Source organism: Salvelinus fontinalis, unplaced genomic scaffold (assembly GCF_029448725.1).
Source record: "Salvelinus fontinalis isolate EN_2023a unplaced genomic scaffold, ASM2944872v1 scaffold_0083, whole genome shotgun sequence".
In the NCBI taxonomy this organism is placed as follows: Eukaryota; Metazoa; Chordata; class Actinopteri; order Salmoniformes; family Salmonidae; genus Salvelinus; species Salvelinus fontinalis.
Genome location: NW_026600292.1, coordinates 168,106 through 229,748, shown reverse-complemented (window position 1 = coordinate 229,748; position 61,643 = coordinate 168,106). Strand labels below are relative to the sequence as shown.

General features: G+C 41.6%; 1 protein-coding gene across 1 annotated transcript; it reads left to right on the top strand.

The window, feature by feature from the left end:
• Window positions 1-22,734: 22,734 nt before the first annotated feature.
• LOC129842984 (sialoadhesin-like) lies at window positions 22,735-30,914 on the top strand. The gene is made up of 15 exons (XM_055911705.1): window positions 22,735-22,789; window positions 23,080-23,415; window positions 23,590-23,808; window positions 23,955-24,311; window positions 24,554-24,820; window positions 25,483-25,818; window positions 25,983-25,996; window positions 26,081-26,195; window positions 26,910-26,971; window positions 27,527-27,815; window positions 28,446-28,709; window positions 28,909-28,999; window positions 29,109-29,163; window positions 29,245-29,480; window positions 30,318-30,914. The coding sequence occupies exons 1-15, from the start codon at window positions 22,735-22,737 to the stop codon at window positions 30,418-30,420; spliced, it is 2,799 nt and encodes a 932-aa protein (XP_055767680.1). The 3' UTR covers window positions 30,421-30,914.
• The last annotated feature ends 30,729 nt before the right edge of the window (window positions 30,915-61,643 follow it).

Sequence of the window (61,643 nt, the reverse complement as noted above, 5' to 3'; positions counted from 1 at the left end):
CACAAACCCCTGAGGCGCCTTCTTGCTATTATAAGCTGGTTACCAACATCAATAGAAAAGTAAGCAAGTATTTTTGCGTCATACTCGTGGTATATTGTCTGATATACAGTACATACAGCAAAATGCTGTTTCAACCAATCAGCATCCAGGACCTAAACTACCTGGTTTATAATAGTATATAATAATATATGCCATCTAGCAGGCACTTTTATCCAATGTCATTTACTTTGAGTAGGATTGCTGATCTAGGGTCAGTTTAGCCTTTTAAACAATGATGAATAAGAGAAGGACCCAGTAAATGTTTTGAAATATTTGTTATGATAAATAGTTTAATATTTTTTTAAGTAAACTCTTTTTAAACTTACATTTGTAAACTAAAATTGTAAATATTTTTTACGTTACAGGAAACTGAATCTGATTACAAGAACTTTGACAAAAAGTTTTTTTTTGCAAAAAAACTAAACAACTGAAATTGACATTTACATAAGTATTCAGACCTTGGTTGATGCGCCATTGTCAGAGATTACAGCCTTGAGTGTTCTTGGGTATGATGCTACAAGGTTATACATTTTTTACAGCAAGTATATTTGTTTCATATGTCTTTTACGCAAATAAATTCAATTCATTTATATACACTTAATATAAATTTGCTAGATTTTGAAAAATATATTTGTTTCATTGTTTTTATCACAAAGTTATAGCACAATTTTGACTCAAATTTAAGGAAATAGTTCTGCTTGATTCAACATTTCTTATTACTTTTATCATTTTTGTTTTTTTACTAATGTGTGAAGTGTAAACAAAATCTATCATGAACTTCATTGTCATTGTTTTTACCTTGTTATGACAGTATTTTCAGTGGAGAGAAAATGAAAAGCTTTTAAAATCACAAACTTGTACAGTACATACAGTAACTACAAATAATACATTTACATTCGTTTGTAGATCAATAGTGGTTTATTCACCTTCATAATCATCATCATGTCTGTACAAAATATATACAGACACTTTCAGAACGAGTAATGTCCAGCACCTAGACACACAACCAGTTACATTAAATATTATTTATTGTCATTTTTTCAAATACAGACACCATATGACTCAATAAACCAAGACAGACCGATAGACTTGTATGCATGGCTGGTTTAAAAAAATATGTATTTGGTTAAATACTCTGTAGATCAGTCAGCTGAAGACACCTCTTTCACACAAACACAAAATGGCCGTTCAGACTTTCGGTATCGCTGAACAATGTCTGCTTTATGTAGCTAACAAGCTGGCTGAGATAGCTAGTTCACTAAATTCATAAGCCACTCCCACGTCAACTCTTAATAACCCAGTAGGCTGTCATTGTAAATAAGAATTTGTTCTTAATTGACTTGCGTAGTTAAATAAAGGTTCAATTAAAATCCTCTGCTGGTTTTCCCTGACTCTGCCCACTTCTTTCTTGATTGGCCATTATCAAAAATAGACCTTGTGAGCATCGTAGATTTACATGGTTCGATCTCAGATTGGATTGTCTGAATTCGCTAGTCAAGTGTCAATCCCGGAAAAAAGCAACATTGATGAAAGACATTTTGAGAAAATGTGACCGGTTTCAGGAAACTAGTCGTATGTCGCAGGTCACTACTTCACAGGAGAGCCATTTCAACGTAAACTTTTTTTAAATCAAAATGCATTTTTTGGCAAAAATGCCTTCTTGAACATGTGAACTTTCATGTGCCTTAATAACAAACTTGTATTCCATCTGTAAATACAAATACAATTGTTAAATTACGAGCCCAGTTGGTTTAACCAGAGAAAAAGTCAGAAACCTTCCCGCTAGCCATGATTGGCTAAGATAATGAGTGGGATGGACATGCCGAAAGATGAGTTCGGATTGGTCTGCCATAAGCAGACATCTGTCTATTTGAGCTGGTCAATAAATCTAGGTAATCCTGTCTAACGCGGCTTTTATTTTTTTAAATTGCGTAGTAAAACTACATAAACCTAGTGTCAAGTTAAAGTGTATTATTAGCTAGCTAACACTAGATGGCTGGCTCGCTAGCTAACGTTATGTGTATGCTCTTCACTTTCTGGAGGACCGAGTTTTGAAATCAGTGGAATTCTAGTATGATAGCTAAGGAGATGGAGAAAACACCTGTCTCCAGATTACAGTTTCAAACTACGGGCAACCAAATCATCAGGAGACGCGTCCAACCATGATGTATAAGGGTAAGAGATTCTAGCTAGCTACATTTTCAGATATTACACGTTTCTAATTTTGACAAAGTCTTTTCATTTCAAGTTGAAGTGTACTGTTAGCTAGCTAACTAATGTTAGCTGGCTGGCTCGCTAACTAACGTTACGTGTATGATCTTAATTCATATCTCAGAGCCACTAGTTTTAGCCTAAAATTAGCTAGTTAACATTGAACCTGGTTTGTTAGCGACCTGCAGATTCATGCTGGGTAGTAAAGTCATGAGTTGGGATTATGGTTAATTGTTTACTTAGGTAGCTAGCTACATGTCATAACAAAAGAGTCTCTTCTTAGTGTGCCAGAGCGCAGAATAACTGATGGATTTACGAACTCTCAACACCCTTTGAATATGGCCAGTGTCAGTAAACGTCAGCAAAAAGCGTAATTAAATTGTTGCAAGCAGCACAGTTACAGTCACCAACGCTCTGGATGAAATTAAAACAGCCTAACCAGCTCTGCTAGGGACAGTAAAATGGTCAGAGGGGTGTTCTCTCATTATGTGTCTGGAAGTAGCTAACAAGCTAGCTAATGTTAGCCAGTTAGCTTGGGTGCTTGCCTGCCGTTGTGAGGTCAGAACGTTCGGATCAACCCTACTCATCGGCCAGAGCGTCCAGTGTGCGCTCTGAACATGAAACGCTCTGAATTTATGAATGGACAATAGGACAGCACAGTTGCAGTCACCAACAGATAACATAACAGGCTAACCAGCTCTGCCAGGGCGGGTAATGTTCAGTGAGCTGTTCTCTCTCACTTAGATGTCTGAAAGTAGCTAGCAAGTTAGTACAGAACGCTTGGAACAACCCTTAAAGAGATGGGTGGGGCAAAAGCTTAACCCTCCCGTCGTCCTCGTATTGTGTCTAGTCCCCGCGTCCTCCGGGTCACCCTGTCCCGTCCTGGCTAAAGGCCCAATGTGCGCAAGAGTGACAGTATGCGTGTGAACAGCCTTTGCAGATGTATTTCTTACACCTGCAGCACACCGTGCGTGTCTTGGAGTCCTTCTTGGGTGGGCAGAGCTGACACCTCTTCCTCTTACTTGCCCTGGTGGCCGGGGCAGTGAGCGGGGCAGCGGCCGTGCCAGCGGCGGGCTCCTCGCGCTGTTGATCACGAGCCGCCGCCGTAGCACTCTGTAGGACTTTGACGCTGATGCTGCCTTCTTTGGATCAGCGGCTTCACAAGTGCCTTTCCCAGCTGCTCGAGGAACACCCTGCGCTTGTTCCGCTTGTGAGGCATCCAGTCAGGCTTGATCTCTCGCCATATGACAAAGGCGTTGTAGGAGGACACGTCGAGGATGTTGTGGAAGACGACCAGGGGCCAGCGGGCAGTCATCCGTATGCAGCTGTAGGTGCCGACCACCTTGTCTAGGTTGTCCACGCCGCCCTTGTTGCAGTTGTAGTCTAGGATGAGGGCCGGCTTCCTGTCGCGGCGATCGTTAATGTCGCCCTCTGTGTGCAGCGTGCTCAAAAGTAGCACGTTCTTATTTTTCTTTGTCAGGTAGGACACTAGAGTGGCGGTGGGCGTGAAGGCAAACCTGGAGGACAGGACCTATCTGCCCTTGGACTCGAGCAGCGCGGGCGGGAGCTCGGCCTTGTTCTTTCTCACCGTGCCCACCATGGTGAGGTTCCTCTCGAGGAGCCGCTGGCCCAGTTCGGAGGAGGTGAAGAAGTTGTCACAGGTGACGTTGCGACCGCTCAGTCCCGTTGTCAGATCGAGGACGACGCGCATCCCCTGGTTCTTCTCGGGGCCTCCGCTGGCCGCCTTGCCGGTGTACACTTGCATCTTCCAAGCGTAGCTGGACTTGGCGTCGCAGGCCACCCACGACTTGATGCCGTATTTCGCCGGCTTGCTGGGGATGTACTGACGGAAAGGACAGTGGCCTTTTGAAAAGGGGAGAAGAGATTATCCTTGTTACTGTCTAATTGGTGCCAACGGCCTTTTGTGTTATACACGCTGCTACTGCTGCTAGTGCTGCCACAGCCGCTGCTACAGCCGCTACAGCTACTACCTCTCTATAGACACACACACACACGCACGTACACACACACACACACACCCACACACACACACACACACACACACACACGCACACACGCACGCACACGCACAGTACCTCTGAACGGGACCAGTTGCTCGTCCACCGTCACGTCAGGCCCCGGGTTGTAGAGGGCCGGCAGCCGCGCCTCCCACAGATCCCAGACCTTTCTGATGGCTGCGAGTTTGTCCGTGGCGAGTCTGGCGGGTCTCGACTGGCGGTCGTCGAATCGCAGCAGCCTCGAGTACCTGTGAAAGACCTTGAGCGGCATGTTGGCTCGGAACACGGTCCTGCCGCTCTCGGCGTCCCACAGGCTGGCCGCGGCCTAGCCTCGGGACCTGTAGACGCCCGCTAGGATCAGCAGCCCTACGTAGTCGCGCAGGTTCGTGGCGTCCATGGGTCGCCAGCCATCGCCGTATTTTCTGGCCCCGTGCAGGTTCGTCATTTCCACAATTATCCTTTCTATCGCCGGTGTGACAAAAAGGTGGAAGGCGGACGCAATGTCGCGCGCCTGGGTGCGAGTCTTGTCCGGCCCGGCATAGGCCGTGGTGCCCGGAGTCTTGTCCGGCCCGGCGTGGCAGATCGCGCGGGCCCTGCGGTGGCAGCGGAGGCGGCCGTAGGCCACGGGGGACCATTCGATTTTGCCATTTTTCGACAGCAACGGCGTCTCCCTTTGGTCCGGAGCCGAGGAGATCTCTTCCTCGCGTTGGCCCTCGTGCTCGTCCTCAGGGGCTTCCTCTGGCTCTTCCTCAGAAGAGGGAGGAGAAGCCTCGTCGACCTTGCGGCACTCGGGGTTGTATTCCTCCCCGTCTTCGTCTTCTGAAACCTCTTCCTCCTACTCCTCGGAATCTGAGTTGTCTTCTCGGTCCACGCTGGACAAGATCTGTTCTAGAACCTGCGTGGCCGTGAAACGCACGGCCATGGCCACTCGGCTCCTCTGATCGGGTCCACTGAACGGCGGGGAAGAGCGCACTTGGCACGGGTGGGGCGCCGGTCACTTTGTGTGTGTGTGTGTGTGTGTGCCGCTGACAATATTAGTATCCTCTCTACGGCCGGCCGGCCGGCTTACGCGGGACACCAAGACCTGAAAATGCACGAGGCTCGCTTGGGCGCGTGTGTGTAGCCGTGTGCAGTTGACCCACCCCACCCGAGCCAAAATAACACTTGGCTGCGCTCTCTAGCACACAGCTGAGCATGTCTGGACCTGTGTAGTGGCTGGCTGGGTCGCTCTGACCCACCGAGCACAGAGCACAACAATAACACTTGGCTGCTCTCTAGCACACAGCGGAACATGTCTGGACCTGTGTAGTGGCTGGCTGGGTCGCTCTGACCCCCGAGCACAGAGCACAGACCACAGAGCACAGAGCACAGAGCCACGCGCAACCTCGCCACACTCGCAGACTCTCTACACTCAACGGCATACGCCTCGCCAGTGGCTGGCAGGGTCGCTCTGACCCACGAGCACAGAGCACAGAGCTGGGAGCCACGCGCAACCTCGCCACACTCGCAGACTCTCTACACTCAACGGCATACGCCTCGCCAGTGGCTGGCTGGGTCGCTCTGACCCCCGAGCACAGAGCACAGAGCGGGGAGCCCTGGAAACACAGGGCCTGGGTCGCTCTAACCCACGAGCACAGAGCACAGAGCGGGGAGCCCTCCACACACAGGACCTGGGTCACCCTGACCCGAGGACCACGGGAGGGTTAAGAGGGTGTGAACGATGTTGAATGGGTGTAGACAAAGAAGGGCTCTCCAATAGTAGTACCAAAACATTCAAAGACTAAAGTTGATCAACTTTCAAAGCAAAATTACTTTCCCATTGTTCCTTAACTGTACTGTATGATATACCATTTTGTAGCTTTGAGTCTCTACTTTTATCCAATGTAAAGAACACAATTTCAAATTATGCTACATAAGTCCGATTTGAGCCGGTCGGTCACAAATGTGAATCCCTCGCCCGTTTCCATGACCCCTGGCAAAAACATAGACTGTGTATATGACAAAGACTTCAGCTTCGCCTGTTCCACTGATATGGATTCAGCTAACAAATATGGAAACTCCAATGTTCACACCAGTCTCATACTTTTAAATCCATGACAGGAAGAGTGAACTTGCACTCTTGGGAAAGGGTTGGGAATCGGGATCTCAGCCTTAGGTACCTTACTACCAGTTTGTTATTCTGTTATTGATCCAAGTGGATGAGGACATGATTGGGCCATATGAAGAGAGACAGGAGGCTGCAGTAATGTTGAGATGCCAGTAGGAGGAGCTCTAGTCTAGGACACTGGAACCTTCAGTAGCACTTTGATGCAGATGATGAGGAGTGATGGGTCACATTATGTGAGGAAACACATTAAGAAACCATATGGAACAGTCAACAATTTGATGGAGATGATGAGGAGTGATGGGTCACATTGTGTGAGGAAACACATTGAGAAACCATATAGAACAGTCAACACTTTGTTGTGGATCTGTATTTAACGAAAATACTACAGTGAAAATGGGCTGCATTTAGGCAAAATGTAGGCCCACTCCTCAAATGAAGAAATGTAAATAGCTATGTGGTCTTTAGCAGTACATCCAGTACATCCCTTTCTGACATGCTGTTGATGCATGTGATTGTCTTAAATCCCTGACTAGGCTACTTTCAAAATGTGTCAATCACTAAAATCACACTTCTTCTTTCTATGCACTGCTACAACGGTACGTTGACTCACTGTACAAGACCTCTCCCCTTCACTATGTAAGTTGACGAGATCATTAAATATATATATATTTTTTTTTTTGGTGGGGGGGTCATAAATCATATACTTGTGGTTATGTACTGTATCATTTTACTTTTACTTACATTTTTGACCTGTGTTTTGGTTGTTACATCAGGGCCTATATTCATTAATTGTCTCAGAGAAGGAGTGCTGATGTAGGATCAGGTCCTACCGGTCCATATAATAATGATCTAAAAGGCTAAACTGGTCCTAGATCAGCTCTCCTACTCTGATACACTTTGTGAATATGGACCCTGGACTGTTTTAATGTATCAGGTGGAGTTATTCACCAGCTATAGAGTGAGTTGTTGTTTATGTTTCTAAGACGGCAGGGTGGGAGATGCAACAATGGCCTTGAGAACAGCAGGAAGTGTGCTGGTGGTCTTTCTCTGGTTTGTAGCAGTTGTGGTCTCATTCATAATGTTTTAGTAATGTTATCATTGTGTTATTCTGGTGTGTTCAGTGACATCGTCTGTTAGGGGCTTCTGCTTTTCTGGAATAGTTGTCTTTCACACCTCACTGAGTAACGCTTAGGTTCTTTCTGTGGTTTTCATTCACACTCAGCAAGTAGAGTACGGCAACAAAGTGTGGACAAACGCTGTTAGTGTGAGAAAATTAGTCTGTGATGTATAATCACTATAATGTGTGATTGTGTTGCAGTGGTACTGGGTCAGGATGTTACGTACATCACTCAGAGTATCTGTACCCCCTTGAAGGGGTCATCAGTAGAGCTGACCTGCTCTTACACATATCCCAGTGGTACAGTCACAACAACCTTCTGGTTTACCAAACTTTATACCGTGACTTTGAGTGATGACCCAGACTACAAAGGTCGTGTGACGTACCGTAGCGACAAGAAGAATGGCCACACTCTGACAATCAACTGGCAGTAAGTATGTTATAACATATTCATTAATGTGTTTATTTTGTATACAGTTTTTGTGTTTGTTTGTGTGAGTGGGTAAGTGGGTGAGCGAGAGAGATGAACACAGAAAGTAGAAGTGAGAGAGAATGCTATAGAGCAGTGTGTAAAGTGATCATACTGTGTTTCCTGTGTCGCTGTCTCTCTCAGAGTGTGAGGGACTCGCCCAGTGACACGTTCACAGCTCTTCAGAGAGACTCTCAGCCCTCCGTGTATCAGACCATTCAGGGGAGAAAACCACCACAGAACCTGGACTGATAAAACCACCACAGAACCTGGACTGATAAAACCACCACAGAACCTGGACTGAAGAGAACCACCACAGAACCTAGACTGAAGACAACCACCACAGAATGTGGACTGATAGAACCATCACAGAACCTGGACTGAAGAGAACCACCACATAACCTGGACTGAAGAGAACCACCACAGACCCTGGACAGAAGATAACCACCACAGAACCTGGACTGAAGACAACCACCACAGAACCTGGACTGAAGAGAACCACCACAGAACATGGACTGAAGAAAACTACCACAGAACATGGACTGAAGAGAACCATCACAGAACATGGACTGAAGAGAATCACCACAGAACCTGGACTAAAGAGAACCACCACAGAACATGTATTGAAAAGAACCACCACAGAACATGGGCTAGAGAGAACCATCATGGAACATGAACTGAAGAGAACCACCACAGAACATGGACTGAAGAGCTATGGCACCAAACCAAATCTAGACCTTACACCTCTATTCTCTTGCTAATATATTGTTATAATATCTTGAAGGTTCACCCAAATTACAAAATGACACATTAGTTTCCTTACCCTTTTAGGAGTCTATGAACATGGTGTGACAGCAGTCCATGCTTGGGTTTATTTTCCCCTTGCACTGTTTCCACTTGCTAACGTTTTAGCATTTGTGGCACAAATCCCATTCGTCATGTGACTGATAAGCGGCATTTCTCGCAAATAATTTCGAAATCAATCAATAAAAAATAAAAAAAATGCGTTGTGAAGCTCAACAAAGTCACTTACAGATGATTTGAACATGATGTGAGAATGTTAACATGTGAAATCTTAATATCAGTCCCGTGACTTGAATGAGATTTTTGTAAATGTGGGATTGTTCAACATTGCAGCCGACTTTATAGGCGAGTCGAGATCTACAAATCACCTTGTATGATAAATAACTACTCAATATTATTTATAGATCAGTCAGTCACAATTTACCCATGATACATCACAGTTTTGATGCTCTCGAACACTGTCTGTGTGACTGAGGAAGGAAGCCCTCTCTGCATAAGCTTCTTGGTCCCTAACATAGAGTTGGATAGAGGGTACATCTATGCATCTTTTCATGACAGCTTCTGTAACAGAATGGGAAGTGCCATTGAGGGCTTTTTCCATGTTAAAGCAGTTAATGTCTTCTTCTTCAACTTCCATAAGTTTAATGACAGTTGGCAAACCAACTGGAAGGGTGTATTCAATGGCTTTAGCCATGCTAAAACGGGATTTGAAACAAATACGCCCTCTATTAAACTCTATGGACACTGACTCATTCAAAGTTTTATCAACCACAGATCTCAAACTTCACACTCAGTGTCTATTTATTGAGACTGACAGTACGTTGACTTACAACACGTCTACCCTTCACTCTGTAAGTATGCTTGAGGATATCTTAAAATATGTATCGTTTGTAATTTGTTTGTAAACATGAACTTCTGTATCCTGTTATGTGCATGGCGATGCTATTGGAATGTATATTGTATGGGTTTTCTGTTATGTTCAGTATTCTCTGTAGATATATTTTTGCATATTAATCTGATACAGTATTGTACCTGGGGTTTCACATAAAGACTTGTACATGCTATTTTAAGGACTCTGAGAGCAATAGATTGTTGTGGAGACATTTTGAAAATGGCCGAAAGTAAGAGTGAGAGTGATTTGGTGGATGCTTCATAAGAGCTTTAGGAGTAGTATTAACATGAGACACAGTGATGGTGGGTTGTGTTTAGGAGTAGTATTAACATGAGACACAGTGATGGTGGGTTGTGTTTAGGAGTAGTATTAACATGAGACACAGTGATGGTGGGTTGTGTTTAGGAGTAGTATTAACATGAGACACAGTGATGGTAGGTTGTGTTTAGGAGTAGTATTAACATGAAACACAGTGATGGTGGGTTGTGTTTAGGAGTAGTATTAACATGAGACACAGTGATGGTGGGTTGTGTTTAGGAGTAGTATTAACATGAGACACAGTGATGGTAGGTTGTGTTTAGGAGTAGTATTAACAACATTTCTCGCACATAATGTCGAAATCATTCAAAAGTAAAAAATGCGTTGTGAAGCTCAACAAAGTCCCTTATAGATGATTTGAACATGATGTGAGAATGTTAATATGTGATATATTTAACATCGGTCCCGTGACTTGAATGGGATTTTTGTTACAAATGCTATAATGTTATGTATATGTGGGAGTGTTCGACATTGCAGCTAACTTTATAGGCAAGACAAGATCTACAAATCACCTTGCATGATAAATAACTACTCAATATTATTAATAGACCAGTCAGTCACAATTTACCCATCATACATCACAGTTTTGATGCTCGTGAACACTGTCTGTGTGACTGTGGAATGAAGCCTTCTGCATAAGTGTCTTAGTTACTGACATAGAGTTGGATAGAGGGTATATCTTGGCATCTTTGTCAAGATGTCTTCTGTGACAGAATGAGCAGTGCCATTGAGGGCTATTTCCACTTTAAAGTAGTTAATGTATTCTTCTTAAACTTCCATAAGTTTAATAACAGTCGGTATACCAACTGAAATGGTGTATTCAATGGCTTAGCCATGCTAAAACAGGCTTTGACGCAAATGCGCCCTCTATTCAACTCTATCGTCTCTGACTGCTTCAATGTTGTGTCAACCACAGACTTCAAACCTCACACTCAGTGTCTATTTACATAGACTTCCAGTAAGTTAACTTGCAACACATCTCCTCTTCACTCTGTAAGTATGCTTGACGATATCTTAAAATATGTATCTTTTATAATTTGTTTGTACCATGAACTTCTGTATCCTGTTATGTGCATGGCGATGCTGTTGGAATTTACATTGTTTTGTTTTTCTGTTATGTACAGTATACTTTGTAGATGTATTTCTGCATTTTAATCTGATACAGTATTGTACATGTGGTTTCATGTATAATACCTTTGCATGCTATTTTAAGGGCTCTGAGAGTAATAGATTGTTGTGGAGACTTGTTTGAAAATGGCCTATAGTTAGAGTGAGAGTGAATGGGTGGATGGTTCGTAAGAGCTTTCGGAGTAGTATTAACATGAGTCACAGTGATGGTGGGTTGTGTTTAGGAGTAGTATTAACATGAGTCACAGTGATGGTGGGTTGTGTTTAGGAGTAGTTTTAACATGAGACACAGTGATGGTGGGTTGTGTTTAGGAGTAGTATTAACATGAGACACAGTGACGGTGGGTTGTGTTTAGGAGTAGTATTAACATGAGACACAGTGATGGTGGGTTGTGTTTAGGAGTAGTATTAACATGAGACACAGTGATGGTGGGTTGTGCTTAGGAGTAGTATTAACATGAGACACAGTGATGGTGTTGTGTTTAGGAGTAGTATTAACATGAGACACAGTGACGGTGGGTTGTGTTTAGGAGTAGTATTAACATGAAACACAGTGATGGTGGGTTGTGTTTAGGAGTAGTATTAACATGAGACACAGTGATGGTGGGTTGTGTTTAGGAGTAGTATTAACATGAGACACAGTGATGGTGGGTTGTGTTTAGGAGTAGTATTAACATGAGACACAGTGATGGCCTGCATAGGATTAGGCCTATGGCGGCAGATTGAAGAGGGCAGCATTTTCTGAGCTAAACTGACCAAGACCCACATCCAACAACACAGAAAACCTCACATAATTCTGCCTAAAAACAATGACAATTTCTCTCAACCAGTGGGGTTTTTAGGTGAGCGCTGATTCCACCCTGTGATAAGCAGTAACCACTTTGTCAAAGGCAGGGATGCAAAATATTTATCTTGTCCATTCCCAGCATGCCTCTCCAGGGTGCTGTTGGAGAGACGCATCACTGCTGAGCTCCACCAACATTCTGTAAAAAAAGAAAAAGAAAGAAAGAGTATGTGGCCTTTTCAGGAAACTTTTTACATCAGCTTTCTCCGATCAAATAGCCTAACCTAAATTACACCCAGTCACATGAAAAATGTGCTGACACTTAAATCAAATCAAATCAAATGTTATTTGTCACATACACATGGTTAGCAGATGTTAATGCGAGTGTAGCGAAATGCTTGTGCTTCTAGTTCCGACAATGCAGTAATAACCAACGAGTAATCTAACCTAACAATTCCACAACTACTACCTTATACCCACAAGTGTAAAGGGATGAAGAATGTACATAAAGATATATGAATGAGTGATGGTACAGAACGGCATAGGCAAGATGCAGAGATGGTATCGAGTACAGTATATACATATGAGATGAGTAATGTAGCGTATGTAAACATTATATTAAGTGGCATTGTTTAAAGTGGCTAATGATACATTTTTTACATCCAATTCTTTATTATTAAAGTGGCAGGAGTTGAGTCAGTATGTTGACAGCAGCCACTCAATGTTAGTGGTGGCTGTTTAACAGTCTGATGGCCTTGAGATAGAAGCTGTTTTTCAGTCTCTCGGTCCCTGCTTTGATGCACCTGTACTGACCTTGCCTTCTGGATGATAGTGGGGTGAACAGGCAGTGGCTCGGGTGGTTGTTGTCCTTGATGATCTTTATGGCCTTCCTGTGACATCGGGTGGTGTAGGTGTCCTGGAGGGCAGGTAGTTTGCACCGGGTGATGCGTTGTGCATACCTCACTACCCTCTGGAGAGCCTTACGGTTGTGGGCGGAGCAGTTGCCGTACCAGGCGGTGATACAGCCCGACAGGATGCTCTCGATTGTGCATCTGTAAAAGTTTGTGAGTGCTTTAGGTGACGAGCCGAATTTCTTCAGCCTCCTGAGGTTGAAGAGGCGCTGCTGCGCCTTCTTCACCATGCTGTCTGTGTGGGTGGACCAATTCAGTTTGTCCGTGATGTGTACGCCGAAAAACTTAAAACTTACTACACTCTCCACTACTGTCCCGTCGATGTGGATAGGGGGGTGCTCCCTCTGCTGTTTCCTGAAGTCTACGATCATCTCCTTTGTTTTGTTGACGTTGAGTGTGAGGTTATTTCCTGACACCACACTCCGAGGGCCCTCACCTCCTCCCTGTAGGCCGTCTCGTCGTTGTTGATAATCAAGCCTACCACTGTAGTGTCGTCTGCAAACTTGATGTTTGAGTTGGAGGCGTGCATGGCCACACAGTCGTGGGTGAACAGGGAGTACAGGAGAGGGCTCAGAACGCACCCTTGTGGGGCCCCAGTGTTGAGGATGAGCGGGGTGGAGATGTTGTTATCTACCCTCACCACCTGGGGGAGGCCCGTCAGGAAGTCCAGTACCCAGTTGCACAGGGCGGGGTCGAGACCCAGGGTCTCGAGCTTGATGACGAGTTTGGAGGGTACTATGGTGTTAAATGCTGAGCTGTAGTTGATGAACAGCATTCTCACATAGGTATTCCTCTTGTCCAGATGGGTTAGGGCAGTGTGCAGTGTGGTTGCGATTGTGTCATCTTTGGACCTATTGGGGCGGTAAGCAAATTGGAGTGGGTCTAGGGTGTCAGGTAGGGTGGAGGTGATATGGTCCTTGACTAGTCTCTCAAAGCACTTCATGATGACGGAAGTGAGTGCTACGGGCGGTAGTGGTTTAGCTCAGTTACCTTAGCTTTCTTGGGAACAGGAACAATGGTGGCCCTCTTGAAGCATGTGGGAACAGCAGACTGGGATAAGGATTGATTGAATATGTCCGTAAACACACCAGCCAGCTGGTCTGCACATGCTCTGAGGACGCGGCTGGGATGCCGTCTGGGCCTGCAGCCTTGCGAGGGTTAACACATTTAAATGTTTTACTCACGTCAGCTGCAGTGAAGGAGAGTCCACAGGTTTTGGTAGCGGGCCGTGTCAGTGGCACTGTATTGTCCTCAAATCGAGCAAAGAAGTTGTTTAGTCTGTCTGGGAGCAAGACATCCTGGTCCGCGATGGGGCTGGTTTTCTTTTTGTAATCCGTGATTGACTGTAGACCCTGCCACATACCTTGTGTCTGAGCCGTTGAATTGCGCCTCTACTTTGTCTCTATACTGACGCTTATCTTGTTTGATTGCCTTGCGGAGGGAATAGCTACACTGTTTGTATTCGGTCATGTTTCGGGTCACCTTGCCCTGGTTAACTTCTTCGGGGTAGGGGGCAGCATTTTCACTTTTGGATAAATAGCATGCCCAAATTCAACTGCCTGCTACTCATCCCCAGAATATAATATATGCATATTATTAGTATAGAAAACACTCTGAAGTTTCTAAAACTGTTTGAATCATGTCTGTGAGTATAACAGAACTTATGTAGCAGGCAAAACCCCGAGGACAAACCATTCAGATTTTTTTCTTTTTTGAGGTCACTGTCTTTTCAATGGGATTTCATTGGGAAACCAGATTTCTAAGAGACTTGTTTGCATTTCCTACCGCTTCCACTGGATGTCACCAGTCTTTAGAAATTGGTTGAGGTTTTTCCTTTGTGTAATGAAGAAGTACGGCCATCTTAAATGAGAGTTACTTGAAGTGGATTGTTTGAGAGAGGCACATTACCAGAAAAGTTGCGTCAGTTTGTTTTCTTTTTGTATTGAACACAGATCATCCCGTTTTCAATTTGATCGATTATTAACGTTTAAAAATACCTAACGTTGTATTACAAAAGTAGTTTGAAATGTTTTGGTAAAGTTTACATGTAACTTTTGAGATATTTTGTAGTGACGTTGTGCAAGTTGGAAGCTGTGTTTTTCTGGATGAAACGCGCCAAATAAATGGACATTTTGAATATATATCGACGGAATTAATCGAACAAAAGGACCATTTGTGATGTTTATGGGACATATTGGAGTGCCAACAAAAGAAGTTTGTCAAAGGTAAGGCATGAATTATATTTTTATTTCTGCGTTTTGTGTTGTGCCTGCAGTGTTGAAATATGCTACTCTCTTTGTTTACTGTTGTGCTATCATCAGATAATAGCATCTTATGCTTTCGCCGAAAAGCCTTTTTGAAATCTGACGTGTTGGCTCGAATCACAACGAGTGTAGCTTTAATTTGGTATCTTACATGTGTGATTTAATGAAAGTTAGATTTTTATAGTATTTTATTTGAATTTGGCGCTCTGCATTTTCCCTGGCTATTGGCCAGTCTGGACGATTGTGTCCCACCTACCCCAGAGAGGTTAAAAGCAGTGGTTCGCGCTTTCAGTTGTGCGCGAATGCTGCCATCAATCCACAATTTCTGGTTTGGGAATATTTTAATAGTTGCTGTGGGTACGACATCGCCGATGCACTTGCTAATAAACTCGGTCACCGAATCAGCGTATTCGTCAATGTTGTTGTTTGACGCAATGCGGAACATATCCCAATCCACGTGATCGAAGCAATCTTGAAGCGTGGAATCAGATTGGTCGGACCAGCGTTGAACAGACTTGAGCGCAGGAGCTTCCTGTTTTAGTCTCTGTCTATAGGCAGGGAGCAACAAAATGGAGTCGTGGTCAGCTTTTCCGAAAGGAGGGTGGGGGAGGGCCTTATATGCGTTGCGGAAGTTAGAATAACAATGATCTAGGGTTTTACCAGCCCTGGTAGCACAATCGATATGCTGATAGAATTTAGGGAGTCTTGTTTTCAGATTAGCCTTGTTAAAAATCCCCAGCTACAATGAATGCAGCCTCAGAATATGTGGTTTCCAGTTTACATAGAGTCAAATAAAGTTTGTTCAGGGCCATCGATGTGTCTGCTTGGGGGGGAATATATGCGGCTGTGATTATAATCGAAGAGAATTCTCTTGGTAGATAATGCGGTCGACATTTGATTGTGAGGAATTCTAAGTCAGGTGAACAGAAGGACTTGAGTTCCTGTATGTTGTTATGATCACACCACGTCTCGTTTATCATAAGGCATACCCCCCGCCCCTCTTCTTACTAGAAAGATGCTTTTTCTGTTGGCGCGATGCGTGAAGAAACCAGGTGGCTGTACCGACTCCGATAGCGTGTCTCGAGTGAGCCATGTTATCGTGAAGCATAGAACGTTACAGTCTCTTATGTCTCTCTGGAATGCTACCCTTCTCGGATTTCATCAACCTTGTTGTCAAGAGACTGGACATTGGCGAGTAGTATGCTCGGGAGAAGATGGCTCACTGTACAGACCTGGCCCCTTCACTTCACTCTGTAGGTACTCTTGACAATATCTTGAAATATAGTTTTTGGTTACTTGTTTTTAGTAATAAGTCATTTACTTGAGGGTAATGTATCATTTTACTTCTTGTTATGTTTTGGTTGTTACATCAGGGTCAGTATTCATAGTGTCTCAGTGTAGGAGTGTTGATCTCCATAGTGATGAGATGATTAACTAGGGTAAAAAAGACATGCAGACAAACATTGGAACACTGCAGTGTGTGTGTGTGTGTGTGTGTGTGTGTGTGTGTGTGTGTGTGTGGGGGGGAGTTGTACATTGCTAGACATGACCGCCTTGTTGACCTGATAGCCAGCTAGGTGAGACAAGTAGTCTCACCATCAGCACACATACATAAACATTCTTGTGTAAAGGGTCACCTTGTTGACCTGATAGCCAGCTAGGTGAGACAAGTAGTCTCACCATCAGCACACATGCATAAACATTCTTGTGTAAAGGGTCACCTTGTCAGCGCCGGAGAAGATGGCTGCCGTTTTATGGGCTCTTAACCAACTGTGCTATTTTGTTAGTTTTTTCTTGTTGTTTGTAACTTATTTTGTACATAATGTTGCTGCTACTGTCTCTTATAACCGAAAATAACTTCTGGAAATCAGAACAGCGATTACTCACCTTGAACTTAATGAAGAATTTTTCTTTAATGAGTTGGACGAGAGGGATTTACTCCAGACACCCGAACAGGCCCTCATCATCGTCATTCGCAGGTGAAAGAGACGGAAAAGATTTTGAGGAAGAAGATCGGGTGCCTTGTGACGAGTGGTTAATGTGCCGTTGCCATCTGTACTCTTGGCCAACGTACAATCGCTGGATAATAAATTGGACAAACTAAAATCACATATATCCTACCAATGGGACATTCAAAACTGTAATATCTTATGATTCACTGAGTCGTGGCTGAACGACGACATGAATAACACAGCTGCTGGGTAATAGGATAGTTTGGCAGGATAGAACAGCAGCCTCTGGTATGACAAGGGGTGGCGGTCTATGTATATTTGTAACAACAGCTGGTGCACGATATCTAAGGAAGTATCAAGGTTTTGCCCGCCTGAGGTAGAGTATCTAATGATAAGCTGTAGACCACACTATCTACCTAGAGAGTTTTCGTATTAATTTTTCGTAGCTGTCTACATACCACCACAGACCGATGCTGGCACTAAGACCACACTCAATGAGCTGTACACCGCCATGAGCAAACAGCAAAACTCTCATCCAGAGGCGGCGCTCCTAGTGGCCGGGGACTTTAACTTTTACCGAACCTCAACCCCGTATCCGGGATCACCCCCCACCCCCCACACACTGATTAGCATAGCTAGCATAGCTTCACAAGTAGATAGTAGCATCTAAATATCATTAAATCACAAGTCCAAGACACCAGATGAAAGATACAGATCTTGTGAATAAAGCCACCATTTCAGATTTTTAAAATGTTTTACAGGGAAGACAAAATATGTAAATCTATTAGCTAAACACGTTAGCAAAATACACCACTATTCTAACTCCATCAGTTTCTTACTCCTTCAGGTGCTATCACCAATTCGGCTCAACTAAGATATTGATAGCCAATAACCTATAAAAAAAACCATCAGATGACAGTCTGATAACATATTCATGGTATAGGATAGTTTTTGTTAGAAAAAAGTGCATATTTCAGGTAGAAATCACAGTTTACAATTGCACCGACCATCACAAATCGACTAGAATTACTAGATAGAGCAACGTGTATGACCAATTTACTCATCATAAAACATTTCATAAAAATAGACAAAGCATAGCAATGGAAAGACCCAGTTCTTGTGATTTCAGACCATATTTCAGATTTTCTAAGCGTTTTTCAGCGAAAACACAATAAATCGATAAGTTAGCATACTACATGTGCAAACGTTACCAGAGCATCGATTCCAGCCAAAGAGCGCTATAACGTCAACATCGCCAAAAGATATTAATTTTTTCACTAACCTTCTCAGAATTCTTCCGATGACACTCCTGTAACATCATTTTACAACATACATATACAGTTTGTTCGAAAAGGTGCATATTTAGCCATACAAAACCGTGGTTACACAATAAAAATACTAGGAAATCAAGCCTCAATATGTCTGACGTCATCTATCAGAGTGATCTAGTTTAATTGAAAGCTAATCATATACTTGACTAAAAAATACAGGGTTGACAGGAATCGAAAGACAAATTAGTTCTTAATGCAACCGCTGATTTACATTTGTAAAATTATCCTTACTTTTCAATACAGGGTTCGCCAAGTGAAGCTACACCAAACAAAATGGCGAAATATGCGTTTAAAATATTTCGACAGAACAACAATTTATCATATTAAATATTGCTTACTATGAGCTGTTCTTCCATCATATTCTTGGGCAATGTATCCTTTCTATGTTATAAACGTCTTTTGGTCGATAGATGTCCTCTGTCCTTCGAAATATCCACTAACGATCGAACGGGACCCCAAAACGTGTCCAAAGTTTCAGAGTGCACAACAAAGAAATTCCTCAAAATCGCACTAAACGGATATAATTTCCTATAAAACGGTTTAAATTAACTACCTTATGATGTTTCTAAGTCCTATATCGAATTAAATTACAGACGGATACATTTCAAGTTGATAACCGAGCCTGTGAAAATGGCGTCCGGAGGTCCCTTCCTGCGTAAGGGCGAGCGTCGAAAGGGGGGCTACTCTCACTCCTTGGTCTTTTATAACCTCTGAGAGCTACGGAGAAGGCCCATTCCACTTCTCATTGGTTACTGACATCCAGGGGAAGGCGGGTGCAGTTCGTGTCGTTCCATAGGATAGACAGAGACCTTAAAAACTGATCTGAAACCAGAGCTTCGCTCTCAGACCTTTCACTGTCTGTCATGGATTTCGCTGTAGAAAGAGTTCTGGGTCACCCACAGACATCATTCCAACTTTGTATGAAACTAGAAAGTGTTTTCTTTCCAATAGAATTAATAATATGCATATTGTACGAGCAAGAATTGAGTACTAGGCAGTTTAATTTGGAGACGACAAAATGCTAATTCGGAACAGCACCCCCTGTAGTCGCAAGAAGTTAATGCAGGGAAACTTTAATCTGTTTTACCTCATTTCCACCAGCATGTTAAATGTGCAACCAGAGGGAAAAAAACTCTGGGGCACTTTTACTCCACACACAGAGACGCATACACAGCTCTCCCTCGCCCTCCATTTGGCAAATCTGACCATAATTCTATCCTCCTGATTCCTGCTTAAAAGCAAAAATTAAAGCAGGAAGCACCAGTGACTCAGTCAATATAAAAGTGGTCAGATGAAGCAGATGTCAAGCTACAGGACTGTTTTGCTAGCACAGACTGGAAAATGTTCCTGGGATTCTTCTGATGGCATTGAGGAGTACATCACAGTCGTCACTGGCTTCCTCAATAAGTGCACTGATGATGTTGTCCCCACAGTGACTGTACGTACATACCCCAACCAGCAGCATTGGATTACAGGTAACATCCGCACTGAGCTAAAGGCTAGAGATGCTGCTTTCAAGGAGCGGGAAGCTTATAAGAAATCCCGCTATGCCCTCTGACGAACCATCAAACAGGCAAAAAGTCAATACAGGACTAAGATAGAATCGTACTACACTGGCTCCGACACTCGTCGGATGTGGCAGGGCTGGCAAACTATTACAGACTACAAAGTGAAGCACAGCCAAGAGTTGCCCGGTGAGCCTACCAGCCTACCAGTCGAGCTAAATTACAAGAGCCTACCAGACGAGCTAAATAACTTCAATGCTCGCTTCGAAGCTAGTAACACTGAAACATGCATGAGAACATCAGCTGTTCTGGACGACTGTGTGATCACGCTCTCCACAGCCGACGTATGACCTTTAAACAGGTCAACATTCACAGGGCCGCAGGGCCAGATGGATTACGAGGACGTGTACTCCTAGCATGTGCTGACCAACTGGCAAGTGTCTTCACTGACATTTTCAACCTCTCCCTGACCGAGTCTGTAATACCTACATGTTTCAAGCAGACCACCATAGTTCCTGTGCCCAAGAACACTAAGGTAATCTGCCTAAATGACTACCAATCCGTAGCACTGACATCTGTAGCCATGAAGTGCTTTGAAAGGCTGGTCATGGTTCACATCAACACCATTTTCCCAGAAACCCTAGACCCACTCCAATTTGCATACCGCCCCAACAGATCCACAGATGATGCAATCTCTATTGCACTCCACACCTGGACAAAAGGAACACCTATGTGAGAATGCTATTCATTGACTACAGCTCAGTGTTATACACCATAGTGCCCTCAAAGCTCATCACAAAGCTAAAGACCCTGTGACTAAACACTTCCCTTTGCAACTGGATCCTGGACTTCCTGATGAGCAGCCCCCAGGTGGTAAGGCTAGGTAGCAACACATCCGCCACGCTGATCCTCAACACGGGGCCCCTTCAGAGTTGCGTGCTCAGTCCCCTCCTGTACGTGAAGAGGGCACGACAAAACCCATTCCCCCTCAAGAGACTGAAAAGATTTGGCATGGGTTCTCAGATCCTCAAAAAGTTCTACAGCTGCACCATCGAGAGCATCCTGACTGGTTCCATCACTGCCAATAATATGGCAACTGCTTGGCCTCCGAACGCAAGGCACTACAGAGGGTAGTGAGAACGGCCCAGTACATCACTGTGGCCATGCTTCCTGCCATCCAGGACCTGTATACCAGGCGGTGTCAGAGGGAGGCCCTAAAAAAGTCTCCAGCCATCCTAGTCGTAGACTGTTCTCTCTGCTACCGCACGGCAAGCGGTACCAGAGTCCTGACTGATTGAGTATAGTACAGTCTGTCATGGAAAGAGCAGGTGTCCTTAATGTTATGTACACTCAGTGTATATATGACAAAAACAATTTGATTTGATTTGAAGCTGGTTTAATGTTGATGATGATGTGTTTTCCTGTGTGCCAAATACGCCAGATATTGTTGTTGTGGGGGGCCAGGGGGAGGTGCTCATTGTGGAAGTGGGCTGCTCATTTAACGGCTACATGGAGCAGGTCTGTGCTAGCTGGTGGCAGTGATATTTGTCCGTCTCGGCCACTCACACAGGCTTGCAGTGCGTGGCCTCCAATTTGCTGGCCTGACAAAAACTAGGGCAAAACAATTGGCTAGGTATTGCTCTGTTTCAGCTGACGTGGGCAGTCTAGCTGTTTGGAGAGGGAGGTGCTTTCTGTACCCTTAAGTGCCATGCATTCAGGGACCTTTGAAAAGTTCAATTTGATTGGTGATTCAAATATACTATTTAAAATGTGTGTGTGACACAGTGGCTTTAGCTGAGGGCCCTTTAGGACCAGACTTATAGGTAGTAGGGTTGACATCTATACTGTGTAGGATGTGTGTTTTAACTTTCTACATCCATAACAACCAGCTCTCTAGACTTTGATACAGACTCCATGGGCCTTATGGGCCTTCACTACAGATGGTGTCTGTGTGTGTGTGTGTCTGTGTCTGTGTCTGTGTCTGTGTGTTTGTGTGTGTGTCACACGTGTAGAGAGTCAGGAGGCAGTTGCAGGTTTAGAACTACTGAAATCTATTAAAATAGTAAAGTACTCAGGAAATAGCAGGAAAACAAGCAACATTTACAATGACCGACAAAGACAAATGACAGAGGGAGTATATATACAGTGATAGAGTGGGGATTGGAACCAGGTGCGTGTGATGAAGACGAACAAGTCCGGGGTTGATTAGTGAAGGGTGTTTGCCAGCAGCAGGTTCGGCAGCAACTAGAAGGCCGGCGACGCCGAACGCCTGAGCTGAACAGGAGGGCGAGCCAAAGCGAAGGATGGTGTTGCTGTGTGTGTGTGTGTGTGTGTGTGTGTGTGTGTGTGTGTGTGTGTGTGTGTGTGTGTGTGTGTGTGTGTGTGTGTGTGTGTGTGTGTGTGTGTGTGTGTGTGTGTGTGTGTGTGGGTGTTTGGGTGTGTGTGTGTTTGGGTGTGCGTGTGTGCATGTTTGTGAGTCACTTGCTGTTTAGCCTCACAGCTTGGGGATAGTAGCTATCATTGAACCTTGTGGTCAGAAATATGTGTTTACAGTACTACAGATTTGTTCAATAAGTGATTGTTGTTGTTTATAATGATGATGACTATTGTATACATTAGGAAATTATTTTTGCATCATACATCATGTCAGCTTAAACAGACAGACGTAGACAGACATACAACACGTCACACACATTACAGACAGACAGTAATCACATAGACAACCATAAAGCACAATACAACACAACACAATATGAGCCTGGTTCATTTTCAGTAATGAGGCCCTGTACCCCATTTACAGTTTCTACTTCAATGTATCAGGTGTATCAGCTATAGAGTGAGTTGTTGTTTATGTTTCTAAGACTGCAGGGTGGGAGATGCAACAATGTCCTTGAGAACAGCAGGAAGTGTGTTGGTGGTCTTTCTCTGGTCTGTGACAGGTATGGTCTCATTCATAACTTGATATGTTTGTCAATCTACAGACTTTTGTAAAATATTAAAATTACATTTGTGTTTTATTATTCTGGTGTGTTCTGTTAGGCGTCTCCACTTCACTTCAGTAGTTATCTTTCACACCTCATTTACCTTACTGAATGATGCTTATGTGTTTTCCAATCACACTCAACTCAGCAACTATGGCAACAAAGTACGGACAAAACCTATACTGTTAGTGTGAGCCAATTGGCATTGGCTTAATGTAATACCCTTGTGTTCTGTGACTGTATTTCAGTGGTACTGGGTCAGGATGGCTGGAGTGTGTTTTACACCACTCAGAGTATCTGTGCCTTGAAGGGGTCAACAGTGGAGCTGACCTGCTCTTTCAGCTATCCCAGAGGTCATAACGTCACATCAACCTTCTGGTTCACTAAAATGGAGACTGAAGATATAGGTCAGGACCCAGAGAATGCAGGTCGTCTGGAGTATCATGGGAATAAGAAGAAAGACTGTACACTGAGAATCACAGACCTGAGAGAGAGAGACTCAGCTACGTACAAGTTCATCTTTATAACAGATCAGACAAGAGGGAGATATTATGGTGATCCTGGAGTCACTCTGTCTATAACAGGTACAGTTACATTTAATATAGTTAAACTGTTGAATTCCATTTTGTTCTGGAAGTTTGTCTTGTATTTATGTCTGGTTGTATTTATGTCTGTATAATATAGGATTTCTTCCATCTTTGTATTAGAGTGATAAGTCAGTGATGAAGGGATTTACAGTGATATTGTTTTTTCTCCAGGTCTTCAGGTGAAGGTGACTGGTGGACATCAGGATAAGACACTGACCTGTATCACCACCTGTACTCTGACTGACAACCCCACCTACATCTGGTACAAGAACGGACAACATCTAGATGAGAGCACCTCCCCCCAGTACAAAGACCCAGTCTCCAGTAACTATGAAGACAGCTACTCCTGTGCTGTAAAAGGCCATGATGTTCTCCACTCTCCTGCAGTGTGTGAGTGTGAATCTAATATGGAATCTAATACAGCATGTTTGTACTACGTCCTTTTGGTCTCACTGTGTAATGTGATAGGGCTTGGCATTTATGAACATATCTGAAAGTACAGTATAATGTACTCATGTGATTCCATTATGTTTTAGGTGTCCAGGGTTGGAGCTGCAACAGAGTGACTTACACCAAGAGGAAAATCTGTGCCTTGAAGGGGTCAACAGTGAATATATCCTGTACTTATTTCAGTCTTTATAACATCACATCATCACTCTGGTTTAGTCCTAAACAGAGGGACAGCTGGAGGGATGAGTTGATCCCTGAGGACCTAACCACAGACCCAGGGTATGCAGGTCGTGTGGAATATGTTGGAGAGAAGGAGAGAGGTCACTTCACCCTGAGAATCACAGATCTGAGAGAGGAGGACTCTGCTGAGTACAAGTTCATATTCAACACACAAACCTCAGGATGGGGATACAGCTTCCCTGGAACAACTCTGACTGTCACAGGTAACAGTGAACACATGATCATGTTTATACATACAGGATCATGTTTATACATACAGGATCATATTTATACATACAGGATCATGTTTATACATACAGGATCATGTTTATACATACAGGATCATATTTATACATACAGGATCATGTTTATACATACATTTCTATTTGATGTTTAATTATCTTTTTTTTAAATCCATAATACACTATTGGTTTAATTATGTTATTGTCATTGACTCTGTATTCAGACCTGCAGGTGAAGGTGACTCCTGCCACAGAGGCAGGGAAGAGGACACTGACCTGTAGCACCTCCTGTACTCTGACTGACAACCCCACCTACATCTGGTACAAGAACGGACACAAAGTAAAGGAGGACACTTCCAGCCTGTACTCAGACTCCTTTAGTGATGCAGACAGTTACTCCTGTGCTGTAAAAGACCATGCGGATCTCCACTCTCCTGCAGTGTGTAAGTGTGGACTTTTACATACAACATTTGTTTCAGGTTGTCAGACAATCATTATTTAATTTACTGTGAATGTGATGTTCACTTCTGCTTTAGTTGCGTATGCTTTGCCAGGCAGTATTGAACGAGCTTCAAGATATATAATCAAATTCATGAAAATGCACTCAATGGATGAATTTACTTCTACCAGATACCTTTCATTACGTTTTTGCACTTGTACACCATTGCACTACTTTTTGAGCACTGAAGACCCATGAAAAAAAAAAAAGTTTAAAAACTACAAAGCTGAGGGGATAGTCACTTCCTGGTTACTTTCACAGCATATAATTTAAACATTGTTGATACATTTTTTTCATTTATATTTGCAGGTGGCGTGCCCTGATTGGCGTCACTCGTTAGTCAGTATGTGTTACAACTGTGCTGGCATGTGGAGGTTTATTTTGTTTGCCTCTTCTTGGGCAAATCATGTGGGCGCTCATGTCTTTTTGGTTCCAGTTGTTGTTGATAGTCAATTTTCAATGGACACCCCCATGAGTGTCTTTCAGAACCCACTGGTCTCATTGTTGTCTTTGTCAGTGACTCTTTTATTAATTCCCACTTTTGTTTTGGTTACATTTTAGGTTTTCTTGCTGGGGAACGTAACAGCATAAGTGTATACAGTAGATATTGTAATTAAGAATTTAATAAAGGTGTTATATTGTCTTGTATTTCAGGTCAGAAGTGTTGGAGTGTGACTTACACCACTCAGAGTATCTGTACCTTGAAGGGCTCAACAGTGGAGCTGTCCTGCTCTTACACATATCCCAGAGGTACAGTCACAACAACCTTCTGGTTCACTAAATGGGGGACTGGTGTAGAACCTAAAGATCTAGGTCAGGACCCAGAGTATGCAGGTCGTCTGGAGTATCATGGGGATAAGGAGAAAGACTGTACCCTGAGAATCACAGACCTGAGAGAGAGAGACTCAGCTACGTACAGGTTCAGATTATTAACAGATCAGGAAGGAGGGAAATATACTGGCAGTCCTGGAGTCACTCTGTCTGTCACAGGTACAGTTACATTCAATATAGTTAAACTGTTGAATTCCATTTATTTCAGGACAATTGTCTTGGTTTGTATTTATGTCTGTATAACATAGGGTTTCTTCCATCTTTGTATTAGAGTGATAAGTCAGTGATAAAGGGATTTACAGTGATATTGTTTTTTTCTCCAGGTCTTCAGGTGAAGGTGACTGGTGGACATCAGGATAAGACACTGACCTGTATCACCACCTGTACTCTGACTGACAACCCCACCTACATCTGGTACAAGAACGGACACAAAGTAAAGGAGGACACTTCCAGCCTGTACTCAGACTCCTTTAGTGATGCAGACAGTTACTCCTGTGCTGTAAAAGGCCATGAGGATCTCCACTCTCCTGCAGTGTGTAAGTGTGGAGTTTTACATACAACATTTGTTTCAGGTTGTCAGACAATCATTATTTAATTTGCTGTGAATGTGACATCCACTTCTGCTTTAGTTCCATATGCTTTGCCACACAGTGTTGAACGAGCTTCAAGATATATAATCAAATTCATGAAAATGCAGTCAATGGATGAATTTACTTCTACCAAATACCTTTCATCACGTTTTTGCACTTGTACACCATTGCACTACTTTTTGGGCAGTGAAGACCCATGAAAAATAACTACCAAAGTTTAAAAACTACAAAGCTGAGGGGATAGTCACTTCCTGGTTACTTTCACAGCATATGATTTTAACATTGTTGATATTTATTTTTCATTTATATTTGGAGGTGGGGTGCCCCGATTGGCGTCACTCGTTAGTCAGTATGTGTTACAACTGTGCTGGCATGTGGGGTTTTATTTTGTTTGCCTCTTCTTGGGCAAATCTTGTGGGCGCTCATGTCTTTTTGGTTCCAGTTGTTGTTGATAGTCAATTTTCAATGGACACCCCCATGAGTGTCTTTCAGAACCCACTGGTCTCATTGTTGTCTTTGTCAGTGACTCTTTTATTAATTCCCACTTTTGTTTTGGTTACATTTTAGGTTTTCTTGCTGGGGAACGTAACAGCATAAGTGTATACAGTAGATATTGTAATTAAGAATTTAATAAAGGTGTTATATTGTCTTGTATTTCAGGTCAGAAGTGTTGGAGTGTGACTTACACCCATCAGAAGATCTGTGCCTTGAAGGGGTCAACAGTGAACATATCCTGCTCTTACACATATCCCAGTAATCATGAGATCAAAAAAGCTTTCTGGTTTACTAAATGGTCTGTTATGGATGCTGAAGATCTGAGCTCAGTGCCAGGGTATGAGGGTCATATAGAGTACCGTGGGGATAAGGAGAATAACTGTACTATGAGAATCACAGACCTGAGATTGAGTGACTCTGCTGGGTACAGGTTCAGATTCATAACATCTGGAGGAAAGTTTTCTGGCTCACCTGTCTCCCTGACTGTTACAGGTAATCTGTCACTCATCTCACATCTATGACACATATCTAGATAGCTGTAATGTGAGTGTTTTGTATGTATGCTAATGAGTATGTTGTGTTTTAATCTGTTTTATTGATTCTATGGAACCCAGGACTTCCTGGAAAACAGTGGAAATGATTACAGAGTTTACTGTCCTGGCTAAATATATCAAATTAATGACCGTAATTACCTTATTAAAAATGCAGTCATACAGACACTGTAGTGTTATGTAACAGGGAAAAAAACGAATATAATATTTCACATAAGAGGACATATATAGGAGGAAAATAATGATTTGTTTCATTTTATTCTAGATGTTGTGTTGGAGATGGATCCTACATCTGTGTCAGAGAGGGAGAATGTCACACTGACATGTAGAACCAAATGTACACTGGACCCCATCACAGTCTACAGTTGGTATAAGAATGGACAGCCTTTACCAAACAGCAACACCTACTCTCCTGTCTATAGCCTATTCTCAGTCAGCAGTGAGGATACAGGCAGATACTCCTGTGCTGTAGAAGGCCATGAGGATCTCCCCTCTGCTGAAGAGACTCTCACTGTCACATGTAAGTACATTGGAGGATTCGATGTCCAGTTTGATATACTGATCATGCTGATACTTGAATTTAGAGTAGATTGTTTCCACATAAATATATCTATCAATACATATTTTAGTGTGTAACATCCTGTCAGTCCCTGACCATAGAGAGCCCTCGGTTCTCTATGGTGTTTAGGTCAGAGCGTGACTAGGGGGGTGTTCTAGTCATTTATTTTCTATGTGGCTGGTTTGTATGGTTCCCAATTAGAGGCAGCTGGTAATCATTGCCTCTAATTGGGGATCATATTTAGGAAGCCCTTTTTCCCACCTGCTTTGTGGGATATTGTTTTTGAGTGAGTGCATGTTGCACCTCAGTACTGCACGGTCGTTGTTTGTTTCTTGGTTTATTTTAAGTTTCACTAAAAATAAAGATGTGGAACTCCAATCACGCTGCGTCTTGGTCCGTCTCTCCACACGATCGTGACACATCCATTTCCCTGAATGTGCATTACCACAATGTCATCATTATTTTTAGTGATTCTGTTTCAGAATTTCTTTTGCTCTGAATTAATAATTTATTATAATTTATAAATTATTTCAAACTCATCCGTAAAATGTAAACACAAGTGTTGCTATAAATAAATGTATTTTACACCAGATGGTCCAAGGAACACCTCAGTGTCAGTCAGTCCCTCTGGTGAAATAGTGGAGGGCAGTTCAGTGACTCTGACCTGCAGCAGTGATGCCAACCCACCTGTGGACAAATACACCTGGTACTTTCAAAATGAGACTTTTCTAAATGGATTTGGACAGATCTACAACATAAGTAACTTCAAGTCTAAGGACAATGGACATTACCACTGTGAGGCCTGGAATGGTAGAGGATCTAGGAACTCTACAGCTCTGATGATCTTTTTACCAGGTGAAGATTCATCTTATATATTTCAACACAAAATGACGTTTCAAACTAATATTAATAATTATAATTTGGCTTATGATGTTTTTTAATTATATATACGTTGAGATGAGATCCCTTAACAAACATTGTATTATTGTCCTGTACTACGTTTATTTTCAGTTTATAACATGCCAGCACTCGTATCATCTACATTATCTTTTAGAGAAACAGTCCTCAGTTCTGACTGCAGCTGTAGGAATCATAGTGGTTGTTCTGGTTCTCATCCTCTGTCTCTCTGGACTCATGTGGTTCAGGTGAGTGATCTTTTAACGATTATTTCACTCTAACACTTTTTATTAACTTAATCATTGATTGATTCATTCATTCTTTCAAGAATAAATTCATTAATTAATTTAAAAACAGAAAGAAGGCCTCCAAATCCACCTCTGACACAAGAGACACATCAGAGAATGTACAGGTGAGTCTTATTATCATATTGTTTGTATTGCTTTGTGGGACATTTCTACTCATTATGTTGTCTGTTCTCTCTCTCCATCAGGGAGACTCTAGTCCAGTGTATGAAAACATCTCAAGCATGACCATGACCCCTACTGCAGCACAGACAGCGGCCACCGTGGACCAGGACGACGTTCACTATGCCAGCGTCCACTTCTCTCGCTTCAAAAACCAGGAAGTGCCTCTGTACTCCACCGCCCAGCTGTGTAAACCCCAGAAACAGGAAGAGGATGTCCAGTACGATGTTGTGAAATTCAACTGCCCCAGTAACTCCAACCGGTGAGCATATTCTGCCATTACAACAACAGTGCCAATTCTAGAGCATTGTGGATACACCACATTAAAGCAGAAGTTGGCTTTTTTACAACCAAATTTATATTTTTTATTTGAACACATTAAATTGTGTCATTCCAAACGTTATCAACAACGTTATATTCCATTGTGTGACTCGTGCTGTTTCCCCGTCCAACTGTTCCATTCTCAGTGTATCATGCTGCTAGAACGGACGAGAAGCATCGTTCAAGTCTCAACAACATGGAACATAACGTTGTGGATTAAGTTCTGAATGACACAACTTCATGTGTACAACATGTAAAGACCTGCATCACTACAGACTACTTAGAGCTTTTTAGTTTCTAAAAGGATGTTTTGGGGTGTTTTTGGAGCCACTTACTGAACAACGAGGATGAGGAAGTGAATAGCTGCTTGGGGATAGTTTCTCAAAAACAAGTGAATTCACAAAGAAAATCTGACCCTCCTATAACATCCCAGTTCCATATGTGTTTAGATTTGGTTGTAAACAAGCTTTATTCTTGATTACAGCTCATTCATATGCTGCTGCTTATTGGACGAGAAGACCATGACATCATTAATAAGTGAAAGAGTTGACCCCTAGTGGCCACTAGTGATGTCATTTCCTTACAAACCCAACAATATAATGAGAGAGGTGGTTTTGAGGAACTGTCTGTGTTCCAAATGGAACCCTATTCCCTATTTAGTGCACTACTTTTCACCAGAGCCATATAGGCCTTGGTCAAAGTAATGCACTATAAAGAGTATATGAAGTTTTTTTGAGGGGAAGCGGATTGTGTTTAATTTCTGTTTCTCTCTCTTCAGACCCACGGCAGCACAAGCAGCTGAGGACTCCTCTGAGATCTATAGTAGAGTCAACAAACCCAGAAGACCTGAACACAACAAACCCAGAACCCAGAAGAGCTGAACACAACAAACCCAGAAGACCTGAACACAACAAACCCAGAACCAGGAAGACCTGAACATTACAAACCCAGAACCAGGAAGACCTGAACATTACAAACCCAGAAACAAGAAGACTTGAACATTACAAACTCTGAACCAGGAAGACCTGAACATTACAAACCCAGAACCAAGAAGACCTGAACATTACAAACCCAGAACCAAGAAGACCTGAACACAAGTTTGACAGGAACCCTGTATATCTGGACCTGTCTAGTCCAACTAAGTGTTATAATAATATATCATGATATGCCATTTAGAAACACTTTTATCCAAAGTGACTTATTCTGCATGGATCCATCTTTCATGCCGGTGGCCCCATTGGGAATTGAACCCATACACCAGGCTCTACCAACACACAGGACTACTGTATTCACACTTAGTTGGAGTGCTGATCTAGGGTCAGCACCATGCTCTACCAACTGAGACACAGGACTACTGTATTCACACTTAGTTGGAGAGCTGATCTAGGGTGTGTTTTGCCTTTTTAAACTATGATGAATAAGAGGGGGAACCTTGTAAATACTTTTTATGTTAAATATTTTTACATGGAACAAATAGTAACATGGAACAGAATCTGAACACAATAACTTTGCTTTGTATTTCTGAAATAGCCTCGATGTCCAGTTATATTTTATATGAAGGCTGAGAACATTATAAATATATGTTTTAATTTCTTCTTGATGTTCGCTCACAGGAACAATACTTCTATTCTACAGTACTGCACCATTCTGTTACATTCTACAGTAATATTCTGATACATTCTACAGTCCTGTACTGTACTATTATGTTACATTCTACAGTACTGTACTATTCTGTTACATTCTACAGTCCTGTACAATTCTATTACATTCTACAGTAATATTCTGATACATTCTCCAGTAATATTCTGATACATTCTACAATACTGTACTATTCTATTACATTCTACAGTAATATTCTGATAATAGTACTGTACAGGACTGTAGAATGTATGTTACATTCTACAGTACTGTACTATTCTATTACATTCTACAGTACTGTACTATTCTGTTACATTCTACAGTACTGTACTATTCTATTACATTCTACAGTAATATTCTGATACATTCTACAATACTGTACTATTCTATTACATTCTACATTACTGTACTATTCTATTACGGTACATTCTTCAGTACTATTCTATTGCAGTATACTGTACTATTCTAGTATGTTAAACAGTCATATTCTATTACAGTTCTGTACTATTACAGTACTGTACCATTCTATTACAGTATACAGTACTGTTTCTATTATATTACATTATACTGTACTATTCTATTACATTCTACAGTCCTGTACTATTCTATTACATTCTACAGTCCTGTACTATTCTATTACATTATACAGTCCTGTACTATTCTATTACATTATACAGTCCTGTACTATTCTATTACAGTACTGTTAGATGATACATAATATATGTTTACTTGGTTTGTTCATATACATTTATTATTGGTTTTATGGCAAAGTTATGGTAGTATTTTGCCTCAAGGTTCTGATGCAACCTTATCACTTTGTAGTGTCTGTGAATGTCATTAATGTGATGGCATGCTATTTTATTAAATCGATTACCTAACGTTTAATTGATTACGTGATTGAATTAAATCTTGCAACAATTACCTCAGTAATAACCTGGGGCACCACGGAGAATATTATTTAAAGGAGTTCCGTCTTCTGAATGAACTCTTACAGATCTAAATCTCTTACATTTCAGTCATCAATTATTCTTTACCTCATTCAGTCTCATCTGAACGTCGTAAAATTATTGGTTATCTGCACGAACTCTGGTTTCCATAATGAATCAGCAATATACAAATTGGCTTATATATTTACTAACTAAATAATCACACAGAATTCCGTAAACAAACAGTAGATATTGGGCCGGAAGGGAGAGTGGAGATCCATGGAGGGGTACGTTTTACCCCCCTGACAGCCCTAATGAGTCTGTGTTTGGGGATAGAGGAGAGCTAGGGGTGGAGGCTGTGGGGCTAAATATGGGCACCCTGTCCAGAAATTCCTCAGTGGTGACCACACCATCTTTGTTCTTGTCCATTTTCTAACAGAGAAACAGTTGAATATGCAACCCTTTCTCCTCCCCGAGGGTGTCTCAGGAGGAGTGGGATATGCAACAAACACATTTCCATTTCACACCACACACACTGTACAGGATACACACTTACACCTGAAACAGGACAAATATAAGCAACCTCTATTTGACCTTTTGGTTGTTCACAAAGTCAGAATGCAACAATAAGGAGCTAATGTCTAGAGGGTCCTTTTAAAACCCTTGTGAAAAACAATGGATGTAGACTTATCTAACCCTGGGGCCTGGATCCAATTAGAAACCGTGCTAAAGCATTTAAAGGTCATTTCCATTTGAGCCGACATCTGCTGTGTTTACCTTGAATGTGATCTCCACTAACACAGGAACTCTGCCTTTAAATAAAAGCATTGTCTACAAGCACATTAGGATTGAATCAAGGCCCACAGTGGATTCAGAAAGTATTCAGACACCTTGGCTTTTTCCACATTTTGTTAAGTTACAGCCTTATTCTAAAATGGATGAAATTGTTTATTTTCCCCTGAATCTACAGACAATACCCATTAATGACAAAGCAAAAACAGGTTTAAAAATGTTTTGCAAACATATAAAAAAAATACTGAAATATCACATTTACATAAGTGTTCAGACCTGTGGTTAGTTCTGTTACCTGGAATAAGTTGTCGATATGCTCAATTGGTAAATATTTCTGAATACAGGGGTACGTTTTTTATATTATTTAACAAAGTAAGTTGACTGAGAACACATTCTCATTTACAGCAGCGACCTGGGGAATAGTTACAGGGAGAGGAGGGGGATGAATCAGACAATTGGAAGCTGGGGGAGATTAGGTGACCGTGATGGTATGAGGGACAGATTGGGAATTTAGCCAGGACACCAAGGGTTAACACCCCTAATCTTATGATAAGTCCCATGGGATCTTTAGTGACCAGAGAGTCAGGACACCCGTTTAGCATCCAATCTGAAAGGCGGCACCCTACACAGGGCAATGTCCCCAATCACTGCCCTGGGACATTGGGATCTTTTTTTAGACCAGAGGAAAGAGTGCCTCCTACTGGCCCTCCAACACCACTTCCAGCAGCATCTGGTCTCCCATCCAGGGACCAACCCTGCTTAGAATCAATCCAGCAGTGGGATGCAGGGTGGTATGCTGCTGACAAACACATTCCCATCATACTGTATCATAGATGGAGTGCATGATGTCAGTCATCCCCTGGAACGAACACCCCCCCCCCCCCCCGGTCAAAAGTATTGCACCATATAGGGATTAGGGTGCCATTTGAGACAGAAACAGTGTAACAGAATATGACATTGACATGTTGTACCAATACAGACATCAGTTTGTAGCAGTGTTGTTAGAGAGAGGTAAAGAGAAATGTTTTATGTTCGGGCGCCAGACAGGTATTAACCTGTTGAACTGAAAAGAGTAGGATAGATAGAGAACCACTGCCAGACAGGTATTAACCTGCTGAACTGAAAAGAGTAGAATAGATAGAGAACCAGTACCAGACAGGTATTAACCTGCTGAACTGAAAAGAGTAGGATAGATAGAGAACCACTACCAGACAGGTATTAACCTGCTGAACTGAAAAGAGTAGGATAGATAGAGAACCACTACCAGACAGGTGTTAACCTGCTGAACTGAAAAGAGTAGGATAGATAGAGAACCACTACCAGACAGGTATTAACCTGCTGAACTGAAAAGAGTAGAATAGATAGAGAACCACTACCAGACAGGTATTAACCTGTTGAACTGAAAAGAGTAGGATAGATAGAGAACCACTACCAGACAGGTATTAACCTGCTGAACTGAAAAGAGTAGAATAGATAGAGAACCACTACCAGACAGGTATTAACCTGCTGAACTGAAAAGAGTAGGATAGATAGAGAACCACTACCAGACAGGTATTAACCTGCTGAACTGAAAAGAGTAGGATAGATAGAGAACCACTACCAGACAGGTATTAACCTGCTGAACTGAAAAGAGTAGGATAGATAGAGAACCATTACCAGACAGGTATTAACCTGCTGAACTGAAAAGAGTAGGATAGATAGAGAACCACTACCAGACAGGTATTAACCTGCTGAACTGAAAAGAGTAGGATAGATAGAGAACCACTACCAGACAGGTATTAACCTACTGAACTGAAAAGAGTAGGATAGATAGAGAACCACTACCAGACAGGTGTTAACCTGCTGAACTGAAAAGTGTAGGATAGAGAACCAGTACCAGACAGGTATTAACCTACTGAACTGAAAAGAGTAGGATAGAGAACCAGTACCAGACAGGTATTAACCTGCTGAACTGAAAAGAGTAGGATAGATAGAGAACCAGTACCAGACAGGTATTAACCTGCTGAACTGAAAAGAGTAGGATAGATAGAGAACCACTACCAGACAGGTATTAACCTGTTGAACTGAAAAGAGTAGGATAGATAGAGAACCACTACCAGACAGGTATTAACCTGCTGAACTGAAAAGAGTAGGATAGTTAGAGAACCACTACCAGACAGGTATTAACCTGCTGAACTGAAAAGAGTAGGATAGATAGAGAACCACTACTAGACAGGTATTAACCTGCTGAACTGAAAAGAGTAGGATAGATAGAGAACCACTACCAGACAGGTATTAACCTGCTGAACTGAAAAGAGTAGGATAGATAGAGAACCACTACCAGACAGGTATTAACCTGTTGAACTGAAAAGATTAGGATAGATAGAGAACCACTACCAGACAGGTATTAACCTGCTGAACTGAAAAGAGTAGAATAGATAGAGAACCACTACCAGACAGGTATTAACCTGCTGAACTGAAAAGAGTAGGATAGATAGAGAACCACTACCAGACAGGTATTAACCTGCTGAACTGAAAAGAGTAGGATAGATAGAGAACCACTACCAGACAGGTATTAACCTGCTGAACTGAAAAGAGTAGGATAGATAGAGAACCACTACCAGACAGGTATTAACCTGCTGAGCTGAAAAGAGTAGGATAGATAGAGAACCACTACCAGACAGGTATTAACCTGCTGAACTGAAAAGAGTAGGATAGATAGAGAACCACTACCAGACAGGTATTAACCTGCTGAACTGAAAAGAGTAGGATAGATAGAGAACCACTACCAGACAGGTATTAACCTGCTGAACTGAAAAGAGTAGAATAGATAGAGAACCACTACCAGACAGGTATTAACCTGCTGAACTGAAAAGAGTAGAATAGATAGAGAACCACTACCAGACAGGTATTAACCTGCTGAACTGAAAAGAGTAGGATAGATAGAGAACCACTACCAGACAGGTATTAACCTGCTGAACTGAAAAGAGTAGGATAGATAGAGAACCACTACCAGACAGGTATTAACCTGCTAAACTGAAAAGAGTAGGATAGATAGAGAACCACTACCAGACAGGTATTAACCTGCTGAACTGAAAAGAGTCGAATAGATAGAGAACCAGTACCAGACAGGTATTAACCTGCTGAACTGAAAAGAGTAGGATAGATAGAGAACCACTACCAGACAGGTACCAGACAGGTATTAACCTGTTGAACTGAAAAGAGTAGAATAGATAGAGAACCACTACCAGACAGGTATTAACCTGCTGAACTGAAAAGAGTAGGATAGATAGAGAACCACTACCAGACAGGTATTAACCTGCTGAACTGAAAAGAGTAGAATAGATAGAGAACCAGTACCAGACAGGTATTAACCTGCTGAACTGAAAAGAGTAGGATAGATAGAGAACCACTACCAGACAGGTATTAACCTGCTGAACTGAAAAGAGTAGGATAGATAGAGAACCACTACCAGACAGGTATTAACCTACTGAACTGAAAAGAGTAGGATAGATAGAGAACCACTACCAGACAGGTGTTAACCTGCTGAACTGAAAAGTGTAGGATAGAGAACCAGTACCAGACAGGTATTAACCTACTGAACTGAAAAGAGTAGGATAGAGAACCAGTACCAGACAGGTATTAACCTGCTGAACTGAAAAGAGTAGAATAGATAGAGAACCACTACCAGACAGGTATTAACCTGCTGAACTGAAAAGAGTAGGATAGATAGAGAACCACTACCAGACAGGTATTAACCTACTGAACTGAAAAGAGTAGGATAGATAGAGAACCACTACCAGACAGGTATTAACCTGCTGAACTGAAAAGAGTAGGATAGATAGAGAACCACTACCAGACAGGTATTAACCTGCTGAACTGAAAAGAGTAGAATAGATAGAGAACCACTACCAGACAGGTATTAACCTGCTGAACTGAAAAGAGTAGGATAGATAGAGAACCACTACCAGACAGGTATTAACCTGCTGAACTGAAAAGAGTAGGATAGATAGAGAACCAGTACCAGACAGGTATTAACCTGCTGAACTGAAAAGAGTAGGATAGATAGAGAACCACTACCAGACAGGTATTAACCTGCTGAACTGAAAAGAGTAGAATAGATAGAGAACCACTACCAGACAGGTATTAACCTGCTGAACTGAAAAGAGTAGGATAGATAGAGAACCACTACCAGACAGGTATTAACCTGTTGAACTGAAAAGAGTAGGATAGATAGAGAACCACTACCAGACAGGTATTAACCTGTTGAACTGAAAAGAGTAGGATAGATAGAGAACCACTACCAGACAGGTATTAACCTGCTGAACTGAAAAGAGTAGGATAGATAGAGAACCACTACCAGACAGGTATTAACCTGCTGAACTGAAAAGAGTAGGATAGAGAACCACTACCAGACAGGTGTTAACCTGCTGAACTGAAAAGAGTAGGATAGATAGAGAACCAGTACCAGACAGGTATTAACCTGCTGAACTGAAAAGAGTAGAATAGATAGAGAACCACTACCAGACAGGTATTAACCTGCTGAACTGAAAAGAGTAGGATAGATAGAGAACCACTACCAGACGGGTATTAACCTGCTGAACTGAAAAGAGTAGGATAGATAGAGAACCAGTACCAGACAGGTATTAACCTGCTGAACTGAAAAGAGTAGAATAGATAGAGAACCACTACCAGACAGGTATTAACCTGCTGAACTGAAAAGAGTAGGATAGATAGAGAACCAGTACCAGACAGGTATTAACCTGCTGAACTGAAAAGAGTAGGATAGATAGAGAACCACTACCAGACAGGTATTAACCTGCTGAACTGAAAAGAGTAGAATAGATAGAGAACCACTACCAGACAGGTATTAACCTGCTGAACTGAAAAGAGTAGAATAGATAGAGAACCACTACCAGACAGGTATTAACCTGCTGAACTGGAAAGAGTAGGATAGATAGAGAACCACTACCAGACACATTAGCAGAAGAGACTGCCTATAGGTTAGCCTGTTGGCCAGATAGCCAGTGGGGAGAAAGGAGAAGACAAGTCACAGCACAGGGGTAACCTAACCAATAATAACTCATACAAGATTAATGGCAAAGAAATTCAAAGGCAACTTCCTAGAAACAATGGACAAGAAAGAACGGAGTCATAAAACCTGCCAATCGAGAGCTCCGACACTGAGCCGGAAGAGCCGTCTTGATTTCCTCCTTCCTGACTGCTGCTGCGCTCTTAAAGTGTACGGTGAAGACTCCATGCAGGATTTCGCTACACGTGTTTGTGTGCTTATTAAATGTGACTTTGTCAAGTACTAGACAGTGTTGTTTTTCACCATTTTATCTGATTCATTTCCAGTTTGTAATGTTGTTATTATCCCAACATTATTGAGGACATTCATATCTGACGGCTGCAGTAATGTTGAGATGCCACTAGGTGGAGCTCTAGTCTAGAAAACTGGAACCGTCACGAGCACTTTGATGCAGCTGATGAGGAGTGTGATATGAATGTGTTTGTAGAATAGAGTGAATGACATCATGGAACTGATCAAATGTAAATGGAACTTTGACCTGTTCCATGTAGAACTCAGAGGGAGGCTACAGTAAAATAGTAGGCTATAGTAAACATGATTCTGTATTTAGTCAATATAATACATTGTAAATGGAACTTTGACCTGTTCCATGTAGAACTCAGAGGGAGGCTATAGTAAAATAGTAGGCTATAGTAAACATGATTCTGTATTTAGTCAATATAATACATTGGAAATGGGCCACGTTTAAAACAATGTAAGCCCACTACTCAAATGAAGAAAGGCAACTAGATATGCAGTCTGTTGTACATTTTCTATTGAAATACAGCAACCTCCCCTTTCTATGTGCTGGTCTGGTCCTCATGCATGTTAATGACTTTAAGAGGAAGGAAGTTCTGCATCAGCTACTTGTGTCTTAACTACTTTAAATATGTATCAACCACAGAACACACACTTACTAGCAGTTTCCATGCACTACCAGTAAGTTGACTCATTGTACAAGACCTCACCCCTTCACTTCACTCTGTAAGTACTCTTGACAATATCTTGAAATATAGTTTTTGGTCATTTGTTTTTAGTCATTAGTAATGTACTTGAGGGTAATGTATCATTTTACTTCTTGTTGTGTTTTGACCTGTGTTTTGGTTGTTACTTCAGGGCCAGTATTCAGCAAGGTGTGTCATTGTCCCCCAGTGTTGATTTAGGAACAGGGCCCCAAGTCCATATATTTATTATATAAAAGGTATGTGTGTGTGTGTGTGTGAGTGAGTGAGTGAGTGAGTGAGTGAGTGTGAGTGAGTGAGTGAGTGAGTGAGTGAGTGAGTGAGTGAGTGAGTGAGTGAGTGAGTCACTTGCTTTTTATCCTCATAGCTTGGGGATAAGATTTATCATTGAACCTGGTGGTCAGTCTTTAGGCTGCTGTACAGCTTGACGGACCGTAGAGGATTGAACATTTATCCTCCTATATTTGGGGTTCTGAGAATAAAACAGCTTCAGAACAATCGATGTAGAAATATGTGTTTACAGTACTACTGTAGTTGTTGTTATTGATGCTGTTGATCCATAGAGCAATAGACAGACAGTATTCACACACACAACCATATACAGATGTAGGATCTTAAAAATAATCCTGCAGCAACAAGAAACGTGAATTATTATGTGGATTATAATTAATGTGTTGGTTGACACAGTTTTCATTAGGGAAAATGAAGTCTGACAGTTGAAATGACAAGCTTTAGAAGCCCTTTTAAACCTTGAATACACTACAAGATTGCAGTTCCTGCTGAGCAGGAAAACTCTCTACAACTAAAGAGTGTATCAAATGAAGATCCTACATCTGTAGCACAATATAGCACAAAACAATGTGAGCTTGGTTCATTTCCAGTAATGAGGCCCGGTACCCCATTTACAGTTTATACGTCAATGTATCAGGTGGAGTTATTCACCAGCTATAGAGTGAGTTGTTGTTTATGTTTCTAAGACTGTAGGGTGGGAGATGCAACAATGGCCTTGAGAACAGCAGGAGGTGTGTTGGTGGTATTTCTCTTGTCTTTGACAGGTATGTTATCATTCATAATTATATTATAGTATCCTTAGACATTTCTAAAAGCATACAGATCTTAATATTATTCTGGTGTGTTCAGTGGTGTCGTCTGTTAGGAATCTCCACTTCACTAGCTGCATTTCACACCTCAATAAGTGTAGCTGTGGTTTCCATTCACACTCAACTCAGAAACTAGAGACACAAAGTGTGGACAAACCCTACTGTTCGTGTAAGCCAATAGGTAATATCCTTGTGTTGTATGAATGTATCAGTGGTACTGGGTCAGAATGGCTGGAGAGTGACTCACACCAAGAAGAATATCTGTACCTTAAATGGGTCAACAGTGGAGCTGTCCTGCTCTTACACATATCCCAGTGGTCATACAGTCACAACAACCTTCTGGTTCACTAAAAATGATGGTGAGGGTAATCCTGTGAATCTGAGTGATGACCCAGACTACTAAGGTCGTATGACGTACCATAGATATAAGAAGAATGATCACACCCTGACAGTCACAGATCTGAGAGAGAGTGACTCAGCTATGTACATGTTCAGCTTTATAACAGATCAGACCAGAGGGAAATATACTGGTGATCCTGGAGTCACTCTGTCTGTCACAGGTAACATTCTATTGTCTGATGTTCTGTTTAATCTTCATTGTCCCTTTAGGTCTGGAAATGGTCTTGATTTGTATTAATCTAATAAAAGTAATGAGCTGGCGCACACCCAGAGAAACTGATTTAGTGTAGAGGTGCTGACTAATGGAGAATAAACTGGAAGCTATAACAACACACCCAGAGAAACGTATTTAGTGTAGAGGTGCTGACTAATGGAGAATAAACTGGAAGCTATAACAACACACCCAGAGAAACTGATTTAGTGTAGAGGTGCTGACTAACGGAGAATAAACTGGAAGCTATAACAACACACCCAGAGAAACTGATTTAGTGTAGAGGTGCTGACTAACGGAGAATAAACTGGAAGCTATAACAACACACCCAGAGAAACGTATTTAGTGTAGAGGTGCTGACTAACGGAGAATAAACTGGAAGCTATAACAACACACCCAGAGAAACGTATTTAGTGTAGAGGTGCTGACTAATGGAGAATAAACTGGAAGCTATAACAACACACCCAGAGAAACGTATTTAGTGTAGAGGTGCTGACTAACGGAGAATAAACTGGAAGCTATAACAACACACCCAGAGAAACGTATTTAGTGTAGAGGTGCTGACTAACGGAGAATAAACTGGAAGCTATAACAACACACCCAGAGAAACTGATTTAGTGTAGAGGTGCTGACTAACGGAGAATAAACTGGAAGCTATAACAACACACCCAGAGAAACTGATTTAGTGTAGAGGTGCTGACTAACGGAGAATAAACTGGAAGCTATAACAACACACCCAGAGAAACTGATTTAGTGTAGAGGTGCTGACTAACGGAGAATAAACTGGAAGCTCTAACAACACACCCAGAGAAACGTATTTAGTGTAGAGGTGCTGACTAACGGAGAATAAACTGGAAGCTATAACAACACACCCAGAGAAACGTATTTAGTGTAGAGGTGCTGACTAATGGAGAATAAACTGGAAGCTATAACAACACACCCAGAGAAACTGATTTAGTGTAGAGGTGCTGACTAACGGAGAATAAACTGGAAGCTATAACACACCCAGAGAAACGTATTTAGTGTAGAGGTGCTGACTAACGGAGAATAAACTGGAAGCTATAACAACACACCCAGAGAAACTGATTTAGTGTAGAGGTGCTGACTAACGGAGAATAAACTGGAAGCTATAACAACACACCCAGAGAAACTGATTTAGTGTAGAGGTGCTGACTAACGGAGAATAAACTGGAAGCTATAACAACACACCCAGAGAAACTGATTTAGTGTAGAGGTGCTGACTAACGGAGAATAAACTGGAAGCTATAACAACACACCCAGAGAAACGTATTTAGTGTAGAGGTGCTGACTAACGGAGAATAAACTGGAAGCTATAACAACACACCCAGAGAAACTGATTTAGTGTAGAGGTGCTGACTAACGGAGAATAAACTGGAAGCTATAACAACACACCCAGAGAAACTGATTTAGTGTAGAGGTGCTGACTAACGGAGAATAAACTGGAAGCTATAACAACACACCCAGAGAAACTGATTTAGTGTAGAGGTGCTGACTAACGGAGAATAAACTGGAAGCTATAACAACACACCCAGAGAAACTGATTTAGTGTAGAGGTGCTGACTAACGGAGAATAAACTGGAAGCTATAACAACACACCCAGAGAAACTGATTTAGTGTAGAGGTGCTGACTAACGGAGAATAAACTGGAAGCTATAACAACACACCCAGAGAAACGTATTTAGTGTAGAGGTGCTGACTAACGGAGAATAAACTGGAAGCTGTAACAACACACCCAGAGAAACGTATTTAGTGTAGAGGTGCTGACTAACGGAGAATAAACTGGAAGCTATAACAACACACCCAGAGAAACTGATTTAGTGTAGAGGTGCTGACTAACGGAGAATAAACTGGAAGCTATAACAACCCACCCAGAGAAACTGATTTAGTGTAGAGGTGCTGACTAACGGAGAATAAACTGGAAGCTATAACAACACACCCAGAGAAACGTATTTAGTGTAGAGGTGCTGACTAACGGAGAATAAACTGGAAGCTGTAACAACACACCCAGAGAAACGTATTTAGTGTAGAGGTGCTGACTAACGGAGAATAAACTGGAAGCTATAACAACACACCCAGAGAAACTGATTTAGTGTAGAGGTGCTGACTAACGGAGAATAAACTGGAAGCTATAACAACACACCCAGAGAAACGTATTTAGTGTAGAGGTGCTGACTAACGGAGAATAAACTGTAAACTATAACAACAAAGAGAGTCACACACTCCATATGTATAACCTCCCAGTAATTAATTGGGTAAAAAACACCAACGGTTCTATCAAGGCACAAGGCAAGACCCAAATGCAGACACAGGAGGAAGATGGTTGGAGTCTTACAATGTTTATTAATCCAAAGGGGTAGGCAAGAGAATGGTCGTGGACAGGCAAAAAGGTCAAAACCAGATCAGAGTCCAGGAGGTACAGAGTGGCAGACAGGCTCGTGGTCAAAGCAGGCAGAATGGTCAGGCAGGCGGGTACAAAGTCCAGAAACAGGTAAGGGTCAAACCCGGGATGGACTAGATAAAGGAGAATGCAAAAAGCAGGAGAACGGGAAAAACGCTGGTTGACTTAGAAACATGCAAGACGAACTGACACAGAGAGACATGAAACACAGGGATAAATACACTGGGGAAAATAAGCGACACCTGGAGGGGGTGGAGACAATCACAAGGACAGGTGAAACAGAACAGGGCGTCACAGTTTCAGCATCACCTTCTTCAGGATACTGACCTGTACATTTATTACAGCATGTGATGACAATAGACAAGTGATTCAGGATGATGTTGTCTACTCCAGACCTGCAGGTGAAGGTGACTCCTTATTCACAGATTCCAACATGGAGGATACTGACCTGTAGCACCACCACCTGTATTCTGACTGGTAACCCCACCTACACCTGGTACAAGAACGGACAGGTTCTAACTGAGGACACTTCCCCCTATTCAGTCCTCCCTAATGCTATGGACAGGTTCTAACTGAGGACACGTTCCCCTATTCAGTCCTCCCTAATGCTATGGACAGGTTCTAACTGAGGACACCTCCCCCTATTCAGTCCTCCCTAATGCTATGGACAGGTTCTAACTGAGGACACCTCCCCCTATTCAGTCCTCCCTAATGCTATGGACAGGTTCTAACTGAGGACACTTCCCCCTATTCAGTCCTCCCTAATGCTATGGACAGGTTCTAACTGAGGACACCTCCCCCTATTCAGTCCTCCCTAATGCTATGGACAGGTTCTAACTGAGGACACCTCCCCCTATTCAGTCCTCCCTAATGCTATGGACAGGTTCTAACTGAGGACACCTCCCCCTATTCAGTCCTCCCTAATGCTATGGACAGGTTCTAACTGAGGACACCTCCCCCTATTCAGTCCTCCCTAATGCTATGGACAGGTTCTAACTGAGGACACCTCCCCCTATTCAGTCCTCCCTAATGCTATGGACAGGTTCTAACTGAGGACACCTCCCCCTATTCAGTCCTCCCTAATGCTATGGACAGGTTCTAACTGAGGACACCTCCCCCTATTCAGTCCTCCCTAATGCTATGGACAGGTTCTAACTGAGGACACCTCCCCCTATTCAGTCCTCCCTAATGCTATGGACAGGTTCTAACTGAGGACACCTCCCCCTATTCAGTCCTCCCTAATGCTATGGACAGGTTCTAACTGAGGACACTTCCCCCTATTCAGTCCTCCCTAATGCTATGGACAGCTACTCCTGTGCTGTAAAAGGCCTTGAGGAGCGCCACTCTCCTGCAGTCTGTGGGTGTGGATTATATTATGTGTATTTTACTCAGTACTCTAGTATAACTTTTCAAGTTTAAAACATCTGTCTGCTGAACAGTCCTCAGATATAACTGTTAACGTAACTGGAACACAGGATGGTATAACTACTCTGGATTACTGCAGCTCATGATTGTATTGTCTAAATAATGTCCTCTTGTCATCATGTTTCAGGTGCTCAGGATCAGAGCTGCAGCAGAGTGACTTACACCAAGAGGAGAATCTGTGTCTTGAAGGGGTCAACAGTGGACACATCCTGTACTTATGTTGGTTATTATTCAACAACATCAACATTCTGGTTTAGAAGTGATAAGTCGACCCCTGAAGACCTAACCAGAGACCCAGGGTATGCAGGTCGTGTGGAGTACACTGGAACATATAAAGGTCCCTTCAGCCTGAGAATCACAGATCTGAGAGAGGACTCAGCTGAGTATCGCTTCACTTCTAAAACATACAACTTTGAATGGGGTCATAGTTTCCCAGGAACAAGTCTGTCTGTCACAGGTAATACTGCCCTGTATTATACAATTATATATCATATTTAATTACAGGAGAAAATAAATTAACCATCATGTTAACACATGATATACTGGTAATACTACACTTACAGAACATGATGATATACTGGTAATACTACACTTACAGAACATGATATACTGGTAATACTACACTTACAGAACATTATGATATACTGGGAATACTACACTTACAGAACATTATGATATACTGGGAATACTACACGTACAGAACATTATGATATACTGGTAATACTACACTTACAGATCATTATGATATACAGGTAATACTACACATACAGAACATTATGATATACAGGTAATACTACACTTACAGAACATGATGATATACTGGTAATACTACACATACAGAACATGATGATATACTGGTAATACTACACTTACAGAACATTATGATATACTGGTAATACTACACTTACAGAACATGATGATATACTGGTAATACTACACTTACAGAACATTATGCTATACTGGTAATACTACACTTACAGAACATTATGATATACTGGTAATACTACACTTACAGAACATTGTGATATGCTGGTAAAACTACACTTACAGAACATTATGATATACTGGTAATACTACACTTACAGAACATTATGATATACTGGTAATACTACACTTACAGAACATTGTGATATGCTGGTAAAACTACACTTACAGAACATTATGATATACTGGTAATACTACACTTACAGAACATTATGATATACTGGTAATACTACACTTACAGAACATTGTGATATACTGGTAATACTACACTTACAGAACATTGTGATACACAGGTTGTACTACACTTACAGAACATCATGATATACTGGTAATACTACACGTACAGAACATTATGATATACTGGTAATACTACACTTAGATAACATGATGATATACTGGTAATACTACACTTACAGAACATTATGATATACTGGTAATACTACTCTTACAGAACATTATGATATACTGGTAATACTACACTTACAGAACATTATGATATACTGGTCATACTACACTTACAGAACATTATGATATACTGGTAATACTACACTTACATAACATTATTTTATACTGGTAATACTACACATACAGAACATTATGATATACTGGTAATACTACACTTACAGAACATTATGATATACTGGTAATACTACACTTACAGAACATGATGATATACTGTAACTACTTTATCTCTAGTAGTAGTAGGTGGAAATGATGATGGTTGTACTTTTATGTTTTTATTCTCTCTTCATTTAGACCTGCAGGTAAAGGTGATTCCTGACATGGTGACAGAAGGATTGGGTGAAACTGACCTGTAGCACCACCTGTACTCTGACTGACAACCCCACCTACATCTGGTACAAGAACGGCCAGTCTCTTGCTTGGTCCACTTCCCAACAACATTTTTCTGGAGTTCTAAAACAGAGAGTTACTCCTGTGCTGTTAAAGGCCATGAGGATCTCCACTCTCCTGCAGTGTGTGAGTCTGGATTCTATTGGGATAATTTGTAGCTAACCTTTCTTTATAACAAAGTAAGGAGATTTGCTAACTTCAAGGTATATGTGAAATAAACAAGTTAATGTCTTTTCAGGTGCTCAGGGTCACAACTGCTGGAGGGTGACTTACACCAAGAGGAGAATCTGTGTCTTGAAGTGCTCCACAGTGAACATATCCTGCTCTTACACTCATCCCACTAGTTATAAAGAACAAGGTTCATTCTGGTTTACACAGAAACGCATTGTAGATCTCAGGTTATATCCAGAGTATGCAGGTCGTGTGGAGTACAATAGAAACACAGAGAACCACCACACCATGACAATAACACACCTGACAGAGAAGGACTCGGCTGAATACAAATTCACATTACTAACAACAGATGAGGGGAGATTTTCTGGTCTTCCTGGTGTGATGTTGACTGTCACAGGTAATACTCCACCTACAGTTACTACGGTAATAGGACAAGTCTAATCACATGACAAGTCTGTCTGGAGTCAAATATGACTGATGTTTCCTCTTAGATATCCTGTTGGAGATGGATCCTACGTCTGTGTCAGAGGGGGAGAGAGTCACACTGAGATGTAGAACCAAATGTACAGTCTGGCTCAACCCCACCTACATCTGGTACAAGAACAGACAACATCTAACCAACCCAGTCAGCAGTTATAACAGCCTGATGCTAGACCCAGTCACCAGTTATAACAGGCTGATCCTAGACCCAGTCACCAGTTATAACAGGCTGATCCTAGACCCAGTCACCAGTTATAACAGGCTGATCCTAGACCCAGTCAGCAGAGAGGATGCAGGGAACTACTCCTGTGCTGTAAAAGGCTTAGAGAGAATCCTCTCTCCAGAAGAGACTCTCACTGTCAGATGTGAGTACATGGGGTGTTGATATATCTACAGTGAAAGTCATTGACATCATCTCTCTAATACATGGTTCTACATGTCAGTGTAACATACTAATCTATACTAATTTACATCATCTCTGTAATACATGGTTCTACATGTCAGTGTAATATACTAATCTATACTAATTTACATCATCTCTGTAATACATGGTTCTACATGTCAGTGTAATATACTAATCTATACTAATTTACATCATCTCTGTAATACATGGTTCTACAAGTCAGTGTAATATACTAATCTATACTAATTTACATCATCTCTGTAATACATGGTTCAACATGTCAGTGTAATATACTAATCTATACTAATTTACATAATCTTTTGGTGTCTTACATGTTATATGAGTTGTTATTTTTCTGTCATCTTCAACACCAGATGGTCCAAGGAACACCTCAGTGTCAGTCAGTCCCTCTGATGAAATAGTGAAGGGCAGTTCAGTGACTCTGACCTGCAGCAGTGATGCCAACCCACCTGTGGATAAATACACCTGGTACAAGAAGAATGTAACCTCACCAAAAGCATCAGGACAGAGTTACAGCATCACTAACATCATCTCTGAGGACAGAGGAGAATATTACTGTGAGGCCCAGAATGGAAAAGGATCTATGAACTCTACAGCTCTGATGATCATTGTAGCAGGTAAAGTTACATCTTCAATACTTCAATACAAAATGACAGGTTTCAAGCTGATCTAAATCATTGTGTTTTGACTGATTACACTTTGGTTTATAATTATGTGTTGGTTTATGATGTCACAAGTATTATAAGATCCCAAAATATTAACATGTATTGTGTTGATATTCTATAATGTGTTAGATTTTAGATTATAAGAACATGCCATGTACTCATATCATCCATATTTTATTATAGGGAAACAAACATCAGTTGTGACTGCAGCTGTAGGAATCATAGTGGTTGTTCTGGTTCTCATCCTCTGTCTCTCTGGACTCATGTGGTTCAGGTGAGTGAGATTGCATATGTTTTATATCATTTCACTTCAGTCATTGTAAATTTGAATTTGTTCTTAACTGACTTGTCTAGTTAAATAAAGGTGCATTTAAAAGAAAAAAAAGTTACTTAATTTCTTAATTGATTGATATCTTCATACATTAATTAATGTACAACAGGAAGAAGGCCTCCACATCCACCTCTAACACAAGAGACACAGCAGACGATGGACAGGTGAGTCTGTTGGAATCAGAAGATGACTGTGTATGTTTTGTGGAACATTTCCACTCCACATGTTGTCTGTTCTTTCCTCCCATCAGGGAGACTCTAGTCCAGTATATGACAACATCTCAGGCATGGTCATGACCTCTACTGCAGCACAGACAACAGCCACAGACGACCAGGATGATGTTCACTACGCCAGCGTCCACTTCTCTCACTCCAAAAACCAGGAAGTGCCTCTGTACTCCACCGTCCATCTGCATCAACCACAGAAACAGGACCAAGATGTCCAATACGCCGCTGTGAAATTCAACCTCCCCAGTTCTGCCACCCAGTGAGCATATTCTGCCATTACAACAACATAGAGTCTATACTATATAGAACATATATAGAACATATATAGACAGCATCAAGGTCATTCATATGCTGCTGCTTATTGGAGGACAATGATGTCATTAAAATAAGCAAAACAGTTGACCCCTAGTGACCCCTCATTGCTCCCTGAGAACTCCCTCCATCACTATCTGAAGGGTTGAAGGAGAAATCTTCATCTCAAATTACATTTCATTGAACTCATTCTATGGTGTAACAGCGGACATTTTGAAAAGTCCCAGTTTTAATGTCTAAAAGGTTCCAGGGGTTTTCTTCAGGCCAAACAGCATTTCCTGAAACTACAAACTCTACTATATACATCTCAAGACAGTTACTATGACATGTCTATAATGAAGGAGTGATGTGATGTGATGATGGTTTTGAGTAACTGTTCTGCTTGCATTCCAAATGGCACCCTATTCCCTATTTAGTTCACTACTGGTCTAAAGTAGTTTATGCAAAAAGGGAGTAGGGTGCCATTTGGGACTCACATTCAGTTTAACGTCTGTTTCTTTCTCCAGGCCCACGGTGGAACAAGCAGCTGAGGAGGACTCCTCTGTTCTCTACAGCACAGTCAACAAACCCAAAACCAAGAAGACCTGAACACAACAAACCCAAAACCAAGAAGACCTGAAAACAACAAACCAGAACCAAGAAGACCTGAACACAACAAACCCAGAACCAAGAAGAACTGAAAACAACAAACCCAGAACCAAGAAGACCTGAACACAACAAACCCAGAACCAAGACGACCTTGTATATCTGGACTTGTATATTCAAACTAGTGGTATAATTAAGCAATAAGGTCAGAGGGGGTGTGGTATATTGGCCAATATACTGTACCACGGCTAATGACTGTTCTTCTGCACAACACAACGCAGAGTGCCTTGATACAGCCCTTAGCCGTGGTATATGACCATATACTACAAGCCCGAGGGCCTTATTGCTATTATAAACTGGTTACCAACATAAATAGAAAGTAAACAAATATTTTTGTGTCATACCAGTGTTCTATTGTCTGATATACAGTACATGAAATGAAATGCTTATTCAGCCAATCAGCATCCAGGACACAAACTACCTGGTTTATAATAGTATCTAATAATATACAGTGCATTCAGAAAGTATTCAGACCCCTTGACTTTTTCCACATTTTGTTACGTTACAGCCTTATTCTAAAATTAATTAAATCGTTTTTCCCCCCTCATCAATCTACACACAATACCCCATAATGACAAAGCAAAAACAGGTTTTTAGAAAGGTTTGCAAATTGATTAAAAATACAAAATTGAAGTATCACATTACGTAAGTATTCAGACTCTTTTCTCAGTACTTTGTTAAAGCACCATTGGCAGCGAGTCTTTCTTGGGTATCATGCTACCAGCTTAAACATTTTTTTTTTTCAGCAAGTAAATTTTGTTGTCTGTTACCCAAATAAATTAAATTAGTTTCTATACACTTTATATATAGTTTGCTAGATTTTTTCAAATATTTGTTTAAATGTTTTTATGACAAAGTTAGAGCACAATTCTGCCACAAAATTCAGGAAGTAGTTCTGCTTGATGCAATGTTTCTTATTACTTTTATCAAAACATTACTAATGTGTGAAGTGTAAACAAATCGTAAACAAATCATAAACATGCCGCTGTAATTCAGCGGCAACGCGCCGTATAGTTCACAATCCACTTTGTTCAGAGCAGCTGTGTGATGCACAACAATGCCAGTTTATGGAAGTCACATCACTTGATTGTCAGAGGTAACAGAGTTAACTTCTAGCTGGCTAGCTTTCGGTTTCACTGAACAACGTCTGTAGCTAACAAGCCAGCTGAGATAGCTAGTTCACTGAACAACGTCTGCTTCATGTAGCTAACAAGCCAGCTGAGATAGCTAGTTCACTGAACAACGTCTGCTTCATGTATCTAACAAGCCAGCTGAGATAGCTAGTTCACTGAACAACGTCTGCTTCATGTAGCTAACAAGCCAGCTGAGATAGCTAGTTCACTGAACAACGTCTGCTTCATGTAGCTAACAAGCCAGCTGAGATAGCTAGTTCACTGAATTCATATGCCAGTTCCACGTCAACTCTTAATAACACGATATCTTTACATGCGTGGTTTATTCTGTATCGATTTTTTTATATTTTCAAATGTTATTTGACATTTTATTTGGTGTATTTTCATTTGAATCTTTATCTGATGCCATCTTCTGTTTGAATCCTCCGCTGGTATCCCCTGAATCCGCCCACTTCTTCCCCGAAGTAGACCTTGTGAGCATCGTAGATTTGCATGTTTCACTCTCTGATCGGATTGTCTGAATTCACTAGTCGAGTGTCAATCACAGAAAAAAACAACATGGATGAAAATACATTTTGAGAAAATGTGAATCCCTCGTCCGTTTCTCTGGTCCCTGGCAAAGACATAGACTGTGTATAGGGCAAAGATTTCAGCTTCGCCTGTTCCACTGATATGGATTCAGTTAACAAATACGGAAACTCCAATGTTCACACCAGTCTCATACTTTTAAATCCATGATGGGAAGAGTGAACTTGCACACTTGGGAAAGGGTTGGGATTCGGGATCTCAGTCTCAGGCATCTTGTTACAAGTTTGTTATTTTGTTATTGATCCAAGTGGATGAGGACATGATTGGGACATATGAAGAGAGACAGGAGGCTGCAGTAATGTTGAGATGCCACTAGGTGGAGCTCTAGTCTAGAACACTGGAACCTTCAGTACCACTTTGATGGAGCTGATGAGGAGGGATGGGTCACGTTATGTGAGGAAACACATTAAAAAACCATATAGAACAGTCAACACTTTGTTGTGGATCTGTATTTAAAGAAAATACTACATTGAAAATGGGCTGCATTTAGCCCCTTCAAAAAATGTAGGCCCACTCCTCAAATGAAGAAATGTAAATAGCTATGTGGTCTTTAGCAGTACATCCAGTACATCCCTTTCTGACATGCTGTTGATGCATGTGATTGTCTTAAATCCCTGACAAGGCTACTTTCTAAATGTGTCAATCACTAAAATCACACTTCTTCTTTCTATGCACTGCTACGACGGTAAATTGACTCACTGTACAAGACCTTTCCCCTTCACTATGTAAGTTGACGAGATCATTAAATATACACTGCTCAAAAAAATAAAGGGAACACTAAAATAACACATCCTAGATCTGAATGAATGAAATATTCTTATTAAATACTTTTTTCTTTACATAGTTGAAAGTGCTGACAACAAAATCACACAAAAATTATCAATGGAAATCAAATTTATCAACCCATGGAGGTCTGGATTAGGAGTCACACTCCAAATTTAAGTGGAAAACCACACTACAGGCTGATCCAACTTTGATGTAATGTCCTTAAAACAAGTCAAAATTAGGCTCAGTAGTGTGTGTGGCCTTCACGTGCCTGTATGACCTCCCTACAACGCCTGGGCATGCTCCTGATGAGGTGGCGGATGGTCTCCTGAGGGATCTCCTCCCAGACCTGGACTAAAGCATCCGCCAACTCCTGGACAGTCTGTGGTGCAACGTGGCGTTGGTGGATGGAGCGAGACATGATGTCCCAGATGTGCTCAATTGGATTCAGGTCTGGGGAACGGGAGGGCCAGTCCATAGCATCAATGCCTTCCTCTTGCAGGAACTGCTGACACACTCCAGCCATATGAGGTCTAGCATTGTCTTGCATTAGGAGGAACCCAGGGCCAACCGCACCAGCATATGGTCTCACAAGGGGTCTGAGGATCTCATCTCGGTACCTAATGGCAGTCAGGCTACCTCTGGCGAGCACATGGAGGGCTGTGCGGCCCCCCAAAGAAATACCACCCCACACCATGACTGACCCACCGCCAAACCGGTCATGCTGGAGGATGTTGCAGGCAGCAGAACGTTCTCCACGGCGTCTCCAGACTCTGTCACGTCTGTCACATGTGCTCAGTGTGAACCTGCTTTCATCTGTGAAGAGCACAGGGCGCCAGTGGCGAATTTGCCAATATTGGTGTTCTCTGGCAAATGCCAAACGTCCTGCACGGTGTTGGGCTGTAAGCACAACCCCCACCTGTGGACGTCGGGCCCTCATACCACCCTCATGGAGTCTGTTTCTGACCGTTTGAGCAGACACATGCACATTTGTGGCCTGCTGGAGGTCATTTTGCAGGGCTCTGGCAGTGCTCCTCCTGCTCCTCCTTGCACAAAGGCGGGGGTAGCGGTCCTGCTGCTGGGTTGTTGCCCTCCTACGGCCTCCTCCACGCCTCCGATGTACTGGCCTGTCTCCTGGTAGCGCCTCCATGCTCTGGACACTACGCTGACAGACACAGCAAACCTTCTTGCCACAGCTCGCATTGATGTGCCATCCTGGATGAGCTGCACTACCTGAGCCACTTGTGTGGGTTGTAGACTCCGTCTCATGCTACCACTAGAGTGAAAGCACCGCCAGCATTCAAAAGTGACCAAAACATCAGCCAGGAAGCATAGGAACTGAGAAGTGGTCTGTGGTCACCACCTGCAGAACCACTCCTTTATTGGGGGTGTCTTGCTAATTGCCTATAATTTCCACCTGTTGTCTATTCCATTTGCACAACAGCATGTGAAATGTATTGTCAATCAGTGTTGCTTCCTAAGTGGACAGTTTGATTTCACAGAAGTGTGATTGACTTGGAGTTACATTGTGTTGTTTAAGTGTTCCCTTTATTTTTTTGAGCAGTGTATATATATATATATATATATATATATATATATATATATATATATATATATATGTGTACTGTAGCATTTTACTTTTACTTACATTTTTGACCTATAGTTTTGGTTTTGACATCAGGGCCGGTATTCATTAACCTGTTAGGCGGGCTGTCCCGACATCGGTACACTTATGACAACATCCAGCTCAAGTGCAGGGCGCGAAATTCAAAATCTATTTTTTTTAAATATTTAACTTTCACACATTAACAAGTCCAATACAGCATTTGAAAGATAAACATCTTGTCAATCCAGCCAACATGTCCGATTTTTTAAATGTTTTACAGAGAAAACACCACATATATTTATGTTAGCTCACCACCAAATAAAAAAGAGGACAGACATTTTTCACAGCACAAGTAGGATGCAAGTAGCATGCACAAGCCAACCTAACTAACCTAGAACCAACCTAAATAACCTAGAAAAAACTACCTCAGATGACAGTCCTATAACATGTTACACAATAAATCTATGTTTTGTTCAAAAAATGTGCATATTTTAGCTATAAATCAGTTTTACATTACTGCTACCATCATAGCTACAGTCAGAAATCGCACGGGAGTAGCCAGAGAAAATACAGACACCAACGTCAACTACTAATTACACATCATAAAACATTTCAGAAAAATATATGGTGGATAGCTAATGAAAGACAAAGATCTTGTGAAAAGAGCCAATATTTCCGATTTTTGAAGTGTTTTACAGCGAAAACACAATATATCGTTATATTAGCTTACTACATTAGCTAGCACACAGCAGCATTGATTCTAGTCGAACGGTAGCATAGCACAGTTCGACAGATATATGAAAAAGCATCCCAAATTGGGTCCTTATCTTTGTTGATCTTCCATCAGAATGTTCTCCAAGGGGTCCTTTGTTCAGAAACGTCTTTATTTCGATCCAGAACGAACGATTTCCCTCTTGAATTAGCAAGCACACTGGCAGTGCGACGCTAACCTCTCCATCTTGACAAAATTCTTGCGTCGCATCACGTCTAAAGTCCAGAATAAATTTCAATAATATAATTAAACTATATTGAAAAAACATACTTTAGGATGATATTGTGACATGTATCAAATAAAATCGAAGCCGGAGGTCATATTCACCTTTAACGAGCGTTTTCCAGGAGCCGAGTACAGGTCCTACTTCGCGCCCAGAAAAAAAAAATAAAGTGCGCAAGTCTCACTCCAAGAGGTTGTGTTCAAACCCTGGACGAGATATTCAAGTCCTTTCTGCTCTCACTTCCGCATGACACCCAGGGGAAGGCGTATGACGTGTTTCTACAGTCCTAAGTGACATGCCCTTTTATAGACAAGGTCTTGAAGAGAGACATCGATTTTGGAAATCTCACTTCCGGATAGGAAATGGGCTGTAAAAATAGTTCTGTTCCACTTAGAGAAATAATTCAAACGTTTTTAGAAACTAGAGACTGTTTTCTATCCAATAGTAGTAATAATATGCATATTGTAAGAGCAAAAATTGATTAAGAGGCCGTTTGAAAATGGGCACATATTTTCCAGTTTTTCAATACGCCCCCTGCAGCCATAAGAAGTTATTAAGTGTCTCAGAGTAGGAGTGCTGATGTAGGATCAGGTCCTACCGGTCCATATAATGATGATCTAAAAGTCTAAACTGATCCTAGATCAGCTCTCCTACTCTGAGACACTTTGTGAATATGGACCCTGGACTGTTTTAATGTATCAGGTGGAGTTATTCACCAGCTATAGAGTGAGTTGTTGTTTATGTTTCTAAGACTGCAGGGTGGGAGATGCAACAATGGCCTTGAGAACAGCAGGAAGTGTGTTGGTGGTCTTTCTCTGGTCTGTAGTAATGTAGTCATAATGTTATTCTGGTGTGTTCAGTGACATCGTCTGTTAGGGGCTTCTGCTTTTCTGGAATAGTTGTTTTCTACACCTCACTGAGTAACACTTAGGCCCTTTCTGTGGTTTTCATTCACACTCAGCAAGTAGAGTACGGCAACAAGGTATGGACAAATGCTGTTAGTGTGAGGAAATGGGTCTGTAATGTATAATCACTATAATGTGTGATTGTGTTGCAGTGTTACTGGGTCAGGATGTTACGTACATCACTCAGAGTATCTGTACCTTGAAGGGGTCAACAGTGGAGCTGTCCTGCTCTTACACATATCCCAGTGGTACAGTAACAACTAGCTTCTGGTTCACTAAACATGATGCTGAGGGGAATCCTGTGACTCTGAGTGATGAACCAGACTACACTGGTCATGTGATGTACTGTAGCAACAAGAAGATTGGTCACACCCTGACGATCAGAGATCTGAGAGAGTGTGACTCAGCTACTTACAAGTTTAGATTTATAACAGATCAGACCGTAAGGAAATATAGTGGTGATCCTGGAGTCACTCTGACTGTCATAGGTACAGTTACATTCAATTAAGCTAAACTGTTGAATTCCATTTATTTCAGGAAAATTGTCTTGGTTTGTATTTACATCTGTATAACATAGGATTTCTTCCATCTCTGTATTAGAGTGATAACTAAGTGATAAAGGGATTTACAGTGATATAGTTTTTTAGTCACACTTTATTTGGATAGTCTGGATAGATGCTCTACAGATGGTCATGATATCAACAAACTTCCTGTTGATAAGTTACTGCTTTTATTTACTCTTTCTACTATTTTCACTGTTACCTTGACACAGCTCTCTGTCCACAGAGTGTCCATCCTGACCCTAACTGGGACACACACACCACTGAAAATGAGGACCAGACACTCTGGCAGTAAGTATGTTATAACATATTCATTAACCTTTCAGTGATACCCATCCCGGATCCGGGAGCATCCTCATCAAAAAAGCTGACTAGCATAGCCTAGCCTAACGGGACAGGGATATCATATAATGTAATTTCATGAAATCACAAGTCCAATACAGCAAATGAAAGATAAACATCTTGTGAATCCAGCCATCATTTCCGATTTTTAAAATATTTCACAGCGAAAACACAATATGTATTTATATTAGCTAACCACAATAGCCAAACACACAACGGCATGTTTTCACCATGTTTCCACCACATAGGTAGCTTTCACAAAACCCAGAAATAGAGATAAAATTATTCACTAACCTTGAACAACTTCATCAGATGACAGTCTTATAACATCATGTTATACAATACATTTATGTTTTGTTCGAAAATGTGCATATTTGAGGTATAAATCGTAGTTTTACATTGCAGCCACCATCACAAATAGCACCAAAGCAGCCAGAATAATTACAGATTGCAACGTGAAATACATAAATACTCATCATAAAACATTTATGAAAAATACATGGTGTACAGCAAATGAAAGATAAACATCTTGTGAATCCAGCCAATATTTCCGATTTTTTAAGTGTTTTACAGCGAAAACACAATATAGAATTATATTAGCTTACCACAATAGCCAAACACACAAAGCTATTTATTCACCGCCAACATAGCTTTCACAAAAAACAGCAATAGAGATAAAATTCATCACTAACCTTTGGACAACTTCATCAGATGACAGTCTTATAACATCATGTTATACAATACATTTATGTTTTGTTCGAAAATATGCATATTTAGAGCTGCAAATCGTGGTTATACATTGTGAATACGTAGCAACAATTCACCAAAATGTCCGGAGATATTTTGGACAGTCACCTAATCTACCAAAGAACTCATCATAAACTTTACATAAAAATACTTGTTGTATGGCAAATGAAAGATACACTGGTTCTTAATGCAACCGCTGTGTTAGATTTTTCAAAATAACTTTACTACAACATACAGCATGCATTATTGTGAGACAGCGCTCACCTATTCTCCGCCGTGTTGGAGCCAACATATTACACAGAAATACGAAATAACATCATAAATATTCTCTTACTTTTGCTGATCTTCCATCAGAATGTTGTGCAAGGAGTCCTATTTCCAGAATAAATCGTTGTTTGGTTTTAGAATGTCCATTTCTTCTGTCGAATTAGCAACTTTGGCTAGCCATGTGGAGCTCACGTGTCCAAGAAATGTTTGCGCCTGGAACGAAAAATTCCAAAAGTCCCAATAAACGTTGAATAAACTGGTCAAACTCGGTTGAAAAATCCTACTTTATGATGTTCTTCTCATAGGTATCCAATAAAATCAGAGCCGGAGCAATTCGTAGTGTATACCGAACGCTTTTCAGAAGACAATGTGAGGTTCCCCGGCGCGCAGATGAAAACTGACAAAAGGGCGGACCTGTCACTCCAAAAGCTCTTATTCGGCCTCACATCAAGCTACACACCCCATTCAACCTTCTACTGCCTGTTGACATCTAGTGGAAGGCGTATGAAGTGCATACAGATCCATAAATAAAAGCCAGTTGAATAGGCAGGCCCTGACACAGAGCCTCATTTTCAGAATTTTCACTTCCTGTATGGAAGTTTGCTGCCTAATGAGTTCTGTTTTACTCACAGATATAATTCAAACAGTTTTAGAAACTTCAGAGTGTTTTCTATCCAATAGTAATAATAATATGCATATTGTATGATCTAGAACAGAGTATGAGGCCATTTAATTTGGGCACGATTTTTTCCAAAGTGAAAACAGCGCCCCCCTATTAAGAAGATTTAATGTGTTTATTTTGTATGTAGTTTTTGTGTTTGTTTGTGTGAGTGGGTAAGTGGGTGAGTGAGAGAAAGACAGAGACAGAGGAGAGAGATGAACACAGAAAGTAGAAGTGAGAGAGAATGCTATAGAGCAGTGTGTAAAGTGCTCATACTGTGTTTCCTGTGTCGCTGTCTCTCTCAGAGTGTGAGGGACTCGCCCAGTGACACGTTCACAGCTCTTCAGAGAGACTCTCAGCCCTCCGTGTATCAGACCATTCAGGGGAGAAAACCACCACAGAACCTGAACTGATAGAACCACCACAGAACCTGGAGAGAAGAGAACCACAACAGAACCTGGACTACCACAGAACCTGGACTGAAGAGAACCACCACAGAACCTAGACTGAAGACAACCACCACAGAATGTGGACTGATAGAACCATCACAGAACCTGGACTGATAGAACCACCACAGAACCTGGACTGATAGAACCACCACAGAACCTGGACTGATAGAACCACCACATAACCTGGAGGGAAGAGAACCACCACAGAACCTGGAGGGAAGAGAACCACCACAGAACCTGGACTCGCACATAATTTCGAAATCAATCAAACGTTTTAAAAAATGTGTTGTGAAGCTCAACAAAGTCACTTACAGATGATTTGAACATGATGTGAGAATGTTAACATGTGAAATCTTAATATCAGTCCCGTGACTTGAATGGGATTTTTGTAAATGTGAGAGTGTTCGACATTGCAGCCGACTTTATAGGCGAGTCGAGATCTACAAATCACCTTGCATGATGAATAACTACTCAATATTATTTATAGATCATTCAGTCAGTCACAATTTACCCATGATACATCACAGTTTTGATGCTCTCGAACACTGTCTGTGTGACTGCAGAAGGAAGCCCTCTGCATTAGCTTCTTGGTCCCTGACATAGAGTTGGATAGAAGGTACATCTTGACATCTTTGTCACGATGTCTTCTGTGACAGAATGAGCAGCGCCATTGAGGGCTATTTCCATTTTAAAGTAGTTAATGTCTTCTTCTTCAACTTCCATAAGTTTAATAGCAGTTGGTTTACCAACTGAAATGGTGTATTCAATGGCTTTAGTCATGCCAAAAAAGGCTTTGAAGCAAGAACGCCCTCTATTCAACTCTATTGTCCCTGACTGCTTCAAAGTTGTCAACCACAGACTTCAAACCTCACACTCAGTGTCTATTTACATAGACTTCCAGTAAGTTAACTTACAACACATGTCCCCTTCACTCTGTAAGTATGCTTGACGATATCTTAAAATATGTTTATTTTATAATTTGTTTGTATCCATGAACTTCTGTATCCTGTTATGTGCATGGTGATGCTATTGTAATGTATGTTGTTTTGTTTTTCTGTTATTTACAGTATACTCTGTAGATGTATTTCTGCGTAGTAATCTGATACAGTATTGTACATGGGGTTTCACATATAATACTTTTGCATGGTATTTTAAGGACTCTGAAAGCAATAGATTGTTGTGGAGACTTGTTTGAAAATGGCCTAAAGTAAGAGTTAAAGTGGATGAGTGGATGCTTCGTAAGAGCTTTAGGAGTAGTACTAATATGAGATACAGTGATGGTGGGTTGTGTTTAGGAGTAGTATTAACATGAGACACAGTGATGGTGGGTTGTGTTTAGGAGTAGCATTAACATGAGACACAGTGATGGTGGGTTGTGTTTAGGAGTAGTATTAACATGAGACACATTGATGGTGGGTTGTGTTTAGGAGTAGTATTAATATGACACACAGTGACGGTGGATTGAAATGCTGACTAAACGGGTCCTTTCCAACAATGCAGAGTTAAAGTAAAAAATAGGGTGCATTCGGGAAGTATTCAGACCCCTAGGCTTTTTCCACATTTTGTTACGTTACAGCCTTATTCTCAAATGGATTAAATTATTTTTTTCCCCCTCATCAATCTATACACAATACCCCATAATGATAAAAGCAAAACATTTTTTTAGAAATGTTTGCAAATTTATAAAAAATGTTAAACTGAAATATCACATTTACATACTTAAGACCTTTTACTCAGTACTTGGTTGAAGCACCTTGTCAGTGATAACAGCCTTGAGTCTTCTTGTGTATGATGCAACAAGCTTGGCAAACTTGTATTTGGGGAGTTTCTCTAATTCTTCTCTGCAGATCCTATCAAGCTCTGTCAGGTTGGATGGGGTGCGTCGCTGCACAGCTATTTTCAGGTCTCTCCAGAGATGTTCCATCAGGTTTGTCCTGCCTCTGGATGGGCCACTAAAGGACATTCAGAGACTTGTCCTGAAGCCACTCCTGCGTTGTCTTGACTATGTGCCTAGTGTCGTTGTCTTGTTGGAAGGTCCTGAGTGCTCTGGAGCAGGTTTTTATCACGGATCTCTCTGTACTTTGCTCCGTTCATCTTTCCCTCGATCCTGACTAGTATACCAGTCCCTGCAGCTGAAAAACATCCCCACAGCATTATGCTGCCACCACCATGCTTCATCGTAGGGATGTGCCAGGTTACTTCCAGACGAGACACTTGGCTATTCAGGCCAAATAGTTCCATCTTGGTTTCATCAGACCAGAGAATCTCATTTAGGTGCCTTTAGTCAAAGTTCAAGCTGGCTGTCATGTGCCTTTTACTGAGGAGTGGCTTCCATCTGGCCACTCTACCATAAAGGCCTGATTGGTGGAGTGCTGCAGAGATGGTTGTCCTTCTGGAAGGTTCTCCCATCTCCACAGAGGAACACTGGAGCTCTGTAGGAGTGACCATCGGGTTCTTGGTCACCTACCTGACCAAGGCCCTTCTCCCCCGATTGCTCCGTTCTTCCATTTAGGAATGATGGAGGCCACTGTGTTCTTGGGGACCTTCAATAGTGCAGACATTTTTTGGTACCCTTCCCGAGTTCTTTGCTTAAACCCAATCCTGTCTCGGAGCTCTACGGACAATTTCTTCGACGTCATGGCTTGGTTTTTGCTCTGACATGCACTGTCAACTGTGGGACCTTATATAGACAAGTGTGTGCCTTTCCAAATCATGTCCAATCAATTGAATTTACCACAGGTGGACTCCAATCACATTTGAAGGATGATGAATGGAAAAAGGATGCACCTGAGCTCAATTTCGAATCTCATAACAAAGGTTATGAATACTTATGTAAATTCAAAAAACTGTTTTTGCTTTGTCTTTATGGGGTATCGTGTGTAGAATGATGAGGGAAATTGTTTATTTATTCCATTTTAGAATAAGGCTGTAACGTAACAAAATGTCGAAAAAACTAAAGGGGTCTGAATACTTACACTGTATAAATGTTTTGGGGGAAATAGTGACACAAGGAATAAATACAGAGTGAATAACGAATATCAATAACGAGTAAAAATAACATGTCTGTTTC

Excerpts from the sequence above, each read along its gene's own strand:
- LOC129842984 (XM_055911705.1), top strand. The coding sequence starts at position 22,735 with ATGTCCTTGAGAACAGCAGGAAGTGTGTTGGTGGTCTTTCTCTGGTCT. Across the intron at positions 26,972-27,526 it reads GTGCCTTGAAGGGGTCAACA|GAGGAAAATAATGATTTGTT; the intron begins GTGAACATATCC and ends GGACATATATAG. Across the intron at positions 29,481-30,317 it reads TGCCCCAGTAACTCCAACCG|ACCCACGGCAGCACAAGCAG; the intron begins GTGAGCATATTC and ends CTCTCTCTTCAG.